Below are 72,089 nucleotides of genomic sequence, written 5' to 3' on the forward strand. Positions count from 1 at the left end.
TGATGAAGCATATTATTTGTAAGCTTCCAAAAGAGAACCACGACTATCAGCTACTCTTTTCTTTAAAAAAATGCATTAAAACTTCCCGCAAGTGGGATTTTTTTCGGTACAAAATTCGACCTTTTTGATGCAATAAAAATATTGGTTGTTTACACTTCATTCAAACGAACTATACTATGTTCTGTAGCTGACGTGCATGACTTCAGAATACATGCGTTGATAGTTCCTCATGTTCAATTATTTCTGGAAAAAAATTAAAAATTTGCTTGAAAATTCCTTCGGACTTCAATGGTAGCGGTCAGAATTAACCTCAGCAGTACCTGGTGGTCCGGATACAACATTAAAAACTACTAATTACTACATGGGAAGATCGTTAGCTCTGCAGATTCTCAGCAGCCAATCCCCGCTATGGAAACAGTAAGGCCAACAATTGTGGCGCCCCGAGAGATAATGAAGACACGTTCGTTCCACGCGATCGGCGATCCGCGAAAACGAGACATTATAATTAGCTACGCGATGAGGACTCTGACATTCTGCCGGAAGCGAGTGTGCCAAGAGAACACCAGCTCAAACTGCCTGACACGCAGTCCTAATGACTTTTCAATGAACTGGTTCGACTAGCCGCGTCACCCGGGTAGCAGCGAGTAATGTAATTTATTCGTAACTTTAATCCATTAATAAGAGTGTGTCTTGAACCCTATAAAAATGATGAAATTGGCTCAGAATAAAATTCCAGTTGGTCGATCTCAATATTTGCGATGCTCTCTTGACATCCACAAAAAGCAGTTCTTTTCTGACCGTAGCTCGAAATTAATAAATCACTTCTCGTCGAGGGTGCAATAAACGGCTAAAGCGTAAATGAAATCTGTGGGAGAAACTGTGATAACATTTGTTCCCCCTTAAATGGAAATCTACGGAGCACTCTACCAGCTCCGGGTGCCAAAAGCAGTTCAACCGAGGGCAAAGTTGAATTATTAAATGCCCTGGAAACAGTTTACCGTCGTGCTCCCTCTGATCTCCTGTGGTGCGTTCCACTATCCTCCTTCGACTCTGGCTGTGCCGATGGCGATGTAGACATCACTGCTCAACAGATGGTGCAAAACAGAGGAGCAGACAGTGGAAAGCGAAACTTGTACAAATATTCTTCTTCCAAAAACCATTTAAACTTAACTGCATAATACTGTTAGTGGCTGGCAAATTGCTTCGCACGTACTTTGCATCAAATTACGTTCCTGTAGAGCCGAGACTGTTACTCACATATGGACAATTTTCATTCTCATTCCAGGCTACTATCAACCGGCTGGCCCACTGATATCGCCCCATCTGTTGCCACAACCACCTCAAGGTCCGCCCAGTACGACATCACAGCACAGTACAAGCAGCAGTAGCATCACTAAACATCCCCCGGAGTCTGATTCCCCCGTACAATCGCTCATACAGCCTCCGTCCTCGTCGACAGCGGACAGTACCGATAGTGATGTGTTGCTGACGGGTAAGGAAAATAGTTATATTATGATTCATGTTGTCCCAAGGATTAACATCACCCCCATTATCGTTCTAGGTGGCGATCTAACAGCTCGCTCCCAGCCATACCGATACGGCCCGTCCGGTCCGCCTAACCTGTACCCCCGTCCGATACAGATGCACTGTCCACCACCGCATCACCTGGCGTCCAACTACTACGCGGCCCCTCCGTACAGTCAGTATCCGCCGGAAATGTACTACACGCATGCGTACCCACCGGCGCACTTCTATCCCAAATTTGCCCAGTATTATCCGGGCCGACGGTACTACCCAGGCCATCCCGGTCCGGCCGACCATCTGTACGAGCAGCCTCCACCGCCGTCTAGTGCCCCCGTACCGCCACCGGCCGGCGCACAGCTTGTACCAGCGGGTCCACAAGGACCGCCGCAGCACATGGAACACTATCCCGGTCCGCCGCCGTATCCATACCCAGGCTACGGTAGTCCCGGCCCGGGGCCTGGTGGTCAGTGTTACTCCCGTAACCTACAGCCTCCGCCGTATATGGGTAAGCAAATGTATGAACATCCCCTTGATCATCTCACTGTTTGTTCGTGTGCAAGTTAACAAGAGTGACCTTTTTCGGAAGTGTGTGAAAGAGTGATAAGATTAAGTGCATGTGAAAAGAGATTTTAGGTTTTGTTGTGGAAATCGGTTCCCGAAATTAAGTAGTTTGAACCCATCGCATTGTTGTTCAGTTATACGCATCCTAAATGATTTCTATTTTGTTCTCATTTTGGTAAAAATCATTGAGCCCTGAATCAAACGGTTCAAAAAGCACAGAGCCTATTGTGCAACTCCACGCCAAATCAGCCGGATACTGACACGATCATCTCCGATTTCTTTTAAACCTTGTACATATGCTTGCAACTATCCAAAACCACAATTTTCACTATCATATGACCAATTTTAATTACGACTGATTTTTCATTAGGGCGTATGCAGAAACATTTAATTTTTTTTGAAAACTCGAAATCCAGCTGTCCAATAACAATATTATGTGTGGAAAAGTTGTTCGAAAATCATTGAATTATTTAGGAAAAATAATGTATCAAATACATTGTTGAAAAATATTAGTCAAAATGAAATTCAATAATAGAAATTTTTGTATCTAAAAAGACTCTATTTTTTGTATATTTTTATTAGAAAACTCCTTTAGTTCAACAAATTTTGACATGTAGTGGTGCGGTGTCGGACTCATCAAAATGGAGGTATGCATTTTGAAAAATTTACCGGAACTTCTGGGATTTCAGTGTCGGAACCTTAGTCGTAATGTCTAGCACAGCCCATGTTTACATAGGTGACGTAATCACCAACACCATTAGGGTAGGGAAAACGCATGTTTGTGGTTTTTTGAGCCTAAAAGCATAACCATGCAAGTTTCCAAAATACTAATCTGTCCAGTTAATGAACATTGTCGGTAAAAAGAGGGCCTAGACGATTTTGTGAATTAAAACATATTTGTACTATTTTGAAAATGCTAACGTCAACTTATGTGGGCAAACAATCGCGTCAATAAACAATTATGCGCATCGCTTGACGGATTCTTCGTCTGTAGTATTAGCATTTACATTTCCGATAACAATCAAAACGACTTGGTCGGTTGTTTCAGTGGTTGTCGAATAAGAACAAGTATGTTTAGAAGAAAAATTCATGAACTGTATGGAAGAGGTGCTCTATGAGTCTATGATTATTTTCATTATAGCCTTGATGTTTCAAATGCAGAAATTTTCAGAATGATTTATTCTATACGTTCCTCGCGGCGCTGTGAATAGAGAATAGTCGATGATTTTTTATATTCATCTGTCGGAAAACGCTAAGTAATAGGACACTATACATCCAAAATTATTCTTTAGCAAATGTCTTGGCATCCCGATTTATTACATTAAATGAGCCTAAAAATATCATAAAATGTGCTAGTCTCCCATACTGCTATAGCATTTGTAAAATATATATGCTATAGCAATATAAGAGCAATATAAGCGAACGAAACATTACAAATAGGCACGCATTAAAGCTTCCCGCATACTTTGCCACATACACGGCCCAGACCGAAAAGGATATAGATTCACGTTCACGCTCCCCTTTTTACTATTAGAAAACACTTTCTACCTTCATTTTATAATGAGGTGTAATATTATCTATGTGGATAGCGTGATCGTGTAATACAGCCTTGTATTCCAGCCGACCTTGGTTCGATCCCCGTTGACATCGTTTGGACTTTTCTTTAGTGTAATCCCAAGCTGACGTTTATTCTGAGAGAAAAAGATATCTGCTCCCAAGCATACAAACATTTTGAAGCTTTTGAAAAAGGTGCTTTGATTTGTTCATTTCACCCTTCAGCACAGAAAAAAAACATGTTTTCAACGCTAAAGGGTGTGTCACATCAAATTGCATCACGGAAAAAACGCTGTAGAAATTCGCCCAGTAGACCGATCCTTTTGAAAATTTTAGACAGTAAAATAAAAACTATTATACAACTTTTGGCATTTTCTTTTTATTCATACTTTGAGCCCAAGCCCGTATGCTCGCACCTTCCTCTTTACCCCGTCCATAAGGTTGAAGTCTTGAAGTCCGCCTCCGATTTGACAACTTTTGGGTTCTTCCGGAGGGCCTGCTTCATAATCGCCCAATATAAGCTCCGGCGCGTTGGGCGGGTTCATTTCCTTTGGCACGAAGGTGACCCCGTTGGCTTCGTACCACTCCAACACGTCCTTTGAATAGTGGCACGAAGCGAGATCCGTCCAGAAGATGGTCGGGCCCTCGTGCTGCTTCAATAGTGGTAGTAAGCGCTTCTGAAGGCACTCCTTAAGGTAAACCTGCCCGTTTACCGTGCCGGTGATCACGAAGGGGACGCTCCGCTTTCCGCAAGAGCAGATCGCTTGCCACACCATGTACTTTTTGGCAAACTTGGATAGTTTCAGCTTGCGAATCTCCTCCGGAACGCTGAATTTGTCCTCTGCGGAGAAGAACAACAGGCCCGGCAGCTGACGAAAGTCCGCTTTGACGTAGGTTTCGTCGTCCATTACCAGGCAATGCGGCTTCGTCAGCATTTCGGTGTACAGCTTCCGGGCTCGCGTCTTCCCCACCATGTTTTGCCTTTCGTCGCGGTTAGGAGCCTTCTGAACCTTGTATGTACGCAGGCCCTCCCGCTGCTTGGTCCGCTGGACGAATGAACTTGACAAATTCAGCTTATTGGCGACATCCCGGACCGAACTTCTCGGATCACGTCTAAACTGCTTAACTACGCGCTTGTGATCTTTTTCACTGACGGAGCATCCATTTTTGCCGTTCTTCACCTTCCGGTCGATGGTTAGGTTCTCGAAGTATCGTTTTAGTACTCTGCTGACCGTGGATTGGACGATTCCCAGCATCTTACCGATGTCCCGATGTGACAACTCCGGATTCTCGAAATGAGTGCACAGGATTAATTCACGACGCTCTTTTTCGTTCGACGACATTTTTCCAAATTTACGAAAAATTGACAGTGAAGCATGGCCAACGTGATCTATACACTCTTATCTGATTATAAGCGAAAGCTGAAGATATAATTCCTAAAAATTAAATTTCTACAGCGTTTTTTCCGTGATGCAATTTGATGTGACACACCCTTTAGTGTGGGTGTAGAGCAATTCCATGCCAAATCGGCCGGCTGCTAACCCGACCCTCTCCTTTTTTTAAAATTTGATACTTATGATGGAAACTACCTAAAATCACAATTTTCATTATCATATGACCAAATTAAATTACGACTGATTTTTTAAAAGGGCTTATCCAAATTCCTTTCAAATAATCGTATCTCAAAATTCGGATTAAAATATGAGATTTAGGAAAAATAACATTTTAAACACACTGTTAAAAAACATACTCAAAAATTGAATTTAATATTAAAAACTTTTATATATCCCAAAACATCTTACTCATTCATTTTTTCTGCAATGTATTTAAAGTGTTATTTTTCTTAAATATTTAATTGATTTTCCAACAACTTTGTCGTATTTCAATCAGACATCTGGATTTTGAGTTACGATTTTTTGGAAGCAAGATCAATGATACGCCCTTTTCAAAAAATCAGTCGTATTTAAAATTGTTCATATGACAATCAAAATTGTGATTTTAGGTAGCTTCCATTCTAAGTACCAAATTTGAAAAAAATGGAGAGGGTCGGGTCAAAATTTTGCTGTTTTCTGGTCGACCTGGAGTGGAATCGCTCTATAATGAAAAGCATGTTTGTTCTACACATGTAGATCATAGCACAAAATACTGTTAATTGTTAATTTTCGATCGATGTATGCATGCAGTATGGAACTACGTCAGTTATGCGTTCAAACTGTGATCATTCGAGAAAGTTGCTTTTTAAAATCACTCTGATGTTTCGAACAAAAAAATGTTTGTTTACATATTGAGCACGTTGTGTAGAATGCGTTGCAATCAAAAAGTCGACTTTGTACAAAATGAACGCTTACGCCAAAACATACAAACTATACAAACATGGGCAGAGTGGCACTATGGATTCTCTATAATTTCACGAACATGATTTTCATTATATACAATTCATCATATCTCGAGAACGGTTAGCCCTAGTCAACGACGCCGACTGCGGGGTGCAGGGGGTGTGGACCGCCCCCGGGTACACGATTTTATGGGTGCAAAAACAACCCTACATTAACAAATAAGGGGCTTAGAATGAAAGGGGTGTAAGTGATTTGATCGATTTCTCTACATCGACTCTCTCTTTGGGTCATAACTTAGCTGCAAATACATTCCCAGCTGTATTTACCAACGTGGAAAATAGGTCAGAACCTCATCTTTCGGATTCTATAGCAAACTTAAATTGGAACGTTTTTAAAGTTGAGTTATTAACTAAATAAAAAGTTGATGAAGAGAAATCGATCAAGTCACTTACACCCCTTGCATTCTGAGCCCCTCAAATATAATATGAGGGGCTTAGAATGAACGGGGTGTAAGTGATTTGATCGATTTCTCTACATCGACTCTCTCTTTTGGTCATAACTTAGCTGCAAATACATTCCCAGCTGTATTTGACAATGTGGAAGATAGGTCAGAACTTCATCTATCGGATTGTATAGCAAATTTAAATTGGAACGTTTTTGCAGTTGAGTTATTAACTAAATAAAAAGTTGATGAAGAGAAATCGATCAAGTCACTTACACCCCTTGCATTCTGAGCCCCTCATATATATCATATGAGGGGCTTAAAATTAAAGGGGTGTAAGTGACATAACCCATTTCTCTCCATCGACTCTTTCTTTTGGTCATAACTTAGATGCAAACACATTCCCAGCTGTATTTGACAATGTGGAAGATTGGTAAGAACCTCATCTATCGGATTCTATAGCAAACTCAAATTGGAACGTTTTTGCAGTTGAGTTATTAACTATAGGAAAAGTTGATGAAGAGAAATCGATCAAGTCACTTACATCCCTTTCCTTCTGAGCCCCTCATATACAAACAGCGAAGAGGGACGGGGTGCAATCAGACACTTCCGCCCCGGGTTTCCTCTCGACGAGTTTCCTCTCTCGAGTTTCCTTTCTTTCTCCGAGTTCCTCTCGACTCCACAGGATAGGATAAAACATAATGCATAATTTTTCACAGTCTCGGTTAATGCGCAACAAGATTTTTGTACCCAGTTGAGCTCCCACTCCTTGCGCACACATGCGCTCTGGCGAATGAGCACGCTCCGAAACACAGATGAAATGTTGGATTGCTAGGGCCGTTCTTACGCCCAGTTTTAAGCTGAGTTTTACGCTGAAATTTGCGCCGTATTTCTATACAGAGCGCTTGAATCTGGATTGCTCTCTCTGTTGAGGTATTTTCTTCACACAAGCGTTGAGCGCGCTGTTGTTTTTATGCTTTGCTTAGAACGAACGAAGACAAAGCGGGCGCTAGAATTTCATGTGTATGTGTGTGTGTGTGTGTGTGTGTGTATAGAATAAGAAGCGTATCACACAAGTGAGAAGAAATGTTTAGTACCTGAGTTCGGCGCCGGGTACATTTTGCACTGTCATGCTTATGAATTTTGTGCTCTTCGCACCAAGATAGAATACGAGTTCTCTTTGAGCGCGCGCTGATGGAAATTAAACTCAAACGCAGCGCTGCATTTGTTTTCTGAAGACTGGTTTTTCATATAAAATCGCCTATAGATTCCATTTTTCAAATCACTTTTACGAATTTCAAATCACATATACGATTTCGCAAAGTATTGAAATTTCATAATTTTTTAAAAACTCATATCTATACAGCCATTTCATGCCAACCCGATATAGTGGTTCTCAAAATTTTCACATTCACATTTTTCATCCTGCGCTGAGTAAGGAACATAAACATTAAGAGTTGATTTCTGCGCATTATAACTCCTCTTTTTCTGAAAGTTTATTTTAATCACTTCGAATAAGTAACATTCAGATACAAAATACTTTAAACTTACTGACTGCGGATAAATTCCGGATCTGCAATACTTTTTTCGTTTAATTGGGAAGAAGTAAGAATTCGTCCCGTCTTAGCATCGATGCTAACAGAAACATAAAATTTAACAATTTTCAGTGATGTCAGATTTGTGTATTTAGTCTAAAGAACACGAAAGTCCGCAGAGTTAGGTGGTGTTACGGTATTTAAAATGTTATTTTTCCTGAATAGTTCAATAATTTCCCAACAAGTTTGCCGTACATTTTATTTTAATATGACGTCTGAATTTTGATTCTTTTTTAAGAATAATAATTAAGCACACGCCCTTCTAAGTAATCAGTCGTTATTAAATTGGTCAACGATAATCAAAATTGTGATTTTGGGTAGCTGTCACCATATGCAGAAGATCTAAACAAATCGGAGAGGGTCGCGTCAAAATCTGCTGTTTTTCGGTTGATTCCAGATGGAATTGCTCTATTATCCAAATACTCAATGATCCATCGCAACGACTGAGTACCGAGGTAATCGATAAATTGATGATTTAATCAATGATTGAATGATCGATTTTGATTGATTACAAAAGATCGATGGATTGATGGACAATTCAGTGTATGTGTATTTTTGAATTCAATGAAAGGCTTCAATGGACTCTAAGAACCAAAGTTGGGATCACTGAGTTTCTCCCACATTGATCATCCCATCATAGAGGAAACAATCCACCATCATTCAAAACTGTTCACCTTTTACCTTCCAGATGCGCACTACACGACGAACTGTCCCTGTCCGATGCAGTCGTGTCCAAAAAACGTCAATGCTGGGTCCCTTATTGGTATCAAGGCCAGTAAGGGCCCAGTAACAGCCGTAACAACCCCAAACCACCATCATATCGCCACGACCGGAGCCAACTCCGTCGTCCACACATCAGTAGCCAACAGTAGTGGCAGCAGTGCGAATAGCTACACCACGAACAACAACACCAGCATCAGCGAACCAATCGTTATCTCTTCTGGTTCGTCTACGTCATCCTCGCCTCCACCGCTGGACATTCACTCGCCAATCACGCCTCGACCGGACTTGACGACATCTTCCTCTCCTGTCGTAATTCCACCAGCGGCATTAACCGCAATCAGTTCACCAACCACAGACACCGCTCCGAGCGTCACTACTGCCGGTATAACGGCAGTCACCACAACCACAGTCACAACAACCGAACCAAATATCGCGCCGATCGTCAAGCCAGAAAGTAGAGACTCACATCAGCTCGCCGCTGATTATCACCTGCACCATCATCACTATCACCACCTTCATCGCCCCTCGGCTCCTCCACCCACGCATCCGCTCCATAACCTCCAACTTCCCTCCGAAAAGCTATTGAGCGAAGTGAAAGAGGAACCCTCCACGCCAACACTCGAGACCGAATCCAAGTCTATGTCCAAAAACATTCCCAAGCTGCTCTCGCCGCTAGGGGGAACGACCACCCTGGTCAAGCAGGAGATAGCGGAGATCAAACAAGAACCCAAGCTGGTGGTGGTGACTTGCAAGAAAGAAGACTTCGAGGAGAACGGACCGGCGATGACGCCCGATCTGCTCTTCGATGAGGCCCTAATCAAGAAAGAAGGACTGATGACGGAACTTCTGCAGCTGCAGCCGGGTCGGGTCGTTTTCGCGGATCATCAGAAATTCGACGATAAAAGCCTGCTATCCACCATTCTGACGGCGGAAGCTGACTTAATGACTGGCAAGGGTACCCCCGATAGTGATTGCTGTAGCGGTCACAACATCAACAACAACAATAGTGTTAGTAATGACAACAGTAGTATTAGTAACGAGAAAGTACAATTAGTCGATAGTATTCTACCTGATATTCCGGCGTCCATGGTCAAGCGGAGACCGTTGCTTGTGGCCTGTAAGAAAACCACGCCGAAAAAGTCACCACCCAACAGCTACAAAAATTTAATCAAACGTACAAATCTGAACGATGATAACACCATCACCGTGCTCAGCGATGATGAAGAAGAGGAACCTGATGAGCAGGGAGCACGTACAAAGCACAAGAGGAAACTGATTCGAGTGAAACCAAGGAAGTTGCTGAGACGAACGCGACGTCTTTTCGGAACGGAACAGCTGCGTCATTTGAAGAAATTTTCTAAAATCAACCACAACCCCAGGGGCATGCGGAGAGCCCTTAAGAGGCCCTCCTGCATACCGAAAAATCCAGAAGTGCCGCTCAAGCCGGCAGAATCAGAACCACTTAGTGCCGGTCTTACCGAAACAATCATCACCATCCAGGATGATTCGCGGGATGATCTGTTTGAACAGGTTCAGGAGCAGAGCGAGTCACGTCGAGCGCAAGAGCCGGAAGAGCGAACCCGACCACAGTCGAACGTGGATCTGACGATCGATATGGTTGCCAAAGGATATTTTTCTGAGCCGGAAATTTTCTCGTCCGACTCACGTCTGCTCAAGAAGTTGAAGCAGCAGGAGGGACGATCCCAGTCGGAGCAAAATCGAGGTAAAAGAGACAGAACTTGTGGTGGTAGCAAACACCATCAGCGCCACACATCATCCAAGAAGGCTAGGAAGCTCGAATCATTGCTGGATGCGGATTTCGACAAGCGGAAGAGCAAAAGCAAACTTCAAAGCACTGCATCGCCTGTACTCTTGACAAGAGAATCATCACCATCGCATGGTATAATGGCTTCATTGGAGGAACGAAGTGACAAAGGCGGATCTGGATCGAAAAAAAGAACCAAAAAAGCTGAGAGGGCAAAGTTGAAGCTCAACAGCAACAAGAAGCTGGTGATCGTTACGTCGCAGCCAATCGATCTGGAGCAGGAGAGAGAAGAACAACGAGAAGATCCGTTGCCAAAGATGGAAACATGCACACTCGAACCGGAAACCCCGGCGGATGATCGAGAAACGGACTTCGATGATGCGGCAACCATGTTAGTGGATGACGACGTAATGAGCGTCGATACAAATACGATGATAACCCGACACAACAACAATAACAACATTGCGGTCGAGAACAAAAACGCCCGCGGAGAACCGGAATCACAAGAGACAGAGCATGACCCCCTGTCGATTGCTGCTCAAGGAACGCCGCAGCAGCTGACTGAGACTTTGGTTGTCAGCGAGAACAAAGTAGATGCCATAGTAGAAGACGACGATGAAGAAGACGACGACGACGAGGAGGAAGTTATGCTAGCTAAGAGATTTGCCAAAAAAGGTTCCGCGTCATGCAAGCGAACGTCCCGTTCGAGGTCCAAGTCCAAATCCAGGAAGTTTAGCACAAAGAAGCGGCACCGAATAGCCAGGGTGGCCGAAGTGGAGGAAGTAATAGTGCCAAGAAAATGTAACAGTGTACCTCGATGGAGCAATGGATGGACGTGGGAGGGACCATCATTCCAGGGGAAGGTGTTTTTGAACGTGAGCAATGGGATCGGAACGGGGGAAGAGAAGCGGATTTTAATGTTTTTGTTTGTTTTTATTTTTAGAGCGACGATCCACCGGTCCTACGAACCTGTTACTTCGCGATGCGACACTCGGAGGGGGATATTATCAAACCTCGCGACTGCGTGCTACTGCGGGCAGGCAGCAAGCGAGCTGAGCTCCCATATGTCGCCAAGGTGGCACATCTTTGGGAGAACCCTGAAGATGGTTTGTAGATTCAGTGTTATTTTTTTTTCGTTTTTTGTGCTAATTGTTCTCTTTCATTTTTAGGTGAAATGATGATGTCTCTTCTCTGGTACTATCGACCCGAACATACGGAACAGGGACGACAGCCAACGGATGGACCGGATGAAGTATTTGCCTCTCGCCATAAGGACCACAACAGCGTTGCGTGTATCGAAGACAAATGCTACGTGCTGACGTTTAGCGAGTATTGCAGGTTAGTGTGGGATGAACCATGTCTGGTCTCCCATTTTTCCTATACATCAGATTTAGTTCGTGGTTCGTGGCCTCTTTGACAAAATGAGTTATGCTAATCGATGAAGGAATTGTTTCCCAAAGCTAGAATATTATTTATGGTTCGTTATTTCCTTATCACGAACACGATTTTTTCGGATTCTTCGAAAAAAATTCTGGAAATTTATGAAAGTAGTTCTTTGATCATCGATTCTGTCCTATGGTGATTGATAACAATTTTATGTCGTCTGGTGAAAAAGTTCTTTCCGGCGAAGCGCTGTGTCGTTCTCATAATGAATGACGAAACCTATTTGAAGCTAGAATTCAATGAATGGTACAACGCTTTTAGCTGGGACCGGGTACTTTACCACCAAGGATGTAAGCATTGACGTCAAATATATATTCCACACCAAGTTCTCGAAGAAGGTCCTTATCTGGCTGACGATCGGTGAGAAGTCCAAGCCGCTCTTCTTTCGAGTCTTGTAGTGAACGTGGTGACATACAGTACGAAGTGCCTGCCGGAAGTTGCCGCCTTCATAAAGAGTAATCACGCAAGTGTGATGTGGTCTTTAGCCCGAAACTGGTAGCGGTCCATTATGCCAAGAGATCAGTGGACGGAGACGGATCGACTGATTCGACCAACATCCCCCAACTGCGAAGGATGGAAAAATTTTGGACGAACTTCAAACGGAAGATTCCTTCTCTGGGAGTTGCCTTATACAATATCAGACCTTGGATCTGTCCAAAATTCGTCTTCACAAACATTTCGAAATGTATCAGGATGTATCCTTCGTATTTTGTCAAATCCTTGTTGTACAACTTTCGAGCGCATCTTTTGCCCACCAGATATTGCTTCAGCGTCCCGTTTGGTTGCTTGCAGACACATAAATTACGATAACCTTCGCGCGATCTCGCGATTTTAGTACCTGACCACACCAGCTTTTTTATGTGGGTGTCCAAAATCAAATTTTCTCCGCTCAAATTTTCTCTCCGCTTCCATCCTGCAAAACTTTCCAAAATAAAACAGATGAGGGTGAAAGTTTTACCGCCGAAAGATACAGGTTTCCCAAACAATTTGCTGTCAAAAGACTTCAGATACACCTACTACGACCGCTGCTATAAAATCGTGATACGTCAATAAAGTGGCGATTGAATGTGGAAGAATTTTTTTCATTTATTGTCCTAGAGTTACAATCTATTACTAGAATATCTATATAACTCTACGTTATTCGCACTATCCTTATACTACTTTCACCAGTTCAAAATGAATCATTTAGCAAACAAATACATGTGAGACAAGTAATGGAAACGTGTAGATTACGAATCCGATGAACCTGGCGAGATTGCAGCGTTGTACAAAGGGTAGCGTGTTAGAAGCAGCTCGGAGCCATTTACTGAGTCGGTTCCCATCGCAATCGCAATCTTACTGATCGTCTAGATTAGCTATACAGCTATATTATACTCAATACTTCGTTCATTCAACTCTAGATAAACAAAATAGTGGTTGTGTGATGCATTCTGCAAAATAGAATCCCGGAGTACAGCTCTTTCCTGGAATCGGATCAGTCTGATGAGCGGCCCTCCCGGAAATGTTTTACTAAAATAATTGTATGGAGAAAAAAATCATAAAATAATCACATTTTTTCTCCGCCAGGTTCCGCCGTCTGCTGAAAGGTTTCGAAGAAAACATAGAAGAGCACCCCTCGATAGTTCCTCCCCTGCGGCGGGAGAACGTCCGCTTGCCGCCGCCCATCGTTTCGCCCGAGTTGGTGATGTACTGCCAGCGAGTATACGAGTTCCGCTTGAAACGACTGCTCAAAACGCACTCCTAGTGTCGGAATTTGGCGGCCGAGCGATGGGTTCCAGCGAAGCCGCCAATAGCCACCAGCCGAGAGCAGCAGCCTCACCACCAGAAGCAACCTCAGCAAAAGTCTCATCTGCGACGGAGCAACGGCCAGAAACAGCCAACCATGGTGGAACAGCAGCAGCAGCAGCAGCAGCATCAGTAACAATCAAACCACATATCCGCAGATTAAAACGCGCCACCCCCTCCCAAGTTGCGTGTATTTCGGGAGGAAATACTCACTGAGCGAAACGAGTCCTATAGTGGCTTATACCTTCCCAGTTTATCTAGTCCAGGGGGTGTGCGAACAGCGCAGCAGAACGCAAGCGAACTATATTATACACCCCAGAATGAAACGTATTTTATTCTGACAAACATTAGGGAAAATCAACGTATAGAACGTTCTCAGAGTCTAAATCAATTCCAAAAATGTGTATTCTGCACGTACTTTTCTGTGTTTACATCTTTCTTAAATTCTATATCCATTATATTTTTTTTGCTGGAATATTCTGCAACTTTTGTATTATATAATTTATTCGCCTTTTGCTCTACATTCGCCAAACATCGGCAAATCGATATGTTTTCTATGTTATCTTTTTTTTTTTGTTACTAATCTCTGTGGTTAATAATATTATTTGTAAATATTTTTTTTTCACTTCTCCCAACCATTTCCCGTGTCAGGCACAAAAAGTATGTGGAATAAATCAAAATCAAAATCTAATTCTAAACAAACAATGTAACTAAGCTAAAGTAAAACTTTTGAACGGTATATTTATTGTTAGAATTAACAAACAACTGACCGGGAAAGAAAACATGAGGGTGCAGCACTTCGTCGATATGGCACTTAACTGAAAGTTTGTGTTAATTTTAAAGCATTCATATGACGGGTGAAAGGAATTTGAATTTATAAAAATATTTTTTGTTTGTTGATTGGAGAGATCTATTGATGGCGCGGCTTTCGAACGTGATTCAGGTTTTCGATTAGACAGATGTTATTAGATGTTTTTTGGTGTTCTCTGAAAACCCCTTCCTAGCTTCTTTTGATTTCATACAACAATGGTGACCAATGGCAAACAGTGACAGCATTTGAAGATTTCGATCTTTTTTCCCGGATACCTGCGTCACGTTCGAGCGTCTTCCAAGGAACACTTCATGAAAACATAAATATAACAATACGTTGATCGCGAACGCCCTAAATAGCATTACATAATTTTTACTAGTTGCAGTTGTCAGAAAAAAAAAGAAAAGTAACTATAACTTCTCCTAGGTATTAACAGCTGCTCGGTAGTGTTTTAACTGTATTTTGATTGCCCGTTTTGCGAATCGGCAAAGGGTCGTCGGAGACTTAGTTAATACAAATATGAAGTTCTAGTAGTAGGGAAGGGTAAATGATAATAACTCGCGAATGCGCGCAAAAAGAACACAAACATCCACAAACCATACCACTAATTGTTATCGCTACACTGGGTATAAATCAGTACCTTATAATTTGAAACATAACAACAAACGGAAACTTAATGAAGTATGGGCAGAGAAAAAAAGCTGAGTATATTAAACAAAAATATTACAACTATTATTATATATTGAAAAAAAAACTATATACAATACTTTTACAGTTAGAAAGTGGAAAACATTAACAGTGACATGTATGTAGAAAAGGTGTAATAATCACAGCATCCGATTGGTCGGATGTAAACAACCCGACAGTACTTGTTACTAACCTCCAAGACAGAGTCATCTCCCTGAGTTAGAGTTAAGCCTAGTTTTATTCGAAACCACTGATCACCTTACTCCTTGAAATGCTTGAAACCCATAGAAATCCTTTTGCTATGTGACATAAGTTGAAGTATATAGTTTCGAAAATCAAAATAACTACGCCACAAATCAAAGCAAAGCGCAAAAAGGACAGTGAATTAACCCCGTATTTTCCTTATAATCATCCATGAAAATCTGCTAGAGTGTTAAAGCCGCCGCCGCGGACTAAGAATAGTGGAACCAGTGTTTGGACACAACGTTTGGAGTTTAAGAATAACCAAAACTAATCACACATACGCAAAAGAAAACGAAACAAACAATTAATGGAACATATTCAGAATCAATAAGAGTTTGATTTTTACACGGTTTTTTAATCCCGGCTTATGTAAGATTCTCCTCTCAGTGACGTAGATGTTAAACGCGTTCATTTCTGCTAGATTTTAGTAGCTACAGTTAATATTCACCAGTCTCTACGTTCAAACTAGGATTCGAGCTATAGCCCTAAGTTGTAATTGTATTTAGCCGTTAAGTTATAACCTCAAGCGTATTCTATGTTTTTCGTATCGCGATAGGTTCCGACTAGCGTCGGAAAATGATTTTTTCTTTCTGACTCAGCAACTAAATTGCGTATGTGTATTATATGTGCGATTGATTATTTCCTAGATTAGGTACGACTGTTTTAGACACGCTGAGGCAGACGAGATAAAATTAATGGTTTTAAAATACGCGTCCCCAAACACTACTATGCTGAATGGTGAACAACAGGTCTGACCTACACAACAGAAACTATGTGACAAGTAACATTGAAAAAATATACCATGAACAACAAATCATGAAGCGGAATCAGCCAGGCGTGTATTTAGTAGCGATAGTAGAGAAATTTCCATGATCGGTGTGAGTGAGAAATGCGAAAATGTTCAATCCGCCGTATTACACATTTTTCTAAACTCTTAGGTAATGGTTAGCAGTTTTCCAAAAGAATATGCCGCATTTTCTCATGGGATCGATTTTAAAAGGATGTGCAAGCAGCCTGAATTCGAGATTATTCGGTATCAAGGAATAATCAAGCCAGTAATCATAATTAATGTGGATGTAGATGGAGACAAGGCCAGAATCCCTATTTTAAAAAGGTCATAGATATTTTCGATAATAACCTAGCGATCGATGGATATCCCGTCAAAGCAGAATATTTTGAGTTCGCAAACTCCCAAATGGATGAAGCGGTATTAATACTGTATTGAGCCAAGTGTTTTGCTCGTCTCGAAAGAACATCCCAGTACCTTTTGTAAGTAGGAGAATGTAACGACAGGAACTGCTGCATTGAACCAAGCAATAGTTTCTTTTGTGTAAATCAAAATCAATTTATACCAGCTCACGTTACTCTCAGCTAAATGCCAGATGGTTTGAAAGCACCAATCCCATCATATGTGAGCATTCATTTTCCGTCTCTGTTTTCCGTTTATGTGCTTATCGAAAGTTCTTCCGAAGTCACTACTTACAAATAAGGATTTTCTGTATGAATATTTGATTCCGGCCTGGATAGATGTCTGATTTTTTACATTGATATTTTCATTACTTAAAAAAAGCTAAAGTATTATGGAAAATTTTCAAACGACTTTAACTTTGATTAGGAGGGTTAGGAGACGTGTCTTACGTTACTCATTGTTACATAAGACGGGGAGTGGGTCCAAAAACCGATTTTTTAGCGTTACGTAATTTGTGTACCACGCCTAAGTTGTTTTTTGCCTATTGGCTTCCAGTCTCTAAACAAGAAATGAGTTATTTTTTTGCTTTCGATGAATGCAAGTCCTCTTGATGCAATTCTCTCCGGTGACGATGGCGAAAGTACATTACAGATCTCGATTTTTTACCACTATGGAATAAGTCGTGTTATTTCATTACAAAGAATGCATATTTGATACGGAATAAGTCTATTTCATTCAATTTTATGAGTGTGTTTATTTCACTTGAAAATCTATCACCATTGGGCATTCAGACATGGATACAGACTTTATGTATTCATATAATACTTTTTCCATAGTTTTCAACAGTATTGATGATAAACTAATTAGCCAGAATGAGTTTGGGAGTGATTTAGCACGTTTCTCAGCTTTTGGAATGAAAACTACTTTAACAAGTGCAGTAGAACCTCGATTATCCGCGAGCGGATGATCCGCGGTTCCTTAGTAATTCTATAAACCTTCCCGAAATTTGTCAGTGAGTGGTAGAGTCTTGCTCTTTTGTTTTGGCCATGGCTTTCACATTATCTGATCACTGATGTAAACGACCTTACAGATGGATAATTCAACAATTTCTGTATTGATAAAACATAGTTTTCATGCTAAAATATATTTTTCTTCGTGTTAGTACCTCATTTTCAGCCCTTTTTTGCGTTATCCGCGATATTCGTTATACGCGGTGATCTAGCCCGACTATTTCGCGGATAATCGGGATTCTACTGTATCCATATTGAAGGAATGTGCTCTAATGTCAAACTTGCTTTAAAAATCTGCTTTAGAAGTGGAATTAGCTTTGATTCTCCATTTTGAATCAGGGGTGGACAAATCCCATTTGCACCTACAGATTTGCAAGGTAGAAAGGATCTTATCGCGGCTACTACTCTGGCCCTCGTAAAAAACCAATCCAGCAACTATGTTTGCGACTTCTTTTGCATTTTCATAAAAAACAGATTTCTGCATATCTGTTCATATCATATCTACTAATCAGGCAAAGGGGTAAGCGCAAAACTCGAGGAACGAATCGTCCGATTTGAGATGTCATCATTTTATTATATTTTCTGTACCAAATATGTATTTCATGTAAGGAAAATGCATGTTATTTGTAAGTGATTGAAAATAATAATAATTTGATATTACAATGATGAGTTTTGGTAGAAGCACCAGAAAACTTATAGTAATAGGAAATTGTAAAGGGTCAATTAGAAGATCAATCAATGTACAGTTCTGCGATTGGACCCATGAAACTTCGCTTAGCAAGAAAACATAAATGTTTGAAGGTATTGATAACAAAAAAAATCATTTTGGGCGGAACGAATTTTGCCGAGTCAGCAGATTCTATTTTTCGAGCCGAGTCAACAAATTCCTGACTATTCTTATTTGGTTTCAGTCCCTTTTGTAACTGGATGGAACAGATCCATATATTAACTATTCGTCGATATATTCGTCGTTAGATTTATATGTTCAAAAGCAAAATGTAAATGTTTGACTTTCGTATAGTTATTCGCTAAGTATAATGGTCATCCATATACACACTTGTGAAAGAATTTCACTTGTGGAATAATTGTAAACAGTAAACTATAAACTAATCGGTGGCTTATGGTAATTTTTAACAGTTACAGTTTCGGGTATAATTTTTTTATAATGGACAATATCAACAAGAAAACAAGAGAAAGAAAAGGAAGTTCCTAGAAATCATTTTATATCATCTTTTTATGCCCTATCTATGAAAAGGCATTAATTTTTAGTTTACCAAGAATAAAGAGACAAAGAATATTAGAAATATGCAAACTTTATATTCCAGAACCTTTATCTTCTGGTGATTATCTAGAAGGTCGGTATAAATTATTCTCTTCGATAAAAGACCCGAAAAACATGCAACAATTGCATGGAATGTAAAAAACGTGTTTGTTTCAAACATGCAGTTATGCTATGTTCTGATTCTTACTCCAATGAAACCACAATCGATTAATTCGTTTTTATGTTATTTTATAGCTCTTTATACTTCCATGAATTATATTCGGTTGCTTACTTTTAATTAATAACATTTAACAATTCGAATTTCGTTATTTGTGTTGGAGTATCAGAAATTAATATGTTTTGAGGAGGCTTAATTAGATGACTATTAAAACATAATAAAAACGGAGAAAACATATTTTTTGGAGGTTTTTCATTTAAACATACCCTCTTCTTAAAATAAATGCCAATAAACCCCGAAAAATACACAATGGCAACATTACAGAGAAGTTCAATTTTCGGTCTGTGACACCGTGCGCGAGTATACGTGTTATGATTTTGCACGGAGGGTTAAGCTTTCATAAAAATACCAAGAATATCGCCCCGCTGTGCAGTCGCTTCCCCAGACTTCAATTGGCAACATGCACGGAAAAAAGGAAGAAAATTTGAAGATAAATTCAGATTTCTCTAGAAAATTTGAACGAATTTCATACCAAAAAAACAAAACATCCTCATTTTACTCGCTGCGCCATCTGGTTGTAAATCCAACGTAAATTCGTCAATTGGCGATCTAACGTACAAATCTACACCTAGGCGGCGCTGCGGTGAAAGTGATGATGGTTTTAAATTTTGCCATGTGAGCTTATGGAAGGTTTGTAGTTCTTTCCATAAATTACAATGTTATAATCATAAAAGATTATTTGATTGCGATGAGTTTTTAAGAAATTTAATTCTGCGCATTTTTAAATATAACATGTTATTTTCTTATCTCTTTCAGTAGTAAAAATTGTATAAATATTGACAATGGTTGATTCAAAGACGGAAATACGCGAGCACCATCAAAAATAAGTAGAAAAATGCATGGTTCTTACTTGTGAGAACTACCTTGGAAAGTCCGGAAGTAAAACATACGTGATTTGTTTTTCACTTTTAGGTTACCTTATCATCATTTTCTTAGTTCAAAAACAGAATCCAGATGTCTCACCGATCGTTTACGTTTTGCGTTAGATCGCCAATGAGTTCATTCAATTTTTGCAATACGAACTAAATTTCTAGTTTAGGATTTTTGTTTTCCTTGCATGAAAGGAAACGAAGAGCAATGAATACTGCTACAATGGGTGGTATGTTTTGTACATGTGATTGAATTATAAACATTATGTTTGTTTATGACGTGAGAAACGTGTGTGATATGTCCATGTTTATGTTTATGCATCATTGAACCAGTTTGAAATGGACAGTGAACACTGGCGAAAAGCATGTTTTGTTGTACAACAAAAAATGGAATTTGAACATCGCGTGTACATGTGTAAGTGTTTTTCAGAAGACTGCCCAGGATTTCCGATTAGATCGTCTTAGTTTTCTGCGGTACCCAGTTAGGGCTCACTTTTATTGAGACCATCCCGAAGTAATTTTTGCTCTATGGAACAGTTTCCGCGTCCTTTTGCGAATTCGTTCGAGCTTTTATCCCACCAAGAAACTTCCACTCTGACCGCGACAATGTGCCTTTGAATGAACTCTGTAATAGGAAAACATTTAATATTTGCATTAACTAAGACAGCAGCTAGCGGGAGTCATGCTTGTCATCGTAGAACAACTTACATGAACCTGTTTGAATACTTAGTATTCTTCCTTCGTGAACCCAAGGCTCTTGGATAAGAGCTAGATCCGCAGCGTCTTTCATAAACCTCCTGGATAACAAGCTCAACGCTGCTTAAGCGTGATATAGGTTTATTCGCAGAGCCTTAGTGTTTCTCATTAGGTTGGGTTGTCCGATCTATAGGTTCGTCTGGAAGAGTCGGAATCCCATCTGTTTGTTGGAAAATATGGTCAATTTTTGCATGTTCCAATATCCGTGTTCGTTTTGGATCAGGAGTGATGTGAGTTCTGAAGTTAACCGATGGTCCGAAAATAATTTTTTTTTTCAAAAATGTCTTTTTTCGAAAATTTATTAAAATTAACAACTGGATTCTAGTTGCATAGATGTAGTATAGTTGCATAGGAATGTTGAACGAAAACTGAAAACATGTTAACTTTGAAAAATCATAACTTATAAACGAAAAAAGACACCTCTTTGATATTTGAATATGTTATGTGAAAAAATCTCAGCTTTCTAGAAAAAATATACAAAATATGGTGCCCTTGGTCTCGAAACCATGTAAACTATGAAAAACAATTACAACCCATAATTACGAAAACAACATTCTATTTTTTCCGAAGTGTAATCTTTTTCTATACAAGAATAGAATCATTGGGTTTAATTTAATATTTCGATCATCTGAATCGGTCCAGTAGTTCAAAAGTTATGATTTTTTGTGGTGGAAAAAAGGGATAAAGGGCGGACCAACGATTAATTTTTAAAAAATTATAACTAAAAATTATAACACACCTTTCTGATTTTTGGATATGTTATATAAAAAAAACCCTCAGCTTTCAAGAAAAAATATAAAAAATATAGCGCACTTGGTCCCGAGACCATGTAAACTATAAAAAATAAATACAATCAAAAATTATGAACACAACATTTTTTTTCTTCGCCGATTGCCCGAAGTAACCAGACGAAGGAAAGTCGCGTCCAAGTTCCGTTATCGGTTACCGCGTGATTGTTGTTTTTTTTGCCGCTGAAGAGTTCATTTCGCTATCTGAATAGTGAGTGAAGTGCCCTGCCTGCAAGTGGATAGAGGCTTTCATCCTCGGAAAGCCAAGCATTGGTTTTTGTTTTGTCGCTGCTTCGCCGACATTGGAGATTTCGCCGAGTCATCGTGCCAACAGTGACAGTGCGGGTAAGCTTTCACCGACGACTGTGTGTAGTGGTGTCGTAGGCACATTCCCACCACCAACGAGCTTTCAGCACGCTCCCGTTCATCTGCACTGGAGTGCGTTCATAGGTGAATAAGATTGAATATAGTGAGAGAAAATATTTATTAATTATAAGTTTTTTTTTTGTTTGTTTTTGTGAATTATTATTATTGTGAAATATTATTTAAAAAAAAATACTTAGAATATAAGTGCCAATTTTAAAATGGCAGAGGGTGGGGGACCTTCGGATATGGAGGTCTCTGACTCTAGTTCCCTCCTAAGTGATAAAAAAAAGTCACTCAAACGCGTACCAAATACGGAAGATACTTCTTCTGGGGACGAGTCAGCTAACCCTACCAAGCCTCCCTCCAAAAAACTAGCAAATCTCCCATCTGCCCTTAACGATCCCACTCTACCTTCAACCTCGTCTTCTCCCTCTGTTCTTCCCGCTCCTTCTCAACCTTCGTCTTCCCACTCTCAATCCCCGTCCTCGCCTTCCTCCCCTGTTATTCCCACTCCCCGTGTAAAGGTCTATCCAGAAGATGCGCCCGGAACTGGTCCCTGGGTTGTTTTCTTCAGGCCTAAGCCAAATGGAAAGGCGTTGAGAGTCATGCAGATCGCGAAAGATCTGGCAAGGTATACCTCCGTTTCGGAAATTTCGAAGGTTAGACCAAACAAATTGCGAGTTGTCGTGAATGATCGAAAAGACGCAAACAAGATTGTTGTCGATCAGCATTTTACAATTGAGTATCGGGTCTACATTCCCTCTCACATAGTTGAAATTGAGGGTGTGATAACCGAAACGGGCTTGACGTGCGAATACATTACGAGTGAAGGTACCGGCCGTTTTAAAAAACTGCCCTCGACGACTGTTAAGATCTTGGGTTGCCGCCAGCTCGGAACAGTCTCCCATGAAGGAGAAGAAAAGAAATTTACGCCGTCCAACTCGTTTCGAGTCACCTTCGCTGGCTCAGCTCTCCCTGACTACGTGATGGTAGATAAATTGAGGTTAGCCGTGCGACTTTTTATTCCAAAGCCAATGACTTGTCTAAAGTGCAAGTCAGTTGGTCACACGGCTGCTTATTGTGCCAATAAAGAACGATGTGCCACTTGCGGAGAACAACATGAGGGGAAATCCTGCAGTGCGACTGAGCATAAGTGTCCATATTGCGGGGGATCCCCACACGTGCTCTCAGCTTGTGAAACATACAAGGCTCGCTGGGAGAAACAGAAGCGCTCTTTGAGGGAACGCTCTAAACGCACTTTCGCAGAAATTTTGAAGGGCGCTTCTCCACTGGCTCAAGAACAACAACCAATCAATACACACAATGTCTTCGCTACGTTGCCAGTTGACGAAATGGAAGCGGATACAGCTAACGGGGGCACGCCGTTTATTTCTCAAGGGAATCCCCGGCGCAAAAATGTGACCACTCCCAAAGTTCAAGGACAAGTCCCTCCGGTTATACCCCCTGTTAGCTTGCCCAAAAAATCGAGTGCAGCGGATAAGCAAAATCAGGTCCCTCCTGGCCTCCGTGGTAATAGTTCACCTTCGAACGACCCAGCACTCGAGGGGACATCAAAAACCCCAACTGTCCCTGTTTTTCCGTCAAGTTCAACTTCCCAATCGGGATTTATAAAGTTGTCTGACCTTGTGGATCAAATCTTCACGTGTTTTAATGTTTCCGACTCCATCAGAAACATTGTCACCGCAATGCTTCCAGTACTAAAGACAATTTTGCAGCAATTGATGCAAACATGGCCCCTCCTTTCAATGATTATCTCTCTTGATGTTTAATTTAAATAGAGAGGTCGGAGATATCACTGTTTTACAGTGGAATTGTCGTAGTCTTATCCCTAAATTGGATACATTCAAATTTCTAATTCATAAACTCAATTGTGATGTTTTTGCTCTATCCGAAACCTGGCTCTCTTCTCAAAATGATCTCTCTTTCCACGATTTTAATATAATACGCTTGGACCGCGATGACAGATACGGAGGGGTACTATTGGGGATCAATAAGTGTCACTCATTTTTTAGAATTGACCTTCCACCTATTGGAGGGATCGAAGCTGTTGCTTGTCATGCAAACATCAGAGGCAAAGACCTCTGTATAGTCAGCTTGTATTGGCCTCCGAGAGCTGCGGTTAGCCGCAAGCAACTTGTTGACATGTGCTCACTCCTTCCTGAGCCACGATTGATCTTGGGAGACTTCAACTCTCACGGAACTGCCTGGGGGGAACCGTACGACGATAATCGTTCATCGTTGATATATGACCTTTGTAACAGCTTCAATATGACCGTTTTGAACACTGGGGAAACAACACGTGTACCTAAACCTCCTGCTAAACCAAGTGCTCTTGACCTCTCGCTTTGCTCGAATTCACTATCGTTAGATTGCAAGTGGAATGTAATCCAGGATCCCAACGGTAGTGATCACTTGCCAATCAAAATTTCTATCACCAATGGGTTGAATTCTTCTGAATCAATAAACATGGCATACGACCTCACAAGACACATTGACTGGAAAAAATATGCGGACGCGATTGCTCTAGCCATCAATTCCAGAGATGGTTTGCCTCCATTGGAGGAGTATAACTTCATTTCTCGTTTGATCTATGACAGCGCGGTTCGCGCTCAAACGAAACCCATCCCAGGTTCCACTATTCGTCGAAGGCCTCCCAATCCATGGTGGGATGGCCAGTGTTCCAAGCTTTATGGAGATAAATCGAATGCATTTAAAGCTTTTCGGAAACGTGGAACCATTGAGAATTTTCAAACGTATTTGGACCTTGAAAATCAATTTAAAAACTTGATCAAAGGGAAAAAACGTGCTTATTGGCGAAATTTCGTGGGAGGTTTATCACGAGAAACGTCAATGAAAAATTTATGGAAAGTGGCTCGAAACATGAGAAATCGCTCTTCATCCAATGAAAGCGAGGAATATTCACATCGATGGATTTTTAATTTTGCACGAAAGGTTTGTCCCGATTCCGCTCCAGTGCAAAGAATTATTCGAGATATACCACAAGATAGGTGCGATCTTGATTCCGAGTTTTCGATGGTAGAATTCTCTCTTGCTCTCCTTTCATGTAACAATTCTGCTCCGGGATCGGATAGAATTAAGTTCAACTTGCTGAAAAATCTCCCTGATGTGGCGAAACATCGCTTGTTGAACTTATTCAATCGGTTTCTGGAGCATAATATTGTTCCAGATGATTGGAGACAAGTACGAGTTATAGCTATTCAAAAACCCGGAAAACCCGCGTCCGACTTCAATTCGTACCGCCCAATAGCAATGCTGTCTTGTATACGGAAATTGTTGGAGAAAATTATCTTGTTTCGCCTTAATCGATGGGTTGAAACGAATGGCCTACTCTCAGATACACAATATGGGTTCCGCAGGGGCAACGGGACGAATGATTGTCTTGCGTTGCTTTCTTCAGAAATTCAAATGGCTTACGCCGAAAAAAAACAAATGGCTTCAGTATTCTTGGACATAAAGGGGGCCTTTGATTCTGTTTCAATAGAGGTTTTGTCAGACAAATTACAATCTCGGGGTCTGCCGCCTCTATTGAATAATATGTTATATAACTTGCTTTGTGAGAAACATTTGAACTTTTCTCACGGAGATTCGGCAGTAAGTCGGGTCTCTTACATGGGACTCCCCCAGGGCTCATGTTTAAGCCCCCTTTTGTACAACTTCTACGTAAGCGACATTGACAATTGCCTTACACAAAATTGCAGCCTAAGACAACTTGCAGATGATGGAGTGGTGTCTGTCGTAGGATCAAACGAATCCGACCTGCAAGAATCCTTACAAGATACTTTGAACAATTTTTCAACCTGGGCCATTGGGCTAGGGATCGAATTCTCCACGGAGAAAACAGAGATGGTGGTTTTTTCTAGGAAGCATAAACCAGCAAAACCAAAGCTTCAACTTTTGGGTAAACCGATCACTCATGCTATGTCATTCAAGAATCTTGGGATCTGGTTCGACTCTAAATGTACTTGGGGGGCCCATATTAGGTATCTGAGTAAAAAATGTCAACAAAGAATAAACTTTCTCCGTACAATTACCGGCACCTGGTGGGGAGCCCATCCCGAAGATCTTATAATGTTGTATCGAACAATTATTCTCTCAGTGATGGAGTATGGCAGTTTCTGTTTTCAATCAGCTGCCAAAACACACCTCATTAAACTCGAGCGAATTCAGTATCTTTGTCTCCGTATCGCGTTGGGATGTATGCCCTCAACGCATACCATGAGTCTCGAGGTTTTGGCAGGCCTACTCCCACTAAAAGATCGCTTCAATTTATTATCTCTTCGGTTCCTCATCCGGTGTAAGGTTATGAACCCATTGGTGATCGGAAATTTTGAGCAGCTGATTGAGCTAAATTTTCATTCTGGATTCATGAGCTCATATCATGAATTCGTCTCCATGCAGGTTAATCCTTCTTCGTATATTCCCAACCGTGTTTGTTTTCCTGACTACATCAATTCCTCTGTGCATTTTGATCTGTCCATGAAGCAGGATATCCATGGAACATCAGACTATCTTCGATCGAGGATCGTTCCAACGATCTTCGATGCAAAGTATGGGGATATCAATTGTGATAATATGTACTTTACTGATGGGTCCTCTATGAATGAGTCCACAGGATTTGGAGTGTTCAACGAATTTTCTAGCACCTCACACAGTCTTCAGAATCCTTGCTCAGTGTATATTGCTGAATTGGCAGCGATACACTGGGCGCTGGACAGCGTCGCCTCACGACCTGTTGAACACTATTACATTGTAACGGATAGTTTTAGCTCTGTCGAAGCTATCCGTTCAGTGAGGCCGGAAAAGCACTCGCCGTACTTCCTTGAGAGAATACGAGAAATTTTGAGTGCTTTATCCAGACGCTGTTATGTCATTACCTTTGTCTGGGTCCCTTCACATTGCTCAATTCCGGGTAATGAGAGGGCTGACTCATTAGCAAAGGTAGGTGCAATTGAAGGCGATATTTATCAGCGTCAAATCGCCTTCAATGAATTTTATTCTTTAGTCCGCAAAAATACCATAGTTAACTGGCAACGCAAATGGAACGAAGATGAATTGGGCCGGTGGCTCCACTCGATTATCCCTAAGGTTAGCCTCAAACCATGGTTCAAAAGTCTGGACTTGAGTCGGGACTTTATTCGCACCTTCTCCCGACTCATGTCCAATCACTGTTCGTTAGATGCGCTACTCTTTCGTATTAATCTTGCCGACAACAATCTTTGTGTTTGTGGCCAAGGTTACCACGACATCGAGCACGTTGTTTGGTCGTGCGAGCTGTATCTTGTTGCCAGATCGAATTTAGTAGTTACCCTTCGGGCCCGAGGAAGGCAGCCCATGATGCCGGTGAGAGACGTGTTGGCTCGGTTAGACCTTGATTACATGTCCCAAATATATGTATTCCTTAAAGCTATCGATCTTCGTGTGTGATTGTCCTTACACCCTTAGTTTTTCCTTTTCCTTTGTGAGAGATCGGATCCCTTCTTAAGAATAAGATGAAATGTAAATACATATTAGATATAAGATAGGTTTATGAATTGAATGTGATGAGTGTGATTGAGAGTGTGAGTGTGATCATTGTCAATATATCCTCATATCCCCTCCTTTTCCTGAAGAAAATATGTCACCCTTCTAAACTCGAGTCGACCGCGAGTAATCGGTTTCCTATATTATTAACATTAGAATTGAGGAAAAATGTTTATATACTAGTAACAATACAGTAAGGAGTTCGGCTCCTTTAAACCTATGTAACTGAGCCTGTAAAAATAAACGATTTAAATAAATAATAAAAATTATGAAAACAAAATCCTATTTTTCCTATTTGCTATATTTTTTCGAAGAGGATTGGCTTCAGTTTGATATGTCGATCATCGAAATCTGTGTATTAGTTCAAAAGTTATGAATTTTTGAAAAAAGTCATTTTTGGAAAAGAAAAAAAAAGGGGGGGTGGAAAGTTGATTTTTCAGACCACTCTTAATGGTCGAAATGGTCACCGTAATGAAAAAATAGAAAAAATACGGCTCTAATGTTTTGCGGTAAAAACAAAATTACCACTTTTCACGAAAATCTAAGAAACAGTATATCGGTTTGAGATGGAATGAATAGGTAGTTCCGATTCTCGGGGGTGTTTTGTTGATCCAGAGAAATGCTGACTCAGTGCTTGCTGATGAGCTTCCTTTACAGGGATCTCAACTGCAACCAAGTTCTTCTGCTTCCTCTTCTGACTCGTGATGAGGTTTTTCATCCACGGAGTGTGGACCACGGCTGAATCTAGAACTTTTTAAATTCATCACTCTCATCCAGTGTCATAGAATATCAACAAATATTCACGAGAAACGAATGTGATTTTGTTCCAGTATAAACGACATTTTTTCAGCTTGAAACACACTGCCCTCATTATATTGATGACAATAACAAACGAATTCATTTTGTTCATATCGCTGTTGCATGAGCAAATTTGCTATAATGAATGAATGCGACATTGAGTGGGGTTCATAACTTCGCTGTTATTTATACTTTGGATATCAAAAGCAACAAATTGATATTCATCACATCCGAAACGATATTCGTTCTGGCAGTGAATTTAAGTTCAAAATAAATTTTATTTTGCGAGACGGTAGCAACGGCATATGCAGAATGGATACAACGAGTGGTTTTGGCTACCGTCGAGTCATTTGCGACATCGGGAATTTCATAAGGTATTTCCGATTAAGGCATCCGGGAACTGCAAAACCCAACCGCACACAGCAGCCTCAGGTTAGAAGTTAACAACAGCTGATATTCATTTGGCTGAAATGAAATTCAGTTCTGACGTTTCCGATAATCAAGATGAAAATGACACTGGGTGGAAAAAATAAACATCAAAACATATTGAAGGACAAAAGTTCATTTTCTCATATTCAATGGTTGCCTGGATCTGTCATTTTAATTTTCGTTTGGAATATATAGGTTTTCGATGCAACCTAGCCCGAAAATCTATGCATTTGAACTTAGCGAAGATGATTTCTTCCAACACTGCTCTCATCTTCTATCGTCTCACAACGAGTCGGAGTGTTGAGGATGGAAGAGGAGCAGTACTGAACATCCGCAGGTGCGTCGCTCAGTACTTCATCCTCTTCCACACTCATAGAGTCGATCTCTATGATGTTTTGTTTTTCGACAGAGAGAGGCTGCCGGAACCCGAAAAAAAGTCATTGTTTATTCATTGAAGTCCCACGAGTTGCACGGTGAAGAGGGTTCGCTGCATCAGTGACCGGCTTGATGCAGTGGGGGCAGACGATACTGTGTAGGGTGCCCTGGTGCTCCATAGGCTCCGTTAACGGCAGGGTACTTGATTAAACCAAACATCAATTTACACTGACACAAAATCATATTCGTTACTTGTGAATATTTGTTGATATTCTAACACACTGATTTCAATTATAAACAAAACAGTAGAATTTAGAGCGTTTTCGATGTATTTGCTCACCGGTCTGGAGACATCATATTCGCAACTATATCTGTCCGACTTATCTAGAATAATCCAAGTACATCATGCATATCTATCTGGTACATGTCTGTCAAATGTCTACGACATTTTTTTCTACCCATGAAAATGATCTTTTCTACCGAACCTTATTTTCAAGGTATTTATTTTCTTACCCAGTTTCATTATAAAAAGTTTCAACCAATGATCCAAATCACCAGTATCAGACGAACGGTTAGAACAACACCAATAGCAAGTGAATCGAAGATATAGTTCAGAATAGACCTCTTTAGATCATATATACTGTCACATTAGACAAAGTCATGAATGAACTGCTGTTTACCTACGAGGGTGAGGACCCACAGCTGAAGAACCTCCAACATATGATGGTGAACGGGTTGCGATACGAGGCCATACTGCCCTTCGGTGTCTGTTCACAAATCACGCCCTGGCAGCGGTTCATTAGCGTACTCAGGTTCATCAACGGCAAATGCGCTTTCGTTTCGCTCAGGGTCGACGCAGAGTACCTTAGGAAGCGAGACTACGCCACCTGTTCACTGGAGCTCGGGAGTAGTTTCAGCAGTTTGCGACATTTGCATCTAGAAATGGAATCGATTAGTCACCCGCAATGGTCGCGAGTGTTCTATTTTGTACCCCACCTAGAGACGTTGGAAATGAGGAAGGCAACGGAGAGTGCGCTGAAAAATGTCCAGCGCAATTGTAGTAAACTGAGGAAGTTAACTTTAGTCGATTATCAACTCCTCACAGAACCTTTGGATGAATTGCTAAATTTTCCGGAGCTGGAAGAACTTGTTTTTGATGGGCTGACAGTTTGCTATCGCTTTCCGTTAGCAGCGTGCTTAGAGTATCCTAAGTTGACATATTTAGCCATCAACGATGCCAACGTAGAACATGTTTCACCGATTCGGTACTTGAGCATTGAAATAGTTGCTCACGAACTGGAGAAAGAAAATATTCATCTGTCGGAGCGGATTGAACCATACGTTTTCATCGATAACGGTATGGTCGAATATTCCGAAAGTGACCCAATGAGACCGGAGGAATGACAAATGGATTTTTTTTTGTACGAGACTGCATGTTAGATACCAAAAAGTTTACAGTGATATGTAGAGTTATCAGCCAGAGCCCGTAACTACAATAAAATAAGTCTAAGACGGATCCGAATTTGATGATCCAAAAAAAACTAGATCATTGAATTTGAGAGGATCTTTTAAACTTAGCATTTAAGTCGAGAAATTCAATAAAAAAAAACATATTTGAATGGAAAAACATTTGAAGTTGATTTGTTTTGACACAATAACACTGCGGTTTTCCTTATTCTAGACTATTGTCGATTCGATTCTAGAGTTCTACCGTCATTTAGTTTGTAGAAAACCGTGGTAGAAAACACAGCAGATGAATCTTACCATACAATTCAATGTTGAAGTCACTTCACTGCTCTCCCTCATAATTAAACTAGAGTGTTGAACCGATTGGTGCAAAAATTTCCAAAATCTATAAAGAAATGGTCGAATAACGGCTCAAAATTGGATAATTTTCGTGACGTGACCAATATTTGATTTTTCGATGTACCCTGAACATGTTCCCGAAAGACGTAATCCTGTGTCAAAACACAAGGAAATTTTCGGAGTCGAAAAAAAACAAATAATTAGAGTACCGTCGTACACTGAGAGAAATAATTAGTAAATATAACGAATTTTTTGGTAAATACTACCAATCTATAGTCATTTTCGACCGTACTAATAAACACATATGTCAAGCAGAACCATGATTCGGAAGCCCAATATCGGCTACATTTTCTCGCCGAAAATGCACGTATCAGAATTATATCCTTATTATACCTCCGTATTGCCTTATGGGAACAATGAAAATGGTTAAAACGCGCTTTTCTCACCAATTTTCAGATATGACAATATCCAAGCTTACTAATGTTATCGAGTAAAATATACTAATCTCTGGTAGGGATGCGGGTTTGTTGACAATATGTACAAAAAATTTGTACATTCTACTAATTTTGCATTACCAAATGTATTTAGTAGTTTTCGACCGAGGATTTTTCTAAGGGTACCGTTATGAACATTAATGGCAACCCTTGCAGCCAATGTCATCCGCTCAGCTGTCAAACTGCACTCGCGGCATCCCATTAAAAAGTTCGAAAATTTCGCACATGAAGCTCTCACTCTCAATGCTCTCCTTTCACGAACACACCGGATCAGGAAAGCACTTTGCGCATGTGTGCCTCTCCTTGAACGAGTTGCATTCATGTTGTCCCAAATCCCATGGTACCTGTCTGTCTCTCTCAGACATTCGATCGCATCGCTCGGACACACCACATGCACACATCTAAGCATGAGTTATCGCCAGAGAAAGAGAGCGCTGACGCACTAGTGTGTGCGAGACACCGTCATGACGACGAAGAAACACACGGTGGGCGCTCTCCTATCAGCCTATCTCTCCTGTGACCCTGGCAGCATGTGTGGGTGCGAACGAGAGCGAGAGGGCTCAATTTTTTCGAACATCCCCACTGTGTATCGAACTTCGCCATCGCAAAAGGCCACCAGAAGTAGTGTTTCAGCGAGCGACTTGACGACGAGGAAAATTCGACGAGATTGGCGCGGTTGGTGTCTTTTTATTGGATGTTGGTCTCACCTTTATCTGGTGCGGAAAGAAAGAAAACCTGGGGGATTAAGTATCGGTGAATAGTTAATCACCAGGATAGAGTTATTTAGTTATGGAGTTATTACGGTGAACGTCTGTGAAAATTGGGGCAGTTCCAGTTCAGTAGAGGGAGAGCTCAGTCTGATCCCCGGTGGCCTCGAGGACAACGTTTCCAGAGCGCAGTACGGTTTTCTGTCGAGTCAAGTGTTTCGGGAACTTATCGCGATATTCCCGTTGTGAAACGGGATCCTTTCGAACGATTGCGAGAAGACAGTGCAGAGGCAGTGTGTGTGTGTGTCAAAGCACGCACTTTTATGGATTTTGAGTTTGATAATCAAGGCAGTTCCGTGCGGAGGAAACAAGTGACGTTTCATTTTTCGCAACTGACAGCTAGGCGAAAAGAGGGAGAGACCCAGCTGTCACTTGCGGGGTGAAAAGGAATCGCAAGGATTTCGGCATAGTGCAATTGGTTTCCGGAAATTTGTACTGCGAAGTGCTCGAAGGATTTATCCATTTCTTTTTGTTTCACTCGTGTATACAGAAATTTTATGTATGTGTGTGTGTAAGACTGTGAGAGTTTGCTGTAATCAACGGTAGGGTGGGCGAAAGATAACGGGTGAAGAGGCCAAGATACGGTGGTTTTCTTTTCTGTGTAGACCGAGATACAATCAGAAGGAAAAATCAATTAATGTGACCAAACACGAGCTAATTGGCGTGCAGTTGTTTTCGAATACGTGCATCGAAATCGCTCACCTATGGTGGCACAATTTTCTTGTCTGCTTTTTCTGTGTCGAAAATACTACGCTTTTCAAAAGAAAAAAAAGTGATAAAACGCAGGGTGTAACGTGTGCAGTGTTGGCAGATCGGCAAATTTGATTTTAGAGAAATAAAAAAACATCAAATCGAATAAAGGAGTGTGGAATGGAAATTCGAATCCTGGCAAAACAATTTACTCGTGGGTACAGTATTATCGATATAACAGTTGGTTCATGTTGATTTGTTATAAATTGATGAACACGTTTTATGCATATTGAATTGCGATTTGTGGCGTACAATGTTACTATCTAATCAAAAAGTTCTACAGTAATTTACATTTAATGCGATATTTTGTTAATTGGACAATGCGATACGTCTAATTGGACATTTTTACCTGTAATTGGACATTTTTGTAAACATCGAGTTCGGGGTCCAAATTATGGTCCCACATTAAAAGACGGCAGACGTCGACACTGTACCACTCTCATCGTCAATATCCATTAACATGTCAAAATTGCCTCCAATGCGACACTGAGTGGTGCCTCGGTATGTCGCATTAAATGTAAATTACTATAATTTCAATTGCTGCTTGGTGTAGGATGTTTTCTGTGTCTTAATGTGAATCTGATTAATGACATTTTTATATCAATTACTTTTTAAGGAAGCTATACCAATATTTATAAGACTATACGATGTGTATATACGGTCTCTAGGTACGAAAACAAACTTTCCGCTTATTCACAATCGAATGCAAACAAATTCAATGCAATCGGCTATTGGCAAGCGCAAATTGAGAAGCGTATAGCGCACGAGTCTTAGAACACAGAGCTACACAGTATATTTGTTTACAATTGGTAGAACCAGAACAAAAAAAAAACTATGGCTCGAAAAATAAAAAAAAATTGTTCCTAGATCCAAAGTATCAAATATCAAATTATCGGTACTTACGTATTAACGCCACCGGAACCTAATTTTTATTATGAATTTATTTACCTCATTTGGATATAGTTACATTCATTTAATCTTTTATCCAAATTTGGGTGAATTACGGTAGATTGGGAAGAAATTGTATGTATATTTGTTGTGATATTGCGGGTTATGTTGAACAAAAACATTGTTTACTCCTTCGTTTGAGGTCGTTTTTCGAATGGATCAATAATACCATAAATATTTTTTATTGATCAAAAATTCACTTAGATTTACTCAACTTACTCTTGGTTAGACTAGGGTGTGTTGTAATGTATCTACGCGGGAGTTTAATAGAGCTTTGTCATGCGAAATGCCGAATTAAAATGACTGAGGTATGTTTAATGTTTCAGTTAATGAACATAACTTGAACGACGTACTTAATCATTTATTCTTATGACCGTATTGAAAATCATCAGTTTTATCACTTTATTTACTATGCCTTTCCATAGGAAGGAAGCTAATCCTACAAGAAGCTATGTCTAAAATTCTTTTTTCTATAGAGAAACGTTTATCGCTATCTGTTCAAACACATCGACACGGCTATAAGATGTCACAACAGTTAAATTTGCAATTTGAATTATCTTCCCATCAACTGTATTATCTGTTACCAAAGCACTGTAGGATGCTCAAGCGAAACAGATTTGTTTAAACCAGGAGAAACAGGCCGAAGATTAATCGTTTCACCATTTGTGCCGAAAAGTTAGAGACGAATGAATAGTAAAATCTCGATTATCCGCGAAAGTGTATTCAATGAATGGTAGGCTAATGCTCTTGCTTGCTTGTTTTGATCATGGCAATCTGGTCACTGGAGTACACGACACAACTCGACTGGCATTGGCAGTAACATCTCAGATTGCAGTGAAACGTTGTGGGTGTAAAGACATTGGTCATTTAATCAATTTTGCATACTTCTTCTTCTTAAAGGACCCTAAAGTTCCTAGAGGAATTCGTCATTTTTATTAGTATTTAGTTGAGATTTCTATGCCAAATAACACGCCTTTAATGCATTCTGAGTGGCAAGCTCTAGAATACGCGTGACCACAGTGCAAATCGGAGGAAAATTCTCCCGACCAGGACGGGAATCGAACCCTAATCTCCGGCATGTCAGGTGTGACGCTAACCACTCGGCCACGGTAGCATGTTTGTATTTATGTTTTTTGATAAAAAACATAATTTCCTATATTTCATCCTTTGACCAGAATTATGTAGATGTTGTAGTTTTTTTAGTTATAAATTTTAGTAATAAAACGTGATCTGTTTTCTGATTTGGCACCCTTAATGTAAGACGTAGTCCTACGTCAATAATGAAAAAATGGTTCTTTTCAAAAAGTAGTCTATTTTTTAAAAAGATTTCAAGTATGCAAAGCTGCTTAAATGAAAATGTCTTTACACCCACAACGTTTCACTGCGATCTGAGATGGTGCTGCCAACTACTACGACGAGTTGGCATGATATCCGTCATTGATAAAACATAGTTTTCATGCTGAAATATTTTTTTTTTTGTGTTTGCACCTCTTTTTTCATACGCGGTTACCTTGCCACTCAATTCCGCGGATGATCGTGGTTCTATTATCTATAACATACGGCAATTTGAGGTTTATGCAAATAAACGAAGTAGAAACAAACAAATTATGGCTTATTGCTTAAGATTCAACAAACATCCTTCAAACTTATTGAGATATGTGTTACATTGGCTATTTAGAATCATTTACACAAGCATCTTAATGATATCATTGCACTCATAAGATTGTTATTAATACCTCTTACATCTCTTTCAACCTTTAGACTAATTTATTTCCGAAGTCATCAGGTAACTAACCATAAATCCTGCTCTCTGTTATTTGTTCGCCAAAAGTAGACGACCAGTCTTCTTGTATCTTGTATAACGTCAACAAAAAAACATCAAACAAATACAACAAGATATCAATCGATTGCTTCATCGAAGTGATCTCATAGGCTCGATTCAGAGATATTACAGTGTCTTGCAGAACAAGCCATCCCGTCATGAACAGATCACAATTTCCTATCGCTCTGCTGCGGAATATTTTAAATCACTTAAATCATATTTCATTTTTTGTTACTGTGCAGAATCTTTTATGGAGGTTCAAGATTGTTAGAGGAGAGCGAGGAAAATAATATATGTTCAACAATTTTAGTAGAAACCCGATTATCCGCGGAATAGAGTGGCAAGCCCACCGTGGATAAAGAAAACCACGAATAACGCAATAAAAGGCTAAACATAAGGTGCAAAAACGAAACAATATATTTTAGTATGAAAACTATACATGAATTCTATGTAGTATACACCAGTGTTATACTATCGAAGCTATGACCAAAACAAAAGAGTAAAAGCCTGCCACTCACCGACAAATTCCCAGAAGATTTATAGATTTGCGATGTGTAACAAACCCGTAAGTTTCAACGTTTGCATTATAGGGACTATTTTACTTTTCTTGTTGGCGCTTGCACTGAATTTGGTTTCTTTGAGAAAAAAAGTTTTTATTTGTTGTGGAATTTGCGTTCGCGGATAATCGGAGCTCTACTGTATTTTTGCTGAGCAAATTTTGATAACACGATGGCTGCCAAACCGTCAACGAGAAATTCTAATCCAGGTATTAATCATCTGTATATTTTCAGACATGTACTGCTTTGAAAGGTTTTCAAAAAACGGATACGTCGTTGAGATTCAATGCAGCTCAAATTTAAATCACACATCATAATCATTCTCATATAGCTTCGGTTCCATTACATTGCATCCAAAGATGTAAAAGAAATAGTCGATTGTGTCAGACAATGCCCTTTTTTGCAAACAATAGGAATTTTGAACGAATAATGAACAATAATCACCAGGGAAGAACCTACTCGTAACCCTGATCTTCCAGTCTTACTATTTGCCAGAAGACAAAACGCGAAAAAAAAAAATATGGCTGATACAGTCAGTTGCCATCCTAAAACTAATAAACGAATAATTATGTAATTTAGAAACCCTCTTGCAGAATGTTTTTATTTAAGATAATCAATTTCATTGCTTCACTAGCGTTTTTGTTTTCATTATTTTTCAATCACGAACCACAATCTCGCGAATCTATTTTCTAGAAGATGAACCTGTTAAAATTGATATAAAACAATGATATCTGCCAACATTGCGCATCCGTCAAAATTTGGCTGCACGGTCGCACTACGGTATGCGAGAGCAAAACGCTCGCCTCTCTCTCGTGCACACAATTCAATCGAGCCTCGGCCGTCTCATGTGTATAGTCAATCTGACAGCCCTTTTTCAGGTACTGCTGAAATAAGAAGCAGTTGTGTGTAGTGTGTGGAAAAGCAGTTTTTTTTACTCTCGACCTAGCTCTTAATTGTGGGGGCATTAGGAAACTTGCCTGAAGGAGTGATTTGCTACGGCAGTAATTTACCCAAAGAACTCATCGCCATCGGATCATCGATCGACCCGTCCGTTCAGCGCCTCCGTCGATGTGCACCAACAACAGCTAGTGATATTTCCGGAGACCACTTTCTCCGCGTTTCGGGCCCGCAGGAAAATTCGATTTTCCAATAATTTGACAGCGGAACGACGAAGAAAGAAAAAGTTTTCTCATCGATATATTCTCTTATTTCTCCTTCAATTTCATATCGCTGTTCATGCATACATGCGCGCGTTTGTGTATGTGTATCCACTGGTAGAAATCGCAGCTAGAAGCGTGAAAAGGTGTGCGTGTGTTTTTCCATACACTCTTCCAAACGTTTGTGATGCTCCGCTCTCTCGCAGTTTGCTCTCATGAGAATTACCATGCGAAGACGATGATGGTGTGCATCAATCAATGTGAGCTGTGAATGAAAATCTGAGGCCAAAATAGTAAAGTGATCCTTTTAAAGAGCTGCGCGGGGATTAAGTGAAACGGAAGTCTTTCGGGAAGAATAAGGAAGAACGAAAGAAAAAAAAGCTCGGAAGTGTCAGCAAGAAAGGGTCTTTAGCGCCCGGCTCTCCTGAAGGTCGTGATTGTATGAAGTGCATGTGGTGATCCCCACCCCGTGTGTGAACCATTCCCCACAAAACCGATCCTTGACGTAAGAGGAAGAATTAGGAGAAAATAAATTCAAGAAAAAAAAATACACAGGATATATCAGCAAAATTGTGCGGAAATCAGCTTGTTTTTTCTTCCTGGAAAATTCTGTGTGTGCATAGGGCAGCAAATCCTTTCGGTGGAACAACACGGAATCAGGAGCACAGAAATTCCACCACTACGACGGAGACATGAGTGGTCGACCCAGGACTACCTCGTTTGCGGAAGGCAACAAGCAGCAGAACTATCCCGTCATGGGTGGCATGAAAATTATCAGTAAGTAAATGATATGCATATTTGAAACCAAGTCTATAAACACAACTGGATGACAAATCGCAGAGTTGAATTTCGTTGCTTGAAATTGATGATTCTTATTTCGGTTGCCATGGAGAAACAAAATAAACGAATTTATAACAGTGATATTTCTGTGGGCGAATACATAAGTCGATAGCGTAAAATTCGAACATACGATGCAAATCATACGTGGAATTTAGTAGCACAAAGCGTAGCATCTCAAAAACATATTGCATCGAAGACACATTTTAAACATCAAGATTTCAACGAACTACAAGACGAATAACAAACGTACAACTACCCTGACAATGGACGAGAAAAACGAAGGGAGACTAAAACTTGGTATGTGCTTCATTTGAGATCTCAAAACATGCTGTACAACTGTACAACGGGACAAGCGATAATTGCTGTTATATACTATGGAAATGAAACAGTGATCAAATTAAACGTAATCTTGGACTACAGTAAGTTACATCTAATTCGACATCTAGTTTATTGGACAGACCTGTCATGCGACACGAATAATTGGACAATTTCGCCTCTAATTGGATATTTTTGTAAACATCGAGTTTGGGACCCAAATTATGGCCCAAGATTGAAAGTCGCCACCAGACGTCGACACTGTGCCACGATCATCGAGAATGTCCAATTACAGGTCACAATCACCTCTAATGCAGCGCTCATTTTTATGTTATCAAAAATAGGGTGACCAAAATTGTCGATGAAATAAAAAATGTAACTTTCTTATCTTTATAGATAGAGTTAAACATATTTCGACAATGTTCTAGTTCCAGTTATTTGAGACATATTTGTAGAACAAAGTTTTTTCTATCTCTTGAAATAACCGATATAGTGCCTTTTTTCTAAGTTGCGTTAGGGTCACCATGAAAAAACTGTTTTTTTGCTCAATTTTTTATATTTAAAATTCTACAATCAAACTGTCTTCGAAGGACTTTTAGAGCTTACTAATACAAACATTTTGCGATGCAGAACTTGTCAATATCTCAACTTCACTCAAAGTTATTTATATTTCTTCCCAAAAAATACGCTCTCTGCAATTGTTTGTCATTCTTTCTGGGGAAAACATAAACAAAGTTCGTTGATGGCATTTGAAAGAGCATATTTCACTACATAATGTGTAATTTTCAAAACTATGTTATTTTTCGTGTTTGAGTTAATTAAAATTGAAAACATAAGTTAAGATATTGACAAGTTCTGTATTGCAAAATGTTGGTCTAAAAGTTGTACGAGGACAGTTTTGATGTAGAATTTGAAATATAAAAGTTAGAGTAAAAAAGCCTGCTTTTTCATGATCACCCTAATTCAGCTTAGGAAAATACCGTTAAATCGATTATATGGAAATATAGAAAAAAAAACTTTGTTCTACAAAGTTGTTTAAAATAATTGGGGTTACAACATTGTTGAACTGTGTTTATCTCTATCTATAAAGATTAGAATATTAGATTTTTTATTTCATCGACAATTTTGGTCACCCTTTTTTATAACATAAATATTAGCGCACTATCATTTGTAACAACTTTGTCGAAGTTTTTGTCTAAAGAATAAATATCTTTCACAAAGTTGTTTTTTAACTAAGTTTCATTAGGGTAACCATGAAAAACCCGGTTTTTACTCTTACTTTTAAATTTTAAAATTCTACATCAAATTTGTCTTCGTACGACTTTTAGAGCTTACCAATACCAACATTTTGCGATGCAGAATTCGTCAATATCTTAATCCTGCTCAAAGTTATTGATGGGGTTTCACCCAAAAACCCATGATTTCAATTTGAATTTACTCAAATCTAAAGATGACATATCTTTGAAAATCACATATTATATGGAGTCTAAAAGTCTTTCTAAGACAGTTTGTATATAGAATTTGCAATATAAAAGTTACAGCAAAAAACAGTTTTTTTTTCATGGTGCCTCTAACGCAACTTATAAAAAAGGCGCTATATCGGTTATTTCAAGGGACAGAAAAAAAACTTTGTTCTACAAAGATATCTCAAATAACTGGGACTACAGAATTGTCGAACTATGTTTACCTCTATCTATGAAGATAGAAAAGTTATATTTTTTATTTCATCGACAATTTCGGTCACCCTATTTTCGATAACATAAAAATGAGCGCTCTATTATATGTAACAACTTTGTCGAAGACAGTTTTTGTGTGGAGAATAACTGTCGAGCGCTAAATGCTAATTTCCACTTAAATGCATCTCCTGGACCATTGTGCAATAGTAAAATGGGATGAAACGGTCCCATTGTTTTGTATATTTCGGAATTGTTGGAATTCATTCCCATGTTTTACGACAATGTCTGATTAACTCGAAGCATGAAATCCGATCGCCCATGAGTGTATCGAGTTAACTCTCAAGCCACAGACAGGCTGCTCGATAGACCAAAGGTCTGTGTTCATGCTCAAACTATGAATGAGTTGTAGAAGTAGAGTTGAAAGATCACAGAGGATTCCAGTAGAGTATGAAACGCTTTATTTGTACTGCAGTTTTTAAGTTCTACATTGAATCGAATCAGATGGTTGTTTCATTTGATCTAATCCATTATATGAATTATATTATATTATATGCGATAATCAATATCTACGAGATCTGTAAAAAAGCTAGCGAAACGAAGGTTTTCTTCACTTATCTTCTATACATGGGGTTCCATTCAGGTGTCTCCCCAACTACTAGGTTAGAGTAGTGCGGGGCAAAGGTGCGCACCTTACTGTAGTCGTTCAATGACTCTTGAAATTAAAATTTAAATAAATAAAATTCAGTTTATTTACCAAACTGTAACTACATATATTACCTTCAAAACGTTGTACAACAATTTCTCGAGTTCTGTTTGTAGTTGGACTTATTTTAATACAAAATGAAAAGTGCGAACTTTTGCCCAATAATGGTTGTTGTGTCTGTTGTCGAAGGGGCGGACGATATTTCCTCATGAAGCTAGAAGCCCAATCTCTTCTTGCCAGTTTTGCAAATTGGTTGAATTCGTGCTTGAGGATGTTGGCTTCCGCAAAATCAAACGCCAGGCGCTGTAAATCTTTGAGAATCATACCATAGAAAATTTTGTCCAGTGCTCTGCAGTAGTCCGCCAGATCATCAGACTGCTCACTCGTAAATACTTGTCTGAACCGCTCTAGGTGCTCGCTGGCACATCCCAGCAGAAGTGGAAATGTCAATAAAAGAAGATTCAAATAATAAATCACTTGCTGATATGAGCCTCTTCCTCAGAACTGTTTCAGAAATACCGAGGTCTATCGCAATCTGACGCTTCGAGACTCCCTCCCGAAGTCTCTGTCGGGCCATTTGAGGAACATGGATTTAAAAAAAAAGTTCTTGAACTTTTTCAGAAAAACGAATACACACTATCATCTACTATAGAATTCCTTGACAATGTAGTTTCAAACTTTCTAGTTATTTTAGGTAAGTGAATCGTCATCTCGAAAATTTAAAAAATTAGATCAAAACGACACAGATCTCTTCTTCATAACTTTTTGCCACTTTCATGAAATGTGTCTACACGAATACACTGTTGTCAAATTTCTATACTCGTTTGTTTCAAAAAGGCCAATGCGCACTTTTGACCCGCATTTTCACAAGAATGTATTTTTGAAAAATTCTCAAAACATGAATATGAATAAATTTTGAGAATTTAAAAATTCTCAAAACATATGAATAGCCCTTATAATTTCCAACAAGTCGTCCATACATCGGAAGATGGGCACTTTTGAAAGGAAGAAGTTTTTCTAACAACAACTTTTTCACGTTTTCTTTGAAAAAAAAATTTTATCCTAATTCTGTTTAAAGTCAAGATAGTGATATAGCGCATTCGACAAAGTTTAAGATCTTATTACAATATGAACTTTCGACGAAGACTTCAACTTTCTATCTTCTATAGTTTCTGGAATACAGGCAAACATTTTGTTGTGCGGGGAATAGAGACCGCACAAAAAATTCGCATAAAAAATCGTACAAAACATCACTAGTAGCTTAAAAAAATCGTGTTCGGTACACAATTTGAAAAAAAAAACTTTTTGTGCGGTAGATAGGGAAAATAACTCAAATTCACGCTGTTTACTGTTCGATTTCCTTTTTTTACTTACTTCCTACTTCGCGATGGGACAGTTTGCCTTTTCGGTTGCGCGTGGTTGTGTTGTGCTTTTAACTGTTGAAACTTGTTGCTTGGAATCGTGTCATGCGCAACTTAGCACAAAAAAAGGTTTGCCTGTATAAGGCATTTTTGTATGGAGATTCCTGAAAAAAATTATGTTTTACTCGTAACAATTGTGTGTGTAAATTCTCGCGTTTGACACGTTCTCGACATTTCAAGATTTTACAAAAATTACGTTTTTGAGAACAATGAATTTAATTTTTTCAAATATTTTTTCTTCAGCAATTTTTTTTAATTGGTATTTTTTATGAAAATTTAAACTATTTCTTACATTTCATTCTTTGACCGAAATTTTGTAGGTTTTATAATTTTTGAGTTATATTTTTTTTTGTAAAAAATCAAGTAATTTTTTTGGCCCTTTTTAAAAAGTAGTCTAATCCTTTTTTGAATATTCCAAGTATGCAAAGTTGCTTAAAAGACCCATGTTTACACCCATAACGTTTCACTGCTATCTGAGATGGTGCTGCCAACGGCCAATCTTAATCTCATCGGCTGCTAAGTTCTGCTTATTTATAGGGAAGGGAGAACGGAGACGTGAATTCAGACAAATGAAGCGGGAAAAATAACAACAGGAAGACATATGAGGGGCTCAAAATAAAAGGGGTGTGAGTGACATCATCGATTTCTATCCATCAACTCTCTCTTTGGTCATAACTTAGCTGCAAACACATTCCCAGCTGTATTTGACAATGTGGAATATAGGTCAGAACGTCATCTACAGGATCTTTCTATAGCAAACTCAAATTGGAACGATTTTGCAGTTGAGTTATCAACTAAAGAGAAAGTTGATGAAGAGAAATCAAGTCACTTATATTCATTCTGAGCCCGTCATATATGAGGAAACATAATATTGAGGATCGCGACTTCTTCAGGTCTCATGATCCAACATGTGTGAGTATATTCTTTCAAACTTTTTCTTTAATTCAATTTTTTTACACTATCAAACAACATGCTCGATATCATGATATCCTGGACCACAATTACCTAAATTGTTATTGTCAGACCTACACGATAAAAACGTGAATTGAGTACGAATTGATTCGATAACAACCTGGACATCAATTTAATAAAATCTCTATCAACGTTTAACCTTTTGAGCAGGGTCTCGTCAAATCTTTGAGGAAAATAGAGTTAAGCCTACAAAGTAAAACTTTCTCAAGACCATCTCCATGATCATTCCTAGATCATCCCTTCATTGATTCTGCCAACAGATAAATGCCTATTACCGGCAAATGAAGGATGAGTCATAATACAGATCGACTCACATTGTGAGCTAACGCCCGAATTGTATACAAAAAGATTGCTCTTGCGTTGTAGGGGAAAACGAGTGGCTAATAAAATCGAAATAATAAACCCATTTTAATCGTCTTATTGTTTACTTTTTTTTACTATATTCACGGTTCATGTTTTAAGCAAAAAATTGCTGGATACATAACATAGCATATATTGCAATAACGATTTTGCGTAATATAAGTTTGAAACCACTCAATGAATCGTTACATGCCTCATTTTCAATTTCGTAGAGTGGCCTGCCTTTATAGAACTTAAAGACGTAGTCCTACGTCAAAACTCACTCATATAACCATAATTGAGGGGCTCAGAAGAAAAGGGGTGCAAGTGACTTGATCGATTTCTCTTCATCAATTTTTTCTTTAGTTAATAGCAATTGCAAAAACGTTCTAATTTGAGTTTGCTATAGAATCCGATTCCAATTTGAGTTTGCTATAGAATCCGATAGATGAGGTTCTGACCTATCTTCCACATTGTCAAATAACGGGTGTTATATAAAAAATGAGAATTTTTCCAATCACATATAAAACAAAAAAAAATTTTTTTTCATCGATTTCAGTATTTTTAATAATGTATTTTCTTCAAAAAAATGTCAGTGAATGTTTGAGTAAGGGCCGTGGTCTGCTGTTCGACGCAACATTGTCGCGATGCTCTCACAAGAACGTTGTACGGCACTTACGTCCATTTTCCGGATACAATTCCGGATTCTTGTAGTCAGTTGCTTCGTGTCCTTGGCCCTCCAATTGTTTTTTATACACTAGGGCACTGAGTGAGCCAAAGAAATCCTCTATTGGGCGGCACTGGGGCAAGTTTGTTGGTTTACGATCTTTCGGCACGAACGGTATCTTTATCTCCTCAAGATACGCCAGCGTCTTCTTGGCGTAATGGGAAGACGCCTTGTCCCGCCAGAAGACGTACTTCCCATCCGCGTGATGCTCGTTCATGAACGGCAGCAGGATTTTATCGATGCACTCTTCTCGATAGATTTGTTGGATGATTGCCAGACCGCTCGGCCTAAACCAAGGCTTTGAAATGCCCCGGTCGGAAATGGCGATGAACAACATAACCTTTTTTTCAAACTTCTGCTTAAACTTGTATTTCACTTCAGGCGGTGTGGATGACTTGTCGCTGGAGTAGTAATTATCATTTCCTGGAATATGCGTTTTGGACAGCGGAAAATAGCTTTCGTCGTCCAGAACGAAAGACGTCCCGCAGCATTTTTTGGTCATCCACTGACACTGTGATTTAACCGTCTCAATCTGCTCCTCCGTGTACTCCGGCGACCTCGTCTTCTTCCTGTAGACGATTCCTTCCATCTTGAGGGTCCGATGGATTAATACGTGGGAGCAGCCATATTTCCGACCGGCGTTACGCAGGCTGGTTGCGTCCTTGTTGTCAAACAGCTTCTTTAACGATGTCTTCCTCTGCTTCGTCACCGGACGACCACTTCCGACCTTCCGCTCTACGTTCAGGGAACCCAGGATACGATATACCGTATTGACAGGTACATTTTCTTCCTTAAAATGTGCCACCGTGAACTTTTTTCCTTGCTGGAAATGCGTTTCGTAGAACCGTACAATGCGTTCGCGGAGCGCTTGCTGTTTCAACGCCATCTTTGCTTTGACTAAATTCAAACTAGCAAAACCAAACACGCCTACTGTTTCTAGGGAGCCCAAAGAGCAATTTTCTTGGAGAAAGAAAATTTTACGCTCTTTATTTAAGTTACTGAAGGTATTGAAAAAATTCTCATTTTTTATTTAACACTCGTTACAGCTGAGCATGTGTTTGAAGCTTATGACCAAAGGAGAGATTCGATGACGGTTATCAGCATCATCCAAGTTCTTTCCCGTATCTGACCAGGGCATAAGGGTCTACTGTCGAAAAAACTTCGTCTTTTCGATTGCTTCATTTCTGTCCACAGTCCATATTGTTACTCTTTTTGCAAGGTTAATCAAAAATATGCCTCCTCCTTCGTTCCGCGTTAATGCGTTTCATGCTTTACATTGAAGGGAAGTTTTCAGTCGTCATTTTCAGAACGTATTGAAACCACCATTCATTCGATCAGTTTATATTCAAATGAAAGTTCCGTTTTTGTATTCGAGAAGTACTTGACGAATCTTACTTACTAAACAGCGTAGGAATCGATTCACTGATTAAATCGGTGCCAGAGAATAGATCTTTGCCAAATCGATCTTTGAAAAATCAAAAGCAATTTACAATTTATCTACTTATTTTATATGAGTGTGCTCGTTCTTAAACAGAGAATAAAAAATTCATATTACTAATCAAACATCAAAAACTCGGTGTGTAAATATAAAATAATCATTAATTATTACATCACTTTATCAGAGTTTCCTGATAATGCTCGTGTAAAGTTGAAACGAATGGCGGGCAAAATGATTCTACAAATTATGTCATCATTAATGTCTACTGGAACTAGTCAGTCACTGTTAATGTCGTTATTGGTGATCGGTTTAGAAAATTATTGAACATCATTGACTCATTCATTCTAAAATTTTATTGTCGTTCATATCTGGGTATCGACACTTCAAATAGAGCTCGTCCAGTGTTTATCACAAATCCGATATTGCCAGGAAATTGGGGGCAATACGGCGAACGGTTTGTCTTTGTTCGCCTTTTTTAAAATACACCTCAAGGCATTAACACTTTCTATAATAATATAAATCTGATTAAACATGACTTAAACCCTGTTCAAGAATTAAATTATGCTTTGTGTTTATGTACAATAATTGAGAAAACATTTTTGTGTCACATGGAGAAATAAAAAAATGGCATCCCTGTCCTCGGGTACTAGGGGATGCCAGGTTTGAAGACATGTCTACATTTTGAAGACATTTGACTTACTGTGAAGACATTTGATTTTGCGACGAAATTTTGAACACATTATGAAATATGTGAAGACATTTCAGTATTATAGCGTACGTGGGTTTTTGAGGGATATTATTTCCATGAAATTGTAACTGTTGGCCGAAAATATCGTCAAAAGAAGTAGGGCTTCTGTCTCAGTGTCATACGCTTGCCTTTTTCTTATCAGTGTCACTTGTTTACTTTTGTTCTTAGTAATCAACGGAGACTTTTGTCTCTGGGTCATTCACTTGCTTTTGACGTAGCACTTCTTCTTGAATGGCGTTAATGTTCCCTGTGGAACTTTTGGTTTCTCAACGTATGCATCAACCAGCGTTGTTTTTCAATACTTAGTTGAGATTTCTTAAGCCAAAATAACACGCATCGAATGTATTCCGAGGGGCAAGCTCTAGAATACGCGTGATCACAGTGCAAGTCGGAGGAAATTTCTTTCACGAAAAATCCCCCGGCCAGAACGGAAATCGAACCCGAACACCCGGCATGATCATTTGAGACGCTAACCACTCGGCCGCGGGTGACGTAGGACTATGTTTCCCCTCGAGCTTTGAACGCTAGCGAACATTTTACTTCAAGTTCATCTGGGCATTGCAATTAACACAACCATCCGAGCCATGGCAAAGCAGGCGAAAAAAGAGAAGAGTGCAAATGATTACAACTATGTGCATTTGTTAGACGCGTGTTTGATGTTGATGCTTGTTGAATGGCGATGCACGGAAGTTGCCTCTCGTTAAATACTCAGTGCAATGCGTGCATTGATATAAAGAAACAAATTGCGACATATGACCAATTAGTGTATTGTTCTCGCAAAGGCAAGAAGGAATCGTTGCTTCTCGAAATAATTCTACAAAACCCAAGCCATTAAACCTTTTCAGGGTCCCCATAACCCCATATTGGCAAATAAAGTCTGCTTCATTTAATATTGGAACACAAACAATTGCGTGTAGTTCAGTCATTTATTAACGAATTCATAATTTGTTTCTCATACAAATGTAGCATTTTCTTTACTCTTTCATAAAAAAAAATTTAAAAAATTATTCATTGCTGTTTCGAAGAAATTCTCGTACTTTTCCCGTAATACGGCACATTAGGCGGCGCACACCCTTTTCGTCCACCGTTTTGACGATTCTTCATTTGAGTCATGTTCCTAACAAGTTTTCCCTTTGCCTCAAGCCTCCGCTTCGTGATTGCCCAGTATTTCTCTATCGGCCGGAACTGGGGGCAGTTTGGGGGGTTGAGGTCCTTCGGTATTACGCTGACCCCGTTCGTTGCGTACCATTCCATAACCGTTTTGCTGTAATGGCAGCTTGCGAGGTCCGGCCAAAACATTACTGGACGGTCGTGGGCACGAATAAACGGCAGAATCCGTTTCTGTAGGCACTCTTTTTTGTAGACTTCTGATGTCATTGTCTTGTCAGTGAGAAAGACTTTGGTTTTCTGTCCACAACTGCATATCCCCTGCCAAATCATGTACTTGCGGGCGAATTTATCCGCAAACACGAACTTAAATTTTGCAGGTACATCCCCCCGAGCCGTCGCCAAATAAAATTTTTGACCTGGGATTTGCCCAAAGTCCGCCTTCACGTAGGTCTCATCGTCCATCAGAATACATCCGTCGAACTTGGTCAGCACTTGGTCGTACAGCTTTCGAGCACGGATTCTGGCCACATTGTTCTGCTTCAGCGTCCGATTTGGCTGTTTGCTGGCTCGGAATGACCTTATTCCTTCCCGGAGACGAATTCGTCGCACCGTACTGTGAGCGGCCTGGAACTTATTGGCCAAATCGCGGTCTGAAAGATTGGGATTCCTCTTGACGGCCTTGATGACTTTCCCACGCAGTTTCCGGTCGACAGTTCCACTCCGACGCTTCGAATGCGGCTTCCGAGCCGTCGTCAATGTTTCCTTGTACTGCTTGATAACACGCCATACGGTATTTCTGGGCATTTTAAGCTGTTTAGCTAGCTTAGATGCCGACAACAATGGATTTTCAAGAAAACTGTGCATAATTTTATCTCTCCGTTCGGCTTCCATGGCGGTTGTTTACAAAATGCTATCGTTTGGTGTTATGACATAAATACATGGTAAAAGGTAATGAATTTCCCGACACGTGGGTGAAATAAGTTTCCAAATCCGTCCACTAGGAGCGCCACAATGAGCAAAAGAATTTGTTCCAATATTAAATGAAGCAGACTTTATCCGAAAAGATAAATCAACAAATAAAAAAAAAGATTGCGTAGTCCTACGTCCTACGCAGCCGTGTCTCAGATACAACACCTCGATTTTTTTTCAAACTTTTCCAAGCATACGGAATGAATTAAACAACAAAGCAACTTTTACTTCAAATTCTGGAGAACAATAAACGGTTTATAAAGCCAATTATCATTTCTAAACTTACAAAATTTAGTTCGCAGTTTTTTACATTTATAGAAATAAACTTCAAAACTATCAAGCCTTGTTCGAAAGTAAGTTATGAATTTTAGTTTCCTCATATATGATTGTGAAGACATTTGAAAAATCACCTGGCATCCCTGGGTACAACTGACTAACAGCGTCCCAACGTAAAAAGAATAACAGGTGTATTACTCTCCGCTTTATTCACGTAGTGGTAGGCAAAGAAAAGAAGCAAAAATTATTTTGGGACCATAGATTGAATGCAAGTAAATTTGACATGTTTTTGTTTTTTTACATAATAATTTTGTGAAATTTGTCAATTTAAATTCGCTTTTAACTCGGTGAATAAACGAACTAAGATACTATGACTGTTTCTGATTTTGATTCAGAGAGCGCGTAAACTTGCTCTTACCAACAGAAAGTATAAAATATAGCACACGAATATGATCTGATTCACAGCATTTGCGCATTGAAGGCATTTCTACATTGAATATGTAACTTTATTAAGAAGAAACCTCTACTCATATTCCATTAAATCACAAAAACATAAGTTCATACAAACTCAGACAATTTCACTGCTGATGTAGCAATACTTTCTATTCTTTATTTGGGAGGCTTTCAGCCTCCTGATTCTGATTCGCCTGTCTAGCAAAACTGATGCTTCATAGCATATCAGAGTCATTTAAATCGTCAGGTGATTTTTACAAATGGGTTTACACGACACGGAGAAATCAAACATAAATAAAACAATCATAACTATTTTTTATGTTTATCATGTTGTTTTATTTAATTTTGTTGTGACCGTTTGTCTGTTCACAGTAAGGGATTACACTAAACTTATACATTATTCAACAATGTATCATTTAAACTTTTTCCAAACAAATTTTAATGTTCACTTATTCACGTATCAAAACGGTGTATCTATGAAGAATCGATAACGGTACTAGGTAAAGTTGTCATACATGCCTGAGGAAAGGCTTAATGGGAGATTCCATGTATTGCGGCATTGTGTAGATGTGAAGAGTATTGTTCTGTATGCTCGAACAGAAAGATAAAAGGCAGAAGACGAGATTACAATATTGTGTAGCTGTTTTTATGGGTGGGGAAATTTTGATAAACCGTTGTTTGAGTCAGTAAAATGTAAACAAGTGGCACTGAAAAACCGAACCATACTGAGAAAAGGGTTTTAAATCACTAAAATTCCAGTATTTCATAACTAAAGAACCTGATGGAAAAACTTTCACTCCTTCCTTTTCCTTTCAACGTCAATTTCATGAATTACAATAAGTTTCTAATTCGTAGGTCATCTTTAGTTCTCAATCAGTTCAAATAACCCATTCGGGGTGGTTTCGATCAAGCTGCACAATGTTGTAATGTGTATTTTGTACTACGCGGAGGATACCGTTCGTTAAAGCTCTTCAAATTACTCATTCTGCTTAGAAGCTGCATCTACTATTCGTACGATCACTCGATATAAGTTCTTGATAGGGTTTTGATCTGGTAAAAAAGCTGACCAGCCAGAATCTGAAGCCCCTATTCATTAAACCATGCCATGACATTTCGGATTTTATTATTTGATGCCAAATTACCCAATTACCACATTGTTTTTGATGCGAAAACAGCAGTAAATGATTCTGAAGTACTTCTTTGCACTCCTGACTGTACATTCATGTTGATGGTAAGCTATCTAAACCAGGTCTTTTTGAGAAAATTCTCCCCAAACCATGAAAATCCCATCTTCAAAGCTGCGGGTCCAAAAACTAATGTGGAAGCTAATCCCATGGGTTCACTATGTCAACAGAACTTCTCCGTTAAAAAGAAATTCAACTTGAATAGAATTTCTCCATACTAGAAGGACTTACGGAACATGTCATGTAGTTTTTCAACTCGTTACTTTGCAGACGGCAGTTTGATGATTTAAGGAAAATGTTTTCAAAAAGGCCTGGTTCAGATAGCTTTTCATCAACACGAATACAAAAGCAAAAGAGCAATGAAGTACTGCTGTTCCGTTCCCACGGAAGAAAAATCAATATCATTTGCCACGCTTCCCAGAAACCACCAACGAAGCATAGAAAAAACAACAACGCACTTCGCGCTCGCTATAAAAGCGAGGAGCGCTGCCCGAGAATCATCAGTGTTTTACCGACCACCGCGACGACAACATCAGGAGGAAAGCCCAAGCAGCAGCAGAAAATAACTAGCAGCAGCAGAAGAACAAAAAGCAGCAGCAGCAGCAGAACCACATATAGAAGAAGTGTAGAAGGAGAAAGAAATATATAAAAGAGTTATAAAGTTTTCGCCATCTTTTCCTCTACATTTCAAATTACGAAAGAGTTTATAGATCAGCCTTTTTTAAGGCTTTCCGATCACACCCGAACACGAACACGAACCCGGATCCGAACACCAACAGCCGACGAGAGCTCCAACCGTTCAACCGACAGGTTCCGAGCTTGGAGGATCCCGAAAAGTACAGTCCACCTTGCGGTCTTTGTTCCCAGACTGAACATTGGTCCTAACGAACCGGATTTGGATCTTCCGAGTACATTTCCCGAGGACGTGTGGAGAAATTACCGAAAAAAAAACCGAACAGTGCGCGAAAGAAGCTGGGTGAAAAACAAAGCTTCTCGGAAGAATTTAGTGAAAATTAAAAATGCCGATGAGTCGTACACCCACAAAAGGTGGTCAACAAATGGACAAAAGTAGTGAAGAATCGAAAGGATTTAAAGGGTTTGAAGACGATTCAACAGTGAGTGATAGCAAAGCCATGGAAAAATTGGTTCCTCTATTCCGGCAGCGGAATCAAGTAATGCAGAAGGTGTCCCGTATGCACGATGCCGTTGAAAATGAAGAGGCACCTGTGACGCTGGCGCAGTTAAAAGTGTTTTCAAAGAAACTGCAGTCTGCATACGATGAATTTTCGGGGTTTCACAGTCAGATTATTGCAGCCGTTCCAGAAAACGAAATGAATGGGCAGGAAGAGGAGTATATTTTATTCGAGGAACTGTTCGATGAGACGTCTGCCATAGTCGAGTCACTCCTCATACGAATGGAGAAGCCACAAGTTCCATTGTCATCAAGCCCGCAAGTGATTGTCCATCAACAGCCATTGAAAGCACCTATCCCGACTTTCGATGGTGATTACGCGAAGTGGCCAAAGTTCAAGGCCATGTTCCAGGACGTCATGGCTCAATCGCGAGATTCGGACGCGATCAAGCTATACCATCTGGATAAGGCCCTCATCGATAAAGCTGCAGGGGTGTTGGACGCAAAAACCATTAACGAGGCCAATTACGAGCACGCTTGGAGAATATTGACCGAGCGTTATGAAAACAAACGTATTATAGTGGAGACGCACATTCGCGGTCTTTGACAACTTAACAATTAGTTTCCTAAAATCCCAGTGCCAAGTGTTAGAAAGGTGCGAAAATGCTCATTATCCTTCGTATCCGAAGAAGACAATAACTACCACTAAAGGAGTGAGTCATCGATCCTATGCAGCTACGTCAATTCAGGAGCCACCTACCGACAAGTGCGATTTTTGTAGTGAACAGCATCGTAACTTCCAGTGCAACAAACTTAACGCCATGTCCGCATCGGAGAAGATCGAAAAGGTTCGTTCTGCGGGCGTGTGTTTCAACTGCCTGCGGAAAGGTCACAGATCCAAGGAGTGTCCATCACCAAGGAGCTGTCGCAAATGCCAGAGACGTCATCATACACAGCTGCACGAAGACGAAGTAACGTCGAACGTGAATTACAACTCTAAAAGTGAAACTTGCACATCGAAGATAACTCTTGTCGACGAAGATTTAACAACGAAGCAGTCAAATGAAACAAACGTGCTCAGCACTTGTTCCTGCAACCACGCCAGAACAACGAAAACAGTATTGCTTCTCACCGCTGTCGTTCTGGTTATGGACAAAGATAAACAACCGCATCAATGCCGCGTCTTGCTTGATAGTGGGTCTCAGGTCAATTTCCTGACCGAACGGATGGCCAACATACTTGGCATTCCGAAACAACGAGCCAGTGTACAGATCGCTGGAATTAATAACCTCAGAACCATCGCACGAGATAAAGTGGAAGTAGATTTCCAATCGAGATGCAGCGGATACCGCGCCAGACTGGAATGCTTAGTGACGCCGGAAATAACCGGAAAGATCCCATCTGTATTGATAAACGTCGAAGAATGGAACATTCCGACTAACATCATGCTTGCAGATCCGAACTTCTTCAAACCTGAACAAATCGACATGCTTATAGGAATGGAGCTTTTTTTCAATCTGTTGAAGCCTGATCACATCACTAATGACGAAAACATCCCCGATTTACGAGACTCGCATCTGGGATGGCTGGTCACAGGAACTGTGAGCAGCAACGTAAATACCCTATATTCGCAAGTGGCATCAGTCGAATCGATTGAGGAATCGATGCAGAAATTTTGGCAGGTCGAAGAATTAGCTGATACTACTACATTTTCATCCGAAGAACAACGCTGCGAAGAACATTTCGTATCCACACATTCCCGTGACGTTAGCGGAAGGTTTGTAGTGAGACTTCCGCTCAAAAAAAATGCAGCGAACTGGAAAGTTGCCGAGCTTTGGCATTAAAGCGATTTTTCATGCTAGAGAGCCGATTTCTTCGAAACCCAGAACTGAAGATGCAGTATGTGGATTTTATTCGCGAATATCGACTACTCAATCATTGTCGACAAGTGGACGAATCGAAGGACAACCCGTTGCTGAAGTCATACTATATGCCTCATCATGCAGTACTCCGACCCGATAGCTCTAGTACCAAATGTAGAGTTGTTTTTGATGCCAGTGCCAAACCATCACCAACAAGCGTGTCTCTCAACGATGCACTCCTAGTCGGACCGGTCGTCCAGAACGAGTTGTTCGCAATAATGTTGCGGTTCCGGAAACATCGGTACGTATTCACCGCAGATATATCAAAAATGTATCGACAGATTCAAGTGCATCCCGATGATGCCCGCTACCAACGGATATTTTGGCGCGAGAACTCAACTGACTGCCTTCAAGTTCTGGAATTAACAACCATAACCTATGGCACCGCATCCGCGCCATTCCAAGCAACTAGGAGTTCCTGTCGCTGCTGATATCATACTAAAGGACACATACGTAGATGATCTGCTTTCCGGATCCGAAACAATTGAAGGAGCCATCGATGCATTTCACCAGTTGAAGGCGATGCTGGAAACTGCTGGATTTCCGATTCACAAATGGTGCTCAAACTCGTCAATAATGTTGGGACAAATACCGTTGGGAGAGCAAGAAACACCGAAGCCCATCGAAGAACGAAAGGTAAACAATGCAGTCAAAATTCTCGGCCTACTATGGGAGCCAACTTCTGACGAGTTTCTCCTTGCTGGTAAAATGACATCCGATTTCCGTCCACCTGCTACAAAACGAAAAATATATTCTGAGGTGGCCAAGCTGTTCGATCCTTTAGGCTTGTTTTCACCGACGATAGTTCAAGCCAAACTACTAGTCCAGCAACTTTGGCGGCACAATTTGGACTGGGACGAACCGATCAATGATGAAATGAGTGAAAGATGGAACGAGCTAAGACAAGCATTACCTCAACTGATGGAGATAAAAATTCCTCGCCAAGTGACCTTCTCCGAAGCAGCCTGTTACGAAATTCACGGATTTGCCGATGCTTCCAACGCTGCATATGGAGCTTGCCTATACATCCGAAGTTTGTATCCTGGGGGTTTAGCTAAATCGCGATTATTATGCAGTAAATCGAAAGTTGCACCGCTCCACGCTCTGACAATTCCACGCAAGGAATTATGCGCCGCTCTGTTGCTAAGTCGCCTCGTTAAAAAGGTAATTGCCGTACTAGACATTGACATTAAGCGCGTTATCCTATGGTCCGACAGCCAAATTGTCCTGGCTTGGTTGAGAAAACATCCCGATCGTCTAGAGATTTTCGTACGGAATCGAGTTGCTGAAATCCTCAATAACACGGATGAATTTAAGTGGAGTTACGTTCGTTCAGAAGAAAACCCTGCTGATGTTGTTTCGCGAGGCCAGGCACCAATTATGCTAATGAAGAACGAGTTATGGTGGAACGGTCCCCAATTTCTAGCCCAACCTATCATCGAAGCTGAGCCCACATTGGAGATTCCTGACGACGACTTACCAGAGTTAAAATCCATCTGCCCTATAATATCTGCCGCAATAATCGAACAGCAGCTGCCGGTTTTCAGAAAATACAGCTGTTTTAGGAAACTTCAACGAGTTATTGCTTGGATGTTACGGTTCAAGAATAACGCACGCAGAAACGGCGAACGGATTCTATCTACACATTTAACCGTCAAAGAACTTCGACAGTCTATGCTGGTGATAGTACGTGTGATCCAGCAAGTGGAACTAGCCGACGAAATTAATCGTTTGGAGTCGCAGCAACAATGCAAACGCTTAAGTTCTCTCAACCCTTTTTACATCGAAGGAGTGCTACGAGTCGGTGGAAGACTAAAGCATTCCAAGCTTCCTGAAATATCAAAGCATCAGATTATCTTACCCAACACAGGTTCGGTTACGAAACTGCTTATATGGACTATGCATCAGGAGTTACTCCATATAGGTATAGCTGGATTGATATCAGCAATCAGACAACGCTTTTGGTTATTGAATGCCCGATCAACTGTGCGACAAGTCATCCGGTCCTGCATAAAGTGCTTCCGAACAAGGCCAATTGGATTCTCTCAGCTAATGGGTGAGTTACCTAGACAACGAGTCACACCGTCTCCTCCATTTTCCATTACGGGTGTGGATTACGCCGGGCCCATCAATGTCAAGCAAGGCTCACATCGACCAAAGATAATAAAAGCATATTTCGCTGTTTTTGTTTGCATGGCAACAAAAGCTGTGCACATAGAATTGGTTTCAAACATGACGACGGAAGCTTTCATCGCAGCACTACAACGTTTTATCAGTCGGAGAGGGATGGTTGCTGAAATACACTCCGACAACGGAACTAATTTTATTGGTGCAAACCGCGAGCTTCAACAATTATACAAAGTTTTCCAAAATCAACAAGGAATCGATCGTCTGAAAGAGTTTTGTCACTCAAAGGAAATGGAATGGCATTTTATTCCTCCGGATGCACCCGAATTTGGTGGCTTGTGGGAAGCGGCCGTAAAGAGCACCAAAACCCATTTAAAACGAGTTATTGGCAATATGACTTTGACTTTCGAAGAGATGTCTACAATCCTGTGTGAGATCGAAGCTATACTTAATTCTCGCCCGCTATTTGCTATATCGAACGATCCGACCGACCCAGAAGTGATTACTCCAGGTCATTTTCTCATTGGTCGTCCTCTCATCGCTGTGCCCGAACCAACATTTAGTGAGAATGTGAAAATCAATCGTCTACGCCGTTGGCAACACATCCAACTGATGCGTCATCATTTTTGGACAGCGTGGTCCAGAGATTATTTAGCCACTCTTCAGCCCCGCAAAAAAAATTGGAACACCATCGACAACGTGAAACCTGGTATGATTGTTCTATTACACGAAAGAAACAGTCCAGCGCTGCAATGGAAACTTGCTCGTGTGACAAAGGTATTTGCAGGCGCGGACAACCTGGTTCGTGTCGTAGATATTCTTTGTGACGGAAAAACTTATCGACGTTCAGTATCAAAATTATCCGTGCTACCAATCGAAGAGAACCAACACCTACTCGAGCTGGAGAAACGCGGAATCTGATCATCTCGCCCGGGGGAGTATGTTCCGTTCCCACGGAAGAAAAATCAATATCATTTGCCACGCTTCCCAGAAACCACCAACGAAGCATAGAAAAAACAACAACGCACTTCGCGCTCGCTATAAAAGCGAGGAGCGCTGCCCGAGAATCATCAGTGTTTTACCGACCACCGCGACGACAACATCAGGAGGAAAGCCCAAGCAGCAGCAGAAAATAACTAGCAGCAGCAGAAGAACAAAAAGCAGCAGCAGCAGCAGAACCACATATAGAAGAAGTGTAGAAGGAGAAAGAAATATATAAAAGAGTTATAAAGTTTTCGCCATCTTTTCCTCTACATTTCAAATTACAAAAGAGTTTATAGATCAGCCTTTTTTAAGGCTTTCCGATCACACCCGAACACGAACACGAACCCGGATCCGAACACCAACAGCTGACGAGAGCTCCAACCGTTCAACCGACAGGTTCCGAGCTTGGAGGATCCCGAAAAGTACAGTCCACCTTGCGGTCTTTGTTCCCAGACTGAACAACTCCAGAAACATTTACTTCTGTTTTTGCATCAAAAACCGTGATAATTGGGTAATTTGGCATCAAGTCATAAAATCCGGAAGATCATGGCATGGTTTAATGAATAGCGGCTTCAGATTCTGGACTGGTCAGCTTGTTTACCAGATCAAAAATTTACCAAGAACTTATAAGGAGTGATCGTACGAATAGTAGATGCAGCTTACAATCAGTATGAGTAATTTGAAGAGCTTGAACGAGCAGCATCCTCTGCGTAGAACGAAATACACACTACAACATGGTGCAAGTTGGTCGAAACCACCCCGAATGGGTTATTTGAACTGATTGAGAACTAAAGATGACCTACGAATTAGCAAATTATTGTAATTCCTGTGAAATTGACGTTAATTTTGTGAAGGAGTGAGGGTTTTTCCATCTGGTTCTATGGTTATGAAAAACTGGAATTTTAGTTTTTTAAATGTTTCGCGTCTGGCCACAACAATTAAGTTCGAATGACCAGTCTTATAAGTGAAGATAGTTATTATATCCTACACTATATAATTCAATTCAACCGACTTCTTACATATATCTGGAAACTCAGAAAAAATGAGTGGTTCTATAGTTGTGAAACGCAGTGTATAAGCAGTTTGGCTTCGTTGTGACAAACGGTTGCTGGAGAATATGTGTGGGCAGAATATTGCCGCAAAGTTTGAAGCACTGATGATAGCTAAAACCCGCCGAATTTTACCCGATTATCTCAATCCACAAAATTTGGTTTTCCTCCACGATTATGCACCGAGTCAAAAGTCATTGATCGTGCGTTATTTTTCGGCTGGAATCGTGTCTGTGTCTTGAAGCATCCGCCGTGTTCACAGGATTTGGCATTTACTGGTTCACTCTGTAGCTCTGTGATATCTCAAAAATTAGGGCAATTTTCAAATGACATTTTTGACATTCGAGACGACCGAAGCGTTGAACTCTATTTCTCAAATTGAGCTGGAACATGAGTTGCTGTCAAATCAATGCCAAAATCTAGTTATCAATTTTGAGGAAACTATTTCGAATTATAAAATCAACAAAAAAACAAGTATTAAGTTCTTTCTTTACTACCGGTTCCACAAGCTAATTGACACACTGTGTATACAAAACCTGTCGTGAACTACACACACTGCACCGGTAGATTATTGACGAATTTACGCAAAGCTGAATCAGCTCATGCGACATCTACATTAGAGCTCAGAACCACAAAAGTGAGGGTGTTTGTTTATTTTACGCACTGAAAAGCAATATTCGGTGGTGATTATTCATTTTATTTCAATTTAGATTCATTTCAGCCATTGTATGTCGTCAGTATATGGTTAGAAAGTTGGAGTTTTGTATATTTATGATGGTTTCAACACGCGATATGACCAAAGTCATAGATAATCTTCGAAAATTTTAAGTTTGATAATGCATACCGGTTATTGATACTATGGATAATTGCGATGAAATCGATATCATATCAAATTGGCTGATATCATTGATTATGTAGGGGCCGATACGAGAGGGATTTGCAGTATTTTTAGCTCAAAACACCCTATTCATCGTTTACTTAATTAAAAAAAATTAAAGTTACAATACTTATAACAAGCCTTTCCTCGTAATATACATAGCACATTGTAAAATGATGATTTTCTAACCTTTTCAGCGTGGAAAGTATACATGAAACCGGGAAATTTGAAGATAAATTCTGATTTTTCTAGAAAATTTGAACGAATTTCATACCAAAAAAACAAACACTAAGCACTAAGCTCGAGTGGAATGTAAATCACACCTCCTACCATACATTTGAAACCATTGGATCGAAGAATAACACTGCCAGCACTGTATTGTTTCTCCCATCAGGCCTCTCTCTTGCTCACACGTTTCTCACGTACATTGAAACAACTGCATGTGTCCGTATGTATCGATTCGTTCAATTTCAAAATGGCCACCCCCAAGAGCAGTCCATATGGTATAGAGAATAACCAATTTCTGAGTAGAAATACTGTGAGAGAGGGAGAGCAAAAGGGAAATGTCAAAATCAAAGATTATCAATATTTTATTTTTTGCTTCGCCAAAAATCCTTCGATCCAATGTTTCGTTTTGAAGCTCAGCATAAACTAGGCACATTGATTAGCCGAAGAGCGTATTTTCGCCGTCTGTCGTAACCACCACCGTGCAGAAATCAATTCAATTTTTTAGCCACACACAACAAAGACATCACGGTCGGTCCCGTTCAGTCTCCCGTTCTCCGGTGGTTCCTTTTCTCGCGTATTTACCATACCACGTCGCTTTACCAACACCAGCGCTCTTTGCGTTGCATCATCATATCATCAGTGCAGCGCTGGTATGATTGATCACACTTTCTCAGTTATTTTGACATTTCTGGCTCGTTCTGATTGTGAGAGTTGAGGGGGTGTGATGCCGACATAGTGGGATTTATTTTGTTAATTGGGTTAAAACTCTACATAGTTATCTACTTCATGCGAGAAGAAAAAACACTGACGGGGATTTATTAAACTCAATACATAACGTTCATTTATAAGATTCAATTACTTATCATTTAGTTGATCAAACTTTGACTATTTCACTACATTTCGACCATAGTGAGTGCGATGTGATCAAAATTAATTCGTGTCCTCGTGGTGGAATGTATGCCATGGAGCCAAATTTTCCGTTTGTCGTACCGGAAAATTAAACAAAGACACGAGAGAGGAAGGAAAGTTTGGCAGCGCGCGCTGTTTTTTTTTTGCACCATCATCATCATCATAGTCGTAGCCGCAATGTCTGCTTTAGACGGTGACATTCGACGAAATGCATTTGTTATTTTTATTCCATCCGTGCCACATATTTTTTCGCTGACCGATCAACGTGATTCTCTGGTGTGTTAAAAAGCCGCTCCAATGAGTCAAAATAACAATTTCGAATTTAGAAGATCCTCGAATATATCAGGGAATGGAAGGGAGTTTAGAACGGCGAATCTTTCCGTAGGAACAGGTTTATCATAGCACGAGGGATCACATCGACAGAGTCACAGCAGGAAAATTTTCTCCGTGGTTGTCTATTAGGATCATGCCGGAATGATGGTGGTGGTGTAGGTAGTAAAACTTTATGCACATCTGGCAATAGTAATTTTCCGACCGTTTGGTGCACTATTTGGCACCACTCCAGAAAGTCATACGAATAATATTTTTGGCACATTCACTGTCACTTCGATTGAAGCGCGATGCAAATTTGAAACACTTTCTATTCGAATGTTACATATTTGTCAAAAATTAGTTTGTTTTCCATCAAATATAAACATTTTCTTCGTCTTCTGAATTGCCTTGCCCTAATTCGCTGCATCCCACGTGCGATGCTTGTTTTCATTGTGGCAGTGATAATAGCGGAAATGTGTCGCCACTTTGCTTGACTCTGAAGCCAAACAAAGAACCGTGACAGCAAACGTCCTAATTCAATTGACATGGACCTTTAGGTATGGCGCGATGTGCAAAGGGATGTGTGTGTATTGTGGTTTACAATTGTACATCAATTATGACACGCTAGAAGCGGCAATTGGAATCACAGTTCAATTTTTGTTGTATATATGCTCGAAACAAAAAAAAACATAACCACGAAACGTTGTCTTTTCCACTGATGATATTATACAGCAACGGCGCGTGAGCCAAAGCAAATTAGTTACTGACCCTCGAGTTGATGGTTTTCCCCTCATTTGTTATCCCCTTTTTTCGCGTTTTTTAAGATACCCTCTTTTTGTGATTTGTAGAAAGCGTAAAGACGTCTCAGACAAACACGGTAGAGCATCACAACACTAATGTCATTTGATGTGTTTTTCGCTCCACACGTGTTTAGCCCGTGTTTCCAAATCCATACACACACATACTTACATACATGCACAAACGCCTAGAGGGCGGGGGGAATGATTTCTTCTCGTCGATGGAGCGACGATGATTCGAGACACAGATCCGCTACGATATGTGGCTTAGTAGGTCAAGTTCGGAGCGAATTTGGCCGACAGAGACGCAAAACTGTGACGTTGAAAGTTTGTTTTGGATTATAAAAATTTTCCTTTTTTTTGTGGCGATGAAATTTCTTATTTCACTCATCAGTTTTTGGTTTTTGTTTCTTCCCTATCGCTGATCAGACTTTGTTTTCATGTTTTTTTTTTTGAATAGGTCTAGGCAGACGGTCATCTGGTTCAAAATAATCAAAATACACATAAATGGAGTCCAGACAAGTTTCATCAATTCTCTTCGATTCAATTTCTCTCGAAGTGTGGCAACTCTGAAGACAGTTCAACTATGTCTATTTCATAGAAACTCTCGTTCCCATTGACAAAAAACACCAGTTTCCCTCGAGGAAATTTTTCTACCAGCAAAATCATTCATCATGGATAGGAACATTTGGTTATCGACTTTTTATGGCCGAAGCTGTCCGCTATTGGGCGATTGCTTCTTTCAAACGGTCCAATTGTTGGCGCTACAGAACTGAAGTAAGAAAATGATTGTAGGGGAACAGCTTATTGAGGGCGCAGTCGATTGCACGCTGTCTTTTTTTTCACTGTATATAATCGAGCCTAAAAAAATTGCTTTATATACATTTATTTTTCTGTGGTTTTTGAATATAAAAGAATTTAATTTTTAATTCATCCCCTTGCAGCCGAAAAACACCATAAAAATTACATATATCCGAAATCTTTCAGGAGGTTAATAAAGAATCATATTTAATGAAAAGAAACCTTACCACATATATGATCGAATTTCAACAACAGAGTTATTGAACTTTTCTTTTTGTTTGCCTTGAACTGGCTCTACAACAAAAGGTACGCCACGTAGGACGATTATGTTGCTTCCATTTGAAAGATGAGAATATATGATACAGAATACAGTTGTGAAACATTGAAATCAGTGGATTTAAGTAACATTTTGGAAGTTAAAAACATAAAATGCATATTGAACTTGAGTTTTTTATCAACCAAATTTAGGCTCTCTAACTGTTCTACAATCTGTTCTGTGACACTCAACTCCTTTTTTAACTTTTTTAATTTCGCTGCAATATCATCCAAGTTCCAGGCGAGCCTTCAATTAGAATCATCAATGATGACGATTTTTACTCCACTGACCAATGGTTCAGGAGGTGCATTTAAGTGGAAATTAGCATTTAGAGCTCGACAGTTATGCTCTAGACAAAAACTGTCTTCGATAAAGTTGTTACATATGATTGAGCGCTCATTTTTATTTTATCAGAATAGGGTGACCAAAATTGTCGATGAAATAAAAAATCTAACTTTCTTATCTTTATAGATAGAGATAAACATAGTTCGACAATATTGTTGTCCCAGTTATTTTAGACATCTTTGTAGAACAAAGGTTTTTTTCCATCTCTTGAAATAACCGATATACCGCCTTTTTTCTAAGTTGCATAAGGGTCACCATAAAAAAAAAGCTCTAACTTTTATATTTCAAATTCTATATAATTTTCTTCGAAAAGACTTTTAGAGCTTACTAATACAAACATTTTGCGATGCAGAACTTGTCAATATCTCAACTTAACTCAAAGTTATTGATATTTCTTCCCAAAAAATACGCTCTTTTAAATTGTTTGTCATTCTTTCTCGGGCAAACATAAACGAAGTTTATTGACAGCATTCAGAAGAGCTTATTGCAGTCTACATGATGTGTGATGTTCAACGCTATGTTATTTTTTGTGTTTGAGTAAATTAAAATTGAATTCATGAGTTTTGGACAAAAAACAACAATAACTTTAAGTAGGATTAAGATATTGACATGTTCTGTATCGCAAAATGTTGGTATTGATAAGCTCTAAAAGTCGTACGAAGACCATTTTGATGTAGAATTTTAATTATATTTTTAATTATAGTTAGAGTAAATCCCGTTTTTTTATAGTTATCCTAATGCAACTTAGAAAAAAAAAGCTTTAAATCGATTATATTAAAAGATAAAAAAAAATTAGTTCTACAAAGTTGTTTAAAATAACTGGAGGCTACAACATTGTCGAAATATGTTTATCTCTATCTATAAAGATAAGAAAGTTAGATTTTTTATTTCATCGACGATTTTGGTCACGCTATTTTTGATAACTTAAAAATGAGCGCTTTATTATATGTAACAACTTTGTTGAAGACAGTTTTTGTCTAAAGAACAAATATCTCCCACAAAGTTGTTTTTGACGCTTCCTATCTAAGTTGCATTAGGGTAACCACGAAAATACGGTTTTTTTTTTGTTTTAACTTTTAGAGCTTATCAGTATCAACATTTTGCGATACAGAAATTGTCAATATCTTAATCCTACTTAAAGTTATTGATGTTTTTTTACCCATAAACTCATGATTTCAATTTTAATTTACTCAAACACAAAATATAACATAGTGTTGAAAATCACATATTATATAGAGTGAAATTTGTTCTTTCAAATTCCGTCAACAAACATTTTTTATGTTTGCCCCAGAAAGAATGACAAACAAATGAAAAGAGTGTGTTTTTTTGGGAAAAAATATCTTTGTGTCTTTGTGTGAAATTGAGATATTGACAAGTTCTGCATCGCAAAATATTTGTATTGGTAAGTTCTAAAAGTCTTCCGAGCACAGTTTGTATGTAGAATTTAAAATATAAAAGTTAGAGCAAAAAACAGTTTTTTTCATGGTGACCCTAACATAACTTAGAAAAAAGGCGCTATATCGGTTATTTCAAGAGATAGAAAAAAACCTTTGTTCTACAAAGATGTCTCAAATAACTGGGACTATAACATTGTCGAACTGTGTTTACCTCTATCTATAGAGATAAGAAAGTTAGATTTTTTATTTAATCGAAAATTTTGGTCACCCTTTTTTTGAAAACATAAAAATGAGCGCTCTATCGTATGTAACAACTCTGTTAGAGAGTTTTTGTCTAGAAAATAACTGTCGAGCTCTAAATGCTAATTTCCACTTTAATACATCTCCTGTAATTATGATTAACTTAACTCTCATTAACTTTCATCTTAACGTAGAAACATTACATGATTGCCGAATGCGACAATCTCATCTAGTTTATAGCCATTTTTTACCGAGAGCGTTATGTGTCTTCGGCATCAAAAGCTGTTACAGTATCAGAACCAAAAATGCCATTGAAATCCTGAGCCGCCTGTCTTTCGTTTCGTTTTCGCCAGTATCGAACCATCACAGAACTATCTGAGAGTTCTAAATCTTTTCTAGTACGAAATATTCCCATTGATCCGATATTATGGCACGCGAAATATTTCTGAGTGACGGAATGAAGTGTTGTGGAGATTGTATAAAAATCAAAGAATATCATTTGATTCCTTCCTACCCATTTCTTGGTTGAACTCCTAACCGGAATCGTGATTCACATAACGATTACCATATTGGTACTACATTTTTGTTGTTGCGCCAAGTTGCGCCATGTTGTATGGTTTAATGAATAGGGTCATCATATTCTGGACTGATCAGCTTGTTTACCAGATCAAAACCCTATCAAGAACTTATGAGGAGAGATCACACGAATGTTAGATGCCGCTTACAAGAAGTATGAGTGATTTGAAGAGCTTAAACGAGCAGTATCCTCTGCGTAGCACGAAATACACACTACAACATGGCGCAACTTGGCCAAAACCACCCCGAATGGGTTATTTGATCTCATTGAAAACTAAAGTTGAACCACGAATTACAAACTTATTGTAATTTATGTGAAATTAGCGTTTATTTTGTAAAGGAGCGAGAGTTTTTCCATCTGGTTCTTTTGTTATGAAACACTGAAATTTTTGTTTTTTTTATTGTTTCTCGCCTGAACACAACAATAAAGTTCAAATAGCCAGTCTTTTAAATGAAGATGGTTATTATATCCTACACTATATACTTCAACTCAACCGACTTCCTTCTTCTTCTTCTTCTTCTTCAATGGCACTAACGTTCCTAGAGGAACTTCGCGTCTCAACGTAGTATTACTTGCGTCATTTTTATTAGTACTTAGTTGAGATTTCTATGCCAAATAACACGCCTTGAATGCATTCTGAGTGGCAAGCTCTAGAATACGCGTGATCACAGTGCAAGTCGGAGGAAATTTCTTTGACGAAAAATTCCCCCGACCAGAACGGGAATCGAACCCGAACACCCGGCATGTTAGTTATGACGCTAACCACTCGGCCACGGGAGCACCGACTTCCTACATATCTCTGGAAACTCAGAAAAAATGAGTGGTTCTATAATTGTGAAACGCAGTGTATGGATGTGCGTTATCGAGGATCATTTTCTGCTCCAGACAGTATTGTACCCACATTTTTCAGTTTATATACCTCCATTTTGCACCTGCGGAGGCTGGAGATTCAGTAGGAATGTTACCTAAGATTCTGCCATGAAAGGAACCCAACTAAAGCCGAAAAAATCTTCACAACTATTGGCGTCGGCTGAAAACACAAGCTAAGTTTGAGAAGATTATTATTATGGTAGATAATTGGTTGCTGTTGAAAACATTTGCGATCAGCACAAGCTTCGCTCGAAAAGCAATTTACCCCAAGCAATTATTATCCCGCAACTTCCGTTGCATTGCCACTAAGAAGAGAGGTATGGAACCTCAAAGTGCAAACACGGTTGCGTAACATCGCAACACCACTGCCATACAAATGAAACACAAATTTCTGCATTACTCGGGAATTAATCAAGCAAGCGAAACCAAATTTGGCATGTAGAGGTTTTAGGGTGCAAAAAATATGTCTATGGTGGTTAAACACTCCTCCCTCTTCTCTAAGGGGGGGGGGGGACTGTCATACGAATGAAACACAAATTTCTGCATTACTCGGGAATTAATCAAGCAAACGAAATCACAGTTGACATGTGGAAGTTTTAGGACGTAATAAATGTTTCTATGGTGGTTAGACACTCCTCCCCCCTCTCTAAGGGAAGGCTGCCATACGAATGAAACACAAATTTCTGCATTACTCGGGAATTAATCAAGCAAATGAAACCACAGTTGACATGTGGAAGTTTTAGGACGCAATAAATGTTTCAATGGTGGTTTGATACTCTTCACCCTCCCTTAGGTGGGGACAGGCAAACGGAGCCAAATTTGAGATGTGAGGGTTTTTGGTACGTGAAATGTTTCTATGATGGTACGACACCCCTCCCTCCTCTGGAATGGAGAGGGAGTCCCATAAAAATAATACACATATTTCAACCAAACATATTCTAACAAAACACGACAATTGAAAATTTTCGGAAAACTCTGAAGGAAAATGGGAAAATTCGGAACATTTATATATAAAAATCGCATATGTTCTACAATTACATATTGACAAGCGTTGTTAGTCCATTTGATGTTTGCGCTAACGAAATTGAGCTTGGGTCGAAAGTGGAAATGGATTTTAATGTGATAAAACGCACTCCTATATCGTCTTCTATCTATATAAATAAAAATAAATCGCCGAATGTGTTGATAAGAGCAAAACTCGAGAAAGGAATTGTCCGATTTAGGGCTGTCTTCATTGTATCATATTTTCTGTATCAAACATTTATTCCATGTAACGGAGAAACATGTTATTTGCAAGTGAGTGAAAAACCTGGCCGAGAATTGTGTCTGAAAATAATCTGATATCGAGTTTTGGTAGAAGTACTGAAATTTTATAGTAAAAAATAAATTTGAAGGGTAGATAAGAAGATCAATCAATGAACAGTTTTGCGATTGGATCTATGAACGTGCGCTTAGTAAGAAAACGTTGATTTAATAACGAAAAATAAATTTTGGGCGGGACGAGGTTTGCCGGGTCAGCTAGTTCGAAATAATTTTCGCAGTAACAACTCTACGGTCGTGAAATGTGCAATAAAAATTCTCAAAAATACCAACCACGACGAGAAAGACTGACTCACACTAGGGGGAAGCTTGCGGTGCTTGTTCAACACCCAGACTTTTATCGCCGAATGTTTATATCTATTAAATGGCGACCGCTGCTGTGATGATCTCCAAAAAGTAACACAGATTAACAACGTCTCTGGCGTATTAATTATTCTGGGGGCTCGTACGTATCTGCCACCAACCCAGTGTATTAACCCATTGACTCAGCCAAAGAGCGTCACAAATGACAAGGAACGCTAGCGCGCGGATCCAATGTCTTTTCACCTCTTTTTAGCGAAAACAAACTGCGCACACATGTAGTACCTGCGCGCATATTATGACTGTCTCTATTTTCGTCCGCCACACCACACCACACCATAGCACGCGGATGTGGATCTGCTATTTCGGGGGCGGAGGAGGCGTGGTTGTTAACTCATCTCTGGGAACGAAGTGACGCGGCGTGTGGACGCCGCTTACGCTGTTTTGTTTCCCTGCGCACGCCACCATTGTTCAGCCCTTACCAACATCTCATCGCCACATGGGACTTCAGAGTTCTGTTTTTAATGCTAGGCGCGCGTTCACCTGACGCAAAGCATTTCAATTGCTCCCTCAAGGTCATTTGAAGGTGTGATTCAGTTAGAAACGGGGGTGATAGTGTTGATGCTCATACAATTAGTCGCGTACGGTGCGGATATCTGTGGCATAAATAGACAAGCCACCACTTCTATAGAAGAACTATGTTCCTTCAGTTGTCTTTAGCTCATCGTCTACCTATCCGAGTTCCTCAATTTAGGATGTGTCCAATAAGGAATATGACCATAAGCAGTGTCCACTCACATGGAAGAAATCATTTGAAAGGCGTTTGAAAAGGTTAACAAATCAATACAAAGATATTTTATTACACTTTCATACATTCATTTATTATACTTTCATAACATATCATTGGAAACATTTGTCTTCATTTCTGATATAACTACGCACAATCCTTGTTATACCCGCCTTAAAACTTCGCACACCCTTTGTCCCAAAATCTGACAATCTTTTTTAGGTTTCCGGAATGGGGGACGATTGGGTGGATTGGGTGCTTGTCGATTAAGTCCGCCTCATTGTCACGATAACACTGAACTACTTCCCGGCTGTAGTGGCGACTACATTTGGCGACAAAATAAGACCGAAACCCCACGGCGGTCTTTGTCATAACAAGAAGATAGACTCGAAATTTTAATTGGGCACAAAGTACCTGTGTCCTTCTCTGAAAGACAACACACGTCCTTTGTACAACTTCGAATCTATTTTCTTGTTTGTGAAAAAACCTTTGTTTTCATTCCACATGTGAAGTTTTTACCTTGCCAAATCGTGAGCTTCCGAGCAAATTTATCCATAAACATGAGCTTATATATGTTGGGCACTTCTCCTCATACCTTGACTAGGTAAGATTTATAGCCGAAAAGCTGTCCGAAATCCATTCTTATATAATTTTCATCGCTAATTAGCAGGCATCCTTGGTACCTCACCAGAACCTGGTCATCTGTCACCTGCCATCTGAGCGTGAGTTTTGGTCGCTAGACTCAGCTTCAATGCTCGCTTCCTCGGTAAGAACGAAATGCTGCTCGCAGATGGTTGCTCGAACCATACTACGAGCGAGTCCGTATTTCATTGCGACTTCGTTATCTGGCAATCCAGGGTTTGCTTCGGCGCTTCTCAACACTTTTCAATTCAGCCGACGATCGTAGGTTCCATCGCAAAACTTCGTTTGGGCCGCTTGGAATACTTGAGTAGTTTTGGCGATATTCAACTATTTTGCGATTGTCGCACCTCCTAACCAAGTTGGATTTCCATCGTGTGTGTGCAGATTAATTTTATTTTCTCGTCTTCGATCTGGAACAACTTCTGACTCGTTGCACCGAAAGCGGTCAAACTTTCACCACCGGGAAAGGACTACTTTATAAACAAACCACTATCATCGAATTTTTGTAGCGGTCACTGTGTCGCCTCAAAAAATACAACGCGTACGGATTGTAATTGGACAATGCTTTAGTCTTCGCCGCCAAGTGCAATGTTTGCAAAGTGATGATCCCCAATCAGTTTTATCATTATTTTTCTTGTAACTTTTATTTTGTTGAACCAACAGCACACATGAAGAGACGCGATAACTTACGCGAAGAATCTTAGAAAGTTTTGTAGGTGCTTGTTCATTGTATTAACTTATGAGTATTTGCATTATGAGCAAGATATGCAACATGTCATCTTTTCAGTGGATGAGTTGTGACCAGACCTCAGTTATCTCATCGATTAGATTATACTCACTATTTTTTTTCGTAGAGAGTGGTGCCGCTAACACTGCCAGACAGTTATAATTATATTAACCATAGATAATTAGGTATGGTGCACAAATTCACAGTTGCCACAAATACACTCGGTCATAGGCGATAATGTACTTGTTTTATCATCACTATTATTCCACATATCTTAATCTATCTTTGTTAACGTATAAAAATAACATTAATGTGTGCGTGTGATGCAAAACACACAAGTATTTTTCATCAGACGGCATTAAACCCAACTATTCGCTATCTGGAGCGAGAGAAGTCGAAGGGTGTTTATATACCCAATAAGTTGCATACAGGTGGAGCTCAAATCTGTAAGATTTACTTCTTTCACAGTGTCTGTAAAAGGAGCACTACTTTTGCATTCCGAACGAGCGATTCAAGCAGGCAAAACCGCCGTGTGAGATACCAACATTAAGAAAAACTGTTGACTACTCGCTGGTTGGAGCGAGACTGTAATATAAACCATGAAAGGCTTCTTTATACCCAATAAATTGGAAATGGGTGGAGCTTTCGTTGCAATCTTTCCTCTCTCATCGGTGCCTGTAGAAGGAGCATTGCATTCGGGCAGTTTCAATCGTCAGTGAGAGCAGTTTCCAAACTACGCTTTGTAAATTTTATCAGGTAAAAAGTTTTTTCAGGTGGAACTTTTGAGATTGTTCATAGTTTGTTGGGTCCAACTGTGAATAGCCTATGTACAATGTCACGATGTTGTTTTAGTATTTTTTTCCCCTTTTCCACGATTATCCGATCAAATCATTTTTGCGCCTTTAGATAGCAGCTGGTTAATATCTTTATTATCAATGTATATAAAAATATGTTTTTTCCTGAAATTTATCTACTATGAAAGTGTCATAAAAATTCCATTTTTTCCAAGTTTTCACACTCCAAATATGAAGGGAAAAAAATAGTTTTTCCGTTATTCAAACGGAAACAAACGTGTTTTATTTCTCACTGTATACACTAATCCAATTTAATTAGATCTCTACAACTCATATTTAGACAGTTTTTTTTACGATGCATAGTTTTCGAGCTACAACTTTTAAAATAAGTTCATGGCAAAACGCACTCGACAAAAAAAAATAGAAGGACAGAATGCGAAGTCGAAAATTTAACTTTTACCATCACATCAGTTTATCGAATCAACGGTGAAATTTTCTCATTTCATGCTAATCAAGTCGGGTTTTAAAACATAATCCAAATTTTTCATTCCGAATGTCGGAAGTTTAGACTTGAAAAAAATGGGAAAAATTGCTTCTAGATAATTTTAGGAGTAAAGGAAATCGGGTCTTAAAGAAAATTGATGCCAAATGTCTTATAATTTGCACAAAACGTTAACATTTACTGTTATCTCGAAAAAAAAAAAAATCGAAAAAAGGGTAGCATCGCAAAAAATGTTTTTTTTTGACAGTGTCGATTTTTTCTCTGAAATGGCGCGTCATGCAATTTTAAGACATCTGGCACAAATTTTTTTTTGGAAACCGCGATTTCCGGTGCTTTTCGGTTTTTAAAAAACTCAAATTTTAACGCACAACGTACATTTTTCATTTTTTATTGGATGAATTTCATTCATTGATTCGAAGTGGTATATACGACTCGTCATGTACAAAGTTATACGGCCTCACGTTGACTGGGTAGCCAAGTTATGATCAATTCATTCCGAACAGCACAACAGAAAATTGAATCACTCTGATGTCGTGTAATATGATTTACGTAAAATTCTATTGCGTATTTCGCCTTCAGCTGATTAGGTAATATATAGAGAGTATGTTAGCTCGGGTAATCGCAATCAGTTTCAATACACACTCAAACCACCAACACACGCAACCAAGTTCTAATATAATGGCAATGAACGGCTAATCGCGCTCGTTCTCAACGGACCGTTTGGGGGTCAAGTTGAATCCTGACAGAGCGCGCGTTGGCTGACGATAGCTTTCGGCCCCACAGCTGCTGATTATTTTTCCGTCGCAGATCCCGTCGACTTCAGCAAAAGGGTACAAACGACATTACCCATGACGTCAAACAACCCACCACTCCCGACACCCTTGCATCGATTGAGATCAAGCTCGCGATAAGCGCATCGCACTAGCAGGCGATTTAGAAGTGCCCTTCAATGTATCGGCGATCAAACCACGAAAGCACGCGAGGCATGACTTTTTTTGGTTGCTATTTCGTTCACTCACTCGCCTTCGAATTGCAACATGATATAGTTTTAGATAGGCGGAAAGCAAACTAGTCTAGTTTAGTTACATCCGTGATATCGCAATTGATGGGAGCGCGAAGAAAAAGAAAAGAATTCGCATTCCTCGGGCGCGCTCGTTCTGTTTGATGAATGGTCAGGTTTTTTTTCCGTAAATTCCTTCAAATCAACCGTGCTGGAAACGGACGCGTGTGTATGGTTATGTGAGTGTATGTATCGTTATTTCGACACATTCGCGAGCGTTCCGAGGATTCGGAACGTTGGAATTACGTCGAAAATCCTGTGAGAATCCCAGCAGAAAGCACATGGATTATGAACAAAATGTTATTTCATTGCTTTCGTGGCTTGGTTGTATGAGGGAAAGCGACCGCTTCGAACCGGCCCAATTACAATAATCCGATGGTCTTCCGTTGAGCCGAAGGGAAAGTTTCATGGTTGTTGTGCTTGCTAATAATAAATTTCGCTTTCACGGCGAGAGAACCCTAGCAGTAATTGTGCGATTAGAAGTGGGGGATG

General features: G+C 39.7%; 2 protein-coding genes and 1 long non-coding RNA gene across 7 annotated transcripts in view; all 3 read left to right on the forward strand.

The window, feature by feature from the left end:
• The window catches only part of LOC129774850 (protein piccolo-like), a 367,866-nt gene extending 351,570 nt beyond the window's left edge, over nt 1-16,296 (forward strand). Inside the window, exons 8-13 of the mRNA XM_055778866.1 lie at nt 1,286-1,492; nt 1,562-2,029; nt 8,701-11,375; nt 11,444-11,606; nt 11,670-11,838; nt 13,510-16,296. Coding sequence (XP_055634841.1) covers nt 1,286-1,492; nt 1,562-2,029; nt 8,701-11,375; nt 11,444-11,606; nt 11,670-11,838; nt 13,510-13,687 — 3,860 coding nt within the window. The 3' untranslated portion in view covers nt 13,688-16,296. The remainder of the gene's footprint in view (nt 1-1,285; nt 1,493-1,561; nt 2,030-8,700; nt 11,376-11,443; nt 11,607-11,669; nt 11,839-13,509) is intronic.
• Nucleotides 16,297-31,790: 15,494 nt separating this feature from the next.
• LOC129774853 (uncharacterized) lies at nt 31,791-38,100 on the forward strand. Of its 5 annotated transcripts, none has more exons than XR_008742786.1 (3): nt 31,791-32,126; nt 32,668-32,719; nt 37,122-38,100. It is a non-coding gene; the product is annotated as an uncharacterized LOC129774853 (long non-coding RNA). The 5 variants fall into 5 exon arrangements; XR_008742787.1 differs by having other exon boundaries at nt 37,133-38,100; XR_008742788.1 differs by having other exon boundaries at nt 31,791-32,085.
• A 15,508-nt stretch (nt 38,101-53,608) lies between these two features.
• Nucleotides 53,609-56,684, forward strand: LOC129774234 (uncharacterized). Its single transcript, XM_055777942.1, has 2 exons — nt 53,609-53,989; nt 54,042-56,684. Exons 1-2 carry the CDS (start codon nt 53,609-53,611, stop codon nt 56,682-56,684), a joined length of 3,024 nt encoding a protein of 1,007 aa, XP_055633917.1.
• The last annotated feature ends 15,405 nt before the right edge of the window (nt 56,685-72,089 follow it).

Source organism: Toxorhynchites rutilus, chromosome 3, assembly GCF_029784135.1.
Source record: "Toxorhynchites rutilus septentrionalis strain SRP chromosome 3, ASM2978413v1, whole genome shotgun sequence".
In the NCBI taxonomy this organism is placed as follows: Eukaryota; Metazoa; Arthropoda; class Insecta; order Diptera; family Culicidae; genus Toxorhynchites; species Toxorhynchites rutilus.

Coding starts and splice junctions, on each gene's coding strand:
- LOC129774234 (XM_055777942.1), top strand. CDS start 53,609: ATGCAGTATGTGGATTTTATTCGCGAATATCGACTACTCAATCATTGT. Junction 53,990..54,041: donor ACTCAACTGACTGCCTTCAA/GTTCTGGAATTA, acceptor CGCCATTCCAAG/CAACTAGGAGTTCCTGTCGC.